The sequence below is a fragment of the Telopea speciosissima genome, chromosome 9, assembly GCF_018873765.1.
Source record: "Telopea speciosissima isolate NSW1024214 ecotype Mountain lineage chromosome 9, Tspe_v1, whole genome shotgun sequence".
In the NCBI taxonomy this organism is placed as follows: Eukaryota; Viridiplantae; Streptophyta; class Magnoliopsida; order Proteales; family Proteaceae; genus Telopea; species Telopea speciosissima.
The window spans coordinates 54,574,094-54,646,182 of NC_057924.1; the positions used below are offsets into that span (position 1 = coordinate 54,574,094).

Consider the following 72,089-nt stretch of genomic DNA (forward strand, 5'->3'; position numbering starts at 1 on the left):
TGCACATGACTTCTTTGTGAAGTAATTCCAGCTATTGCATCTCCTACTTTTCAGATTGCTTCCTAGTGTGGTGGACCCCTTTCCAATAACCAACTACTATGCACCTTTATCTCAGCCGCCCTTCTCACGTTTCAGCCACGTAGCCATGTTTCTTGGCCTACCCTTGGGTGAAAGTGGGAACCAACAGAAATAAAAGTCTGTTCTTATGGAACAGGCTAGGAATCTTCCCTAAGGATATAGTAGGGATTTTGACTACATGTTACGTAGATATATATGTACCCTTGTATTTCACATCACACTGTTGGGACATGTATATAAATGTACCAAAATCAAACAAAAATCATTTACCAAAATTGAACCGAACCATTTAAATCGAAACCGTGAAACCGTTTAATTAATAGTTCAGTTATGATTTTAAAATTGAGACTGTTTAATTAAACAGGTTAAACCAAACCGAATTGTTTAATCGAAACCCGACCGTTTAACACCCTTAATAAAAGCTGGAAGTGGAGTTTAGAAGTAATTATGAAGATTAGGGAAAAAAGACATTACAGGGAGTTGTTACTGACTCATATCAACCCCATTGAAAGAGATGGAAAGTAAGCATCACAATTTTGGCACTTTTTCGGCAAATGCTTCAATCAGTTCTATATGGATGCCAACAACAGTCCCACCCATATGTTGGCCTAGACTTAGTTGTGCTCTAGGCTGGGATTCAACTTAGCATTGCAAATTTATTAGATCCTGTATATTAAACAGATATACCTAAATATGATCAAATTATTGGATTAAACCCTATCTAGTAGTGTAGTTATATCACAATTTTTTTTCTACCAAAAAAAAAATCAAAATTTTTTAAGATATAAGTCAGACTAGAAATTGCAGTACTCAAACAAATTTCTGCACTCCCATATATAAGATAAGGGGTAAAAAAGTAAGATTACAATTTTGGGAATAAGACAAGGGACAAAAAGGTAAAGTTACAGTTTCTTAGTTCACCTACTTTGTGACAATAAGATGCACCATATATATAGCTGACAAAGGGAAAGCAAATAAAAAATGGTAAATAAAATTTGTTCCATCAGAGCATTGATATAATTTTTATTTTTTTTAGGGTGCGTAACCCCAACCCCCTAAAAAGGGAAAAATTAATGAACTTCAAAAAAAAGATTAAAGTACTAGATTAGGAAGATCCTCAGGGAAAGAGGACTTCCAACAATCCTTGTGAAGATAACTCAAAGCTCATCTAGAAAATCTCCAATGCGCTCCTCAGTGCAACCGGTCTCGGTGAGTATGTTACAACTTGTTTTTTTTCCACCCAAACCCTAACCCGAATCCGATGGTAGGTCCAGAATCCGAAGTTGCAGCCTTGTATACATTTTGGAGTATTGCTTTGATGTTCGAACGAATAGAAGATGAAGAAGGAATCTTGGTGGTAATCTGTCGTCTATCGGCAAAATGACGCGTACCTCCCCCATATAATTTCAAAATTTACAATCTAATGTATAAATCATGGAAAATGACCTTAACCATGTTTTGGGTATTTGGAGCATGAAAACATCGTTGGAAATGTGTTAATACGCGAAATCGCCAAAGCTCGAGGTGTTCCGACACTTGGACAACATATAAAACACACTCTGGTGGATCCTTCTGGTCAACCACTTATATCAACCAGAGTACTGTTACTGCAGATTCCTGTCTCGGGAGTGCGAGATTCGGTGCCTCGAGTCGGGGATCTTGCTGCCGCGTCCCATTTAGCTTGTTAAAATGTTTCCCCAATATCGTTGGTACGTGGGGCCTACTTAACTAATCCTCGTATACAGATTCGGCTAATTAATTATTTTTATAATTAATAAGGATAAGACTTAAACTAACCCACTAACCCAGTGTCTATATAAATCAAAACTAAACTTAAAACTCATTTTACTATTCCTATCTCTACTGTTGAATACGTTGGAAGCAGAGAAGAAAAGAAGAGAAAAGAGAACGAAGAAGAAGAAGGGAAGAAGAGGAGGAAGAACTTGGATTTCCCAAATTCGTTTGAGGTAGTACTCTTCTCTTTTCTCTCTTCCTTGACCATAAATCCCATAGCAAACCCTGCTGATTTCATTCTAAAATTCTCAAATCTTCTATGATTGTTAAGCTATAAGTTAGAAGTTATCCTATTGTTTTTCAAATGGTAAGACAACCTCTAAGTCCTAGTTAATTTCCTTTCCAAATCTGTTTCAGACTTAAGATTTCTATAATTTCTGGAATAGAATCATGAATTGATCATCTACTATGTCTCTGTGAAGTCAAATTCCATATTGTTATGTCTGGGAAATCAATTTCCCTTCATTCATGTTCAATCCATGGCCATTAACCTAACCCATCTCTGTTTTGAACATAATATGCTTTTATATTATTGAATTGGATCACCAAATTTAATATGTGGCTAATCTAACAAGTGGCTAATCTAACAAGTTCCCTATTTATCCAATAGTTGGAAATGGAAAAATATTAATAATCATTAACTATATTCGCAAATATACATATTTACCAGATCAAGTGTGCCAATTTCCTAAAACGCATCTAATTATAGAGTAATATAAAATAAACTTGTGGTCAAGTGTTTGTCATGGATGACTACACAAAAGAACAAAAGTAGACAATAAAACTGCCCTTCATTGCACAATTACAACAAAATTTTGGTACCCTTCTCGGCATTCCTCAGATCTTAGAACGATTCATGGCCAAATTGGCTCCAGATTGCCACTTTCACAGCTGTTTACACCCTCAATTCCCCACATCTGGCTTTCTGGTTGTGAAACATATTATGTAAGCCATGGTCATTAGTCTCTAGGAACTACTGGAGCTGTATCTGGACTTTTCTCTCACCATGGTCTTCACGAAGAGCTCACCCGCCCGGTATGAGGATCGAACCTACAAAAACCAACACATCACAGAAAGATTATAAGAATACCATTGGGGAAAATAAGTGATTTAATTCAGTTATCTATCCATACAGAAAAATCCAGTGATCTATCCATAAGAAAACCAATTAGGTTACCGTTTGGACAGAAGTATTTCAACACAGAGGTCAATAACTTTGCAAATAGACTCCTAACAAAACAAGATAACCTTGCTTTGGCCCAACCTCAGACAGGTTCAGTGGATGGATAACAAAAAAGAATTCCAGAATCAAATAATGGGTACAGGATTTTTGCCAGGTTTACAAAATTAATAAACAATGCCAGAATTTTAATTAGCAATTATCCATATACCCATTTAACCAAGCCAACTATGATACAGTCAAGCCTAAGCATCCAAGCCTCTTTTTCCTAGTTTAACCTTCTCTGCTTCTTTTGATGGTTAGTCAGTTAGTTCAGAATACGAACCAAAAAATTTTGAAAGAATAGCAAATAGATGAGATTACCAAGGGCCCACTGGCTACATAACGGAAACCAATTGATTCTCCATAATCCTTCCAGAAAGCAAACTTCTCTGGAGTGACGTACTCCTTTACAGTCAAGTGCAATGGAGTTGGCTGCAAGAACATAACAACCTCTCAATAAGTCCAGGCATATCTAGAAATGTCAATTATCTAAGCTAGCACCATGAACTGGCCAACCTGACCTGACATCCAAGCTTGGCCTCTTTCGACCATGCTTTGTCATAACACATTCTCAACACCTGTAGGGATGGCAATTGGGCAGGCCAAAGTGGGTAAGCACCCTGCCCTTCCCCTAATGGATAGGGTAGGGTATGATCCCTATTGGGTACGAACCAAGATGGAATCTGAAAAATAGAAGGTACCCACCCCACCTCAGCCCATGAGTCCTGTCCCAGTTACCTTGTAAATTTTGGGAGGCCCTGTGCATATTTTGGTGGCACCGGGACTGAAACTTCCCTGTTGCATCCCAATGGCCTGGCTTGAGCCACAAATTTAGGCCCAAATTGTAGACAGACAGGCTGCCATTGACAGAATAGGAGGGATTTAATACAGAATAATATCAGGCCAGGCCAGAACTAAAAGGATGAGTTGAATCTTGAAAGATTGCAATAGGAAGCACTTTGGACTAGATTGTTTGAACTTCCCATGCACCAAGAGCTGACAGGCCAACCAGCCCAAGCCTGGCCAATGTGCATCCCTCACCAGTCACCATGAAAGCAGTTTAAACTTCTTTCACCTGTAAATACTGTCCAAGTGTCAAAATGTCAACGTCTATGGCCCTTAAATCAGTCATGGCTTCTTTCAACTCCTCATCACATTCACCAAGACCCAACATTATAGAAGATTTTGTTATCATCCCCTCCTTGCATAGCTTTGCATGCTTCAGAACAGATAAACTCTGTTCATACCTGCTTCATCAAAGTACGATTGCATTAGTACTAGCATCGAAAAGTTAAATATAAGACCATAAAAGAGGAACTGATGTTCATCAATCTAAATGGATGGATGAGCTTGGCTGGGTATCTTATTGGGATTAAATCCAACTTGAACCAGGTCAAAAGTTTGATCCAGATCAAGGCCTTTTGCAGTGTTCATGGAAGATTTTGTTTGTGCCTTGCCTGAGACAAAACTTTGAAGGCAGAACATCATTTACACATGGCAGAAAGGAAATGATTAAATGAAACATGTGGCACTTGATACTTCCCCTAATCAAACTGGAATGAAAACAGTGCATAGATAAGCTCCCACTACTGGTCTTATTCAATCTGATTTTCATGAAGTAGCTTCATGGACACACGTGCAAGAAAACAAGGGTAGCTGGATCAGTTAGGTACCTAGGTATGACCAACCAACCAAGCATAACCTTGCATGTAACCACCCATTTCCATCAAACTTAAATGGAATGGATTCAGGATGACTCAAATGTGACCCTTTATTACACCCTACTGCTGACCATATTCATACTTCAGACATGTTGACAAGTCACATACCAGGAGGATATGATTCAAACAGGACCAAAATGTACTTTTAGATTAGGCAAAATAGGAAGTCTACTAAGCTCTTTAGAGTTTGTTCAGATTTACTTCTACTAACACCCTTATTTTCCTTTTCACTGCAGACCAGTGCAGATCAATGTCAACATTTCTAGACGTTAACCAATGAGGGCTGGGCAAAGAAGCTTTTGAGTAAAGAATCTAAAGATAATTTAACTGCTGAAATAATACAACCTAGAAATCAAGAAATATTTGATGATAAGGTCCATCATCAGTGAACTGACAGTGCACATGGCAAACCCTTCTGGACATTGTAATCAGTACAGCACAAATGGATGGGACAAAGCCTAAAAAGCACAGATAATAGGAGCATATTAACTTTGGGTATGCAAAAGTTGGACAGATGTTATAGGGCTTAGAACAATGACAGACATGTTACTATATTAGCTATGTGGGGCTTAGAAATTAACGCATTTCAGGAAGTACTTAATGTTTGCCCTACTAATTACGCATTACTAGTATGTTCTGTCCATAATGGTTTCTTATCATAAGACAAAGAACAGACAATAAAATAGAGATAATTATTGGGAAAATAGTTTGTAAAAGGATAGATAAACCATCTGGCTGTGGCAAAAGGTGGTGGCTCACTACTGATCAATCTGGATGGATGAGTTGTCTACATATGACTTTGTAAAGGATCACTGACATCTGACACCTGGTCATATACCCAAGCTCTTGTTTATTTTTCACTTGTTGAATTGAGTTTCATTCAATATTAAAAAAAAAAAACAAATAAACAAGCAAGAGTGACCTTCCTTTCTTGAATGCTACAAAAATATTCAAAGCAGACAAACAAAAGAAAATGATACTACATGTTTGATCAAGAGAAAATGTGTTTGTGCTAATCACCCTGCTCGTGGATCTCTGACAATTCGCTGAAGCCGTTTCACAGTCTCAATGTTATGGGCAAACACATCCAACCCTGAGTGTACCAGAGTTGTTACGGCATTTAAATCACCCCGGAAATCAGAAGTCAAACACTCAACCATAATCTCAGGCTTGAGCTTCTGCACAGAAAATTGTGAATTTAACTCATGATATTGTCTGATTTCACCATGTGTTCCTTATGTCAATGCAAATAGATGCTAAATGCAATTAAACCTTGTAGAAATGAATACACACCTTCATTGCTTTGACTGTCTGAGCAAAATGACCACTTCCACCATCAGGTAGATCATCACGATCAACACTCGTCAGCACAATATAGTCCACGCTGCAGAAAATATGGAACAGAAAAGCATTAATTATCACATACATCCTCAGACAACCAAAACTGAAAACATAAAAATAACCATTTGAAATGTTCAGGTTGCAGATAAGGAAACATATCATCCTGTTGGTACCATGGCTGGTGTCAAAGGGTCCTGGTACAAATAACCTTTTTTTATCCTTCCCTTTGTACATGGCATGCAGAGGCCTCGAGGGTATATATCGTAATTTCACATGAAAACTCAGATTCTAAACCAAATGATCGAATGTGGGAAAAGCAGGGGTATAAAGGTAAAGTCCACCAACTCCCGAACCTCATCCTTCTTTGAGAGTTCGTTTCCTCCTGCTAATATCAAAATCACATGCTTCCTTAATTCAATTATTCCCTGCCAAATTTCATATAATATGTTTATCTCTCTGATAACTCAAGTCAATTCAAAAGGTGAGCATCACTAGAATCAAAAGACACATACCTTTGCCACTGCCAACACAATTATACTTGAGAGATGATCTTAAACCATGAGTTTCAGCAGAAATTCCAACAAGGGTACGTTTGATTGGGTGACTTGACTTCGTGCGGACACATTCCAAATCACCTGAATCCGAATCCCCTGTTTAGGTGCCAAATTAGTGGTGGGATTTGAAATTTAGGATGATTTGAGCCCTTGATTTGGGCAGATTTCAAATCATTCCCCGGCCCTGAGATTTCAAATCTCACATGCAGGGGTTAATGGGTTATCATGATTTCAACCTTCAAGCTTCAACCCTCAACCTCAAACTCTAAAGCCTTGACTCTGTCAACCAAGGGCTCCATGGCCCTAACTGTGACCTACCATAGCTATGCGCAGTCATTGCTGGTCAATGATCTGGCAGTGGAATAGAAATCCGGCAATTTCTTCTTCTGATCATTATGCGGGTTTCTTATTCTGCAGTCTGCAGCAGCTTGTCTACTACCTTCTCTCTCAAGCTCTAGTATTTCTTCTTCTGATCTCTGTGCGGGTTTCTTATTTCGCAGTCTGGAACAGCTTGTCTACTTCTTTCTCTCTCAAGTTCTGGTATTTCTCCTTCTGTTCTCTGCGCAGGTTTCTTATTTGCAGTCTGCAACCAAGGTTTTAAAACTTGGAATCGGGTATGGGATTGCTCTCCATCAATTCCGAGTTAATTCATTCCAGAATCAGTCCGACTCGGAGTCGGCCAGATCAGACTTCAGTTCCGACTTGACTGGGCCAATTCAGCCAATTCTGATCTGAGTATTAAAACCATGGCTGCAACAGCTTGTATGGGTGGACAGTAAACTCATTCATGCTCACAATAACCAATACGATATATGCCTTCTTGGTGTACAGTGACTATGGCCTTTTATTAGGGGATCCTGAGAGTCTGAGATGTTATAATTGTCACAGAGAAAATTGCTATTTTACTTATGATAGACATGCGCCTATAGAATTTGATGAGGTGATGTGGCCAAAATCCAAGAGAATAGGTGTTTCCTACTACTCCCAGGAGAAACCACTGAAAACAGAGAGGTTCCAGTTGAAATTTCGACCAGAACCCACAAAATGGTGCTTTTAACATAAGTGGATTGGGTCATTTAGCCAAAACGACACGGAACACGCTGAAATTTTGGTGAAACAACTTTCGACCGAAATATGTACGCTTTTGTATTTCACCTTGTATTTCATCTTGGGGCCTGTCGAGTTTAGCAAAATTCTGCCAGAATTTTTAACTATGCTCTCTCTCTCTCTTCAATATAGTTAATATTCCTACTTTTTATTTCCATCAGTTCCCTCTCTCCCTCTCCTATTATCTCTCTCTCTAGCATCACAAGCCACTGTTTGGACAAGTTTCACCAATCTGCAACTTCTGGTAATCAGATCAGTATCTTTCTTTTATTCTGTGTTTCTTCTCCATAGCAGATGCTTGATCCCCTTCTATTTTGTGCTGGTAGCCACAATCTAAATCTCTATTTATCTTGTCTTTCTCCCCTAAATCTTTTCCTTTCTTTACATCTGATTAACTCTTATAATCTGTTCTTAGTATCTTATTTCTTCTGAACTCCATTGCTTTCTGTTCTTACATCTGAACTTCTGTAACAGCAATGTATAGTTCCGATCTTCAAATTTGAGTATATCATCTCCTCATCTCCTTTCTTTCTCTTCAAGTATATCAAACTTCTTGAACTCTGACCAGGATACATTACTAATCTAATTTCATCATAAACTCTAAAATCTCTTGCTTTATAATTCCAATTTCATCCTTTATATATTCTTCTTTATTACTTCATAATTGCAGTCTGTAATCTTCTCTTTTGATATATAACCTGGGCCTGTCCAGAAGCTCTTAAGCCCCTATGATGCAGATCCTAGCCTCCTCGAATTGAAGAAGCCACCCTAAACCTAGGGTTTTAATAGGAGCCTTAGTTTAGTTTAGTTTATTTCCATACTTAGTTTTTATTTTGTGTTTTTAATTGAACCAGGTTAAATTGGTTGCATCCAATTGGTTCAATTGGTCTAATTTAAGTAAAGTGATCCTATTGGCTAAGAGGATCTTATATCCTATTGGCTAGTAGGGAATCTTCTTTGTTTAAGTAATTTAAGTTGTTTTTAAGTCAGTAGGACTCTATTTTGAGTCTATTTCAGTTTCCTAGTCAGTTTAAGTTAGATAATAGGTTAAGGATTGGGTTAGGCCATTCTTTTTTAGTGTCTAAGTCTACTTTTGAGTCTTTTATATAAGGTTCTAAGGGGGCCAAGTATTAAACACGAATTTTAATTAACAAAAACTTAGCTTTATGCTTGCTGCCTTTGTTGCTGCCTTTGCTCCATCGTGAGTGTGCTTTGTGAGTAATATCAAGGTTGCCTTGTGAGTAATATCAAGGTGAAGGGATTGGTGGATCTCCAATCGACTCCTTGCATCTTGTAGATTGGGAGGTCCTTCTTCTTCGTCAATCAAGCTTCCTCAACTTGCTGCTACTGCAGATTTGCAGATTCGGTGAGTTGTTTGTTAATTTAGTTATTCCCTTCTTCCTCTAACCTAATCCACACACCCCTCCTTCCATCAAACCCTAATTCTCCATTAAACCTGCAACTCCTTCCTCAACTAGGACTCCCTTATAATTCCAGATTTAGCCTTCACCCTCAAACCCTACTTCCAGCCCACATTCCCTACATCACTCCCCACACTCGACCTTAACCCTAGCCTTTAGTATTCACTCTAACCCCTCCATTCCCCCACTCCATTAAACCCTAAAACCTGCAACTCAATTCTGCCCCCAACTGCAGAATTTTAAAACCCCTTCAAACCCTAACCTTTTTATGTTATTAAGGTCCTCTAAACCTGCATAGTAAAACCCTATAAACCCCTTTCCCAAAATCTATCCCTAAACCCTAGATCTTGCAAACAGTCCATTTTCACAAGGCCTCTAACCTGAAACCCTAGATTTCCAACCTTATCCAAATCCATCCAAACCTACACCACTAGACTCCTAAAAACCCGCAGATCTTTACCAAATAAAACCCTAGCTCGAAACCCTAACCCTAAATTTTGACCTAATTAGCCAAATCTGTCCCATTCGGCCAATCCTATTACTTAACCCTATTCCCCTGGTTCCTAGTAGGACTTGTCCTACCTAGGACTACATTACCCTAAATTCTTAATTGGGAATTAGGGTTCTGATAGCTGCATTAATAAACTGAATTTTCAAAGATCACCCACCAGAGCTAAGTTTCGACCAACCTAGGGGTATCTAATGCAGAAGCGTAAGGCACAGCCAAGTAAGCCTTAGTCTTTTTATCTTCATTACTCATTAGTAAATATTAAGAATTAAGTTATGGACAGTTTTGCTTAAAGCAAATAGTTATTAGAGTTTGACTGTGATTCCAGATGATACAATCCTATTGCCTGTTTTAGATCTAAGGGACTATAAAATGGCACTATTTTTTTTTTTTTTATCATTCTAGTGCTGTTGGAGCTTTGAGTTTAGAGTTCAGGTACTCAAACCTGTCAAACACATCTGGTTCAGGTTGGCAGATCTTTGTTTCCTGTTCTGAGGTTTCCTATAACCCCTCACTTTTTCTTATCATTCTTGTGCTATTGAGCTTTCAACTTATGGTTTCAGGTACTCAAACATGTCACACACTTATGGTTTTGCAGATTTTTTGCTTTTTTTATTATTTATTTTTTACTTTCCACTAATGAAATAATCTTCACTTGATTTTCTCTTTTTGTCCTGGGTTTCACCTTTGATTCATTGCTGTTTTCTGTAATGTTGGTGGATTCTTGTGGATCTCTTTTGTGCCCTACGTCAAACATAGAAACCACGTAGCATAATGAAGTATTACCCGACGGCCAGAACTCTCTGATAGTTTTTCAATATCCAATCACTAACTTAGAACGTGAGGAAGCAAACTTGAGGATCAGAGTGCTACAACAAGGACACTAGAACTTTTCATTCCAAAATTCTAATAGGAAGCCCTAACTTCCCAGAAATGAAATCTTCTTCCAAAAACAGATGTAAAGCAAGCAATCACGAATCATAAAACAACAAAATACATTCTTTTTCTGCCATATTTTGAAGATCATAAAGAAAGAACTGAATGCTTTAAACAACCTACCCCCAGCTTGTAATAGCCCTAGCAGTGTTCTCAGGTTCCATTGGGTCAGGAGGAGCTGGGTTCCTGCTGGTTTTCACAGCACAAAACCTACAGCCGCGGGTGCAAGTATCTCCTAAAAGCATTATTGTTGCAGTTGCAATACCATCTCCACCACCATTCCAGCACTATCCAGCAAAAAAAGAGAGTTCATTAAACCTAACATGAAAGTTAAATCAAACACTTGTTATTCGTTTCATGCATTTATAAAATAGGAAGATGAAGCTAACAATCAAGATCAATGAACCAAGAAACTAGTTAACCTCCATTCTGCCTCTTTCAAAAACCATCTTAGAATTGGGAAAAGAAAGAGGAAGACAAACTAGAATCATTTGTAGATTTGGCTCCCATTTGAGTTAAATAATGGAATGCTACAGTGTTGTTGCCAATGCTAGGAAGAAAGATCCTGTTAGAGTAGCTTCTAGGATCGCCCCCCCCCCCCCCTAAATGCTCACACCTTGTCTTTGTGGGATTCAATTTTCACTGCTCTCTGTTATGGTTTTGAAGCCATCATTCTTATGGAGGTTCACAAAACTTGCACAGAGAACAACATTGAGAGTAAAGAGATGCAACAATAAGACCATGCACTCTGGTGCTACTTAACCCTCTGAAGATTGAAGTGGTTGTGTAATTTGCTTATTTAGCTATTAATATTTGACACAATGGTCAGTTTGGTACATGGATGTTTAATTTGAAATGAGCTCTCCGGATGTCAGTGATATATATGTAGAACTTTAATTTTGAACGTCTAATCACTTACATTGTCATCTATCACAAGTTCAAGTCCATTTAAAATAAACTCACTAGATCTTAAGCTATCAGTTTGCCATTTCTCTACCTCATTCAAACACCAAAAAGTCACCGAATCTGCAAATCCCCACCCAACCCAGATTGATGAAACAAAAATGATTTGAATTTTTTTAATTTTTTGGTAAATAAAATTATTTGAATATCATGAACCATAATATTGACAACCAAGAATTTTTTTTTTCATTTTTTGGCTTAAAAATTCACCAAAAATGAACAAAACCGAAAAACCCCATTAGAAAACCACTAAGTCACAAACCAAAAAAATTCTAATTAGCAATAAACAAAATAAAGAATTTACAAAACTTAAAAGACTTCGAATTTCAAATTAAGATTGATTTGGAAGAACCCATTACACAAACAGCGATAATTTTTACCTCTCCAATATTGGGGCATTGTGCTTCTTCACAAACAGTATTGAGCTTCAAACTCGACAACGAGTCCTTAACCTCCTGAAACTTCACTCCCTGCGGTGCCTTCTGTCGCAACCATTCAGGCTTCTTCACGTTCGGATCTCTACCTGTATACGGCCCCATTCCACCAGGGTACGGCCCCTTTGACGAAGCCCCATTAGATTGGAACAGCTTCGAAGGTGAAGAAGATACGGGTTCGGAATCTACCTTCTCCCTCGAATCAACGGCTTCAGATCGAATTCTCGGCCGACAATTCACATTTATAGATCTGGATTTTGAAGGTGGGATTGAGATAGAAGGGATTGAGGGTTTTGAAATGGATTGGTGAATCATTGTAGTAGATGAACTGAGGCAAAACAGAGGTCTCTGATATAGATTGATGAACTCATAGAGACATTACCATTTAAGAACTCAGCGGAATTCACGAGGGAACTGGAAAGTAGATTTGGCGAAAGAGATAAGAAGAAATTGAGATGTTTTTAATTTGTTGCCTTCCACTTCGAATTCTCCGTCGTCTCTATGTCTGACGGCGACTACCAATTTGGTTGGTGGCTCAACTGTAATGGCGGCTAGCAATATTTGAAAACTCGAAAAATTGACTCATTCCCTGGCTCGGCCGATCCGAGTGCGTCGAAGAGTCAATACATACAACACAATATAACCTTTTTTATTTTTTGGCTATAGTGCATGGTTGTATCGTATCCGGCAATACGTACCGGTTTTGCATGTAACCGATATTGTATCAATGGCATGGTATGAATAAGGGGTAAAATGGTCAGAAAATCCATTTTTTAAGAGTTTCAAGGCTAATTTTGTCCGATACAGCCATTCCATTCCAATATCGTATTGGTTTTGCAATTGATCGATACCCGATCCGATACCTCGTCAATCGATTCTATTTTTTTTTTGGTACAAAGAAATCTATCCACCTTCTTGTATCAAAAAAGACGTTACAATGTTCATGAGATCCCCTGAATAGGGGGCTCCTAAAAGCAACTCAAAGGAATGGAAAAGAGCCTATTTAGAGATATTATGGGCCAATGTATTCCTAGACCTATTGATATGGACAAAATTATAAAAGGAGATAGAGGATGTAAATATCTTGAACAATACAAGATTGAGATACTAGGAGGAGGGGGAGGAGAGGGGGACAAGCATTTGATGAGGGAAAGAGAATCCGACGATATCAAGATCAGGCAGACTCCCAACTTGCTAGCAAATGAGAGAGCCAGTTGAATTGCCAATGTCTCACCAACCACTGCCAGCATCGATACAAAATATATGCTCTGTAGCAATCAATCAAACATCTCCACCAGGATCAAAAGCAATGCCTCCAATTCCAATGGTTTTTTCAGTTCATCCATTCTATTTAAACCTATACAACTAGTACATTTGTTAAGTCTACCTTACTCTCTTTCAGTTCATCCAATTTGTATCATATTGCACTGGACTTATCCAATTTGTTTGATTGTCACCAAAATTTCTGCCCAAATTAGAGGGGGTTAAATAGAAGGTACTATCGAGTCACCTGCATTCGGTGGAGCTTAGGGCTCTAAATACCATGTTGGATAATGTAATTGCTTCATTAAAATTAGTCTACAATAGGATATTATATATATACAAGAGAGATTAAGGGAGGGGAAGGAGAGATTTTAGGAGCTAAGTGAGAGACGGGCGAGATTTATTGGAGGGCAAAGGTAAGACTCCCAATTTGGGAGAGAGAGGGGTACTCAATCTGTGTTTTTTCTTTCTTCTTCTCCAGTGATTTCATGTATTAGCAGAGCATGGCTTTCCTTCTCGACTGTAGCTATATTAATGCTCCCTGCAGCTTAACTACTCAATCATGATCTTATGATTGTGGAGTTTGGCCCTTTTCCAAAAGTAGCAAGTTGTAACATTGTTCCTCCAGCAAAGGATGAACATAAATTTTCCAATTGGATGCCGATGTCCTTTCATTTTGGTGGAATGTCTTGGAGAGTTGTTGGTGGTTATAATATGTCATTTATTTGGTATCAGAACTGATATGTTTAAGATATTCAAGTTAGATCCAAAGGGTAGGTGTTGGATTAGCCCCCTCAGGTTCCCTGCCCGGTTAGGTTCGTTGGTTCCTCTCATAGGGGACCAAAAATGACGACCTCACCCCCTGCCCGAACACACTACCCAAGTGGGGTGAGGTCGTCATTTCTGCCCTCCCTATTTGAGGAACCTACGAACCTGACCGGGCAGGGAACCTGAGAGGAGAAAAATTCGTTGGGATTAAGGTGGAGGACTTGGGTGATCAAATGTTATTTATTAGTAGCAATGGTGGTACTGTTTTCTCTCTCTCTCTCGGTACTCGACTACTCTGGATTTAGAGGAAACTCTATATATTTCTTCAATCGTGAAATATCGTCAACTTGCTACACTTTGTATGAGTTTCACTTAGAAGATGGCAGCATTGCAAGATTTGTCTCAGATTATTCATATTCCTTTTCATCTCAGCCCATTTGGTTCAGATCAGTTTCTTAGTAGAAAGGGAGGGGATTTGGGAGTGGTTGTTAAGATGGGGTTCTGATTTTTGTCTTTAACCTAGTCTTATTATTAAGATTATGGGAGATAATATGATTTTCTGTTCTTATTGAATACTTTTTTATGCTTATGTTATTTGAAATGGCTCTTTTTTATTTTATCTTATCTAATGCAAATGATATGGATTGGGTTCCAAATTTATGCATTGTTCATTTAGGGGTTGGGAATGGAAGAGGCTCTCTCTTTTAAGTGTTTGTTAAGTGTTTTTTTCTACGGTTGGAAGGCAAGAAATGATCAACTTTTTGGTCGCAAAACATGGTTGCCTGAAGAGGTTATTATTGCCACTACAAAAGTTTCCTGGAGTTCAAAGATTCCTCATCTTCCCTGGGTTCGCAGCTCTCTTCTCAACCTTTCCATCCACCAACTTCTACTGGCAGGATTGCTCTTGCTCCTGGTACCATCAAAATAAACTGTTATGCAAGTCTGATTCCCAATTCTTCAACTGGTGGTTTGGGTGTGGTTTGTCAGGATTTTGGTGGTAAGGCTCTCCTTGCTATGTCAATCCCAAAGAAATTCTATTCTGTGGCAGCAGGTGAAGCCATGGCCATCCATGTTGTTCTCTTACATGCGCTATTAGAAGATTATGAAATGGTGGTTCTTAAGTCAGATTGCAAGGATGTGGTTGCTTGCATGCATAATGGAATTGCTGCTTCCCCTCCATATTTGAGATCTATTTTGGAGGACATCAAACATCTATCGACCTATTTTGCTTCTTGTATTTTCTCTTATGTTCCAAAGGAGATTAACAATTTGATTGACTCCCTGACAAAGAGGGTCAGGGTCCTACCAATGACGTGTACAATGGTGTGGCATGTTTCCGATCCATGGTTGAATGATCTATGTAATACCCAACCATGAGTTTCTACAACCGTGATTTTTAATCCATTGTGGCGATTTAATCATCCAACAATGTAATCAACAGCTGCCTAGTGGACTTGGTGAGCTGTGGTGCTTTTCATGCCCACGCTCACCAAGAGGTCTCGAGTTCGAGTCTGAGAAGAGATGGACACAAACCTTGCCATTAGAGTATAGAATTTCTAGTGGGCATTCAACACCAACCCATTCATGTATGTATTCATTCATTATGTGCTTTGCTTGTTATGATGGGATTCTGGCTAATAAGCATCTTGTTGAAAAGGGCAGCAAAGAATCTGGAATGGAACTCAGAAAATTACTCTTGATTTTTTTTATTGTTTGAGGCGACTTTCAGTCAACCAGTCCAGTTTGGTCGAGTTCTCACAGTTCTTGTATTGTACACCTAACATTCATTCCTGATTCTGGGTGAGCAAACATTGTCTGACATTCAATTCCATTGAACTTTTACCCCAAAGAAAAAAAAAATTCCATTGAACCAAATAACACTTCATTTGCTAAGCCAGATTAATAATAGAACTACCAACAGGTCATAATGGCAACATTTTTTTAACTCAATTCAAACAAAATTGCATCCTTCAAAACGAAACAAAAAACACAGGCTACTGCATAAATCTTCTTGTTTCATGAGATTAACTAAAACAAACACAAAGCTACTAATCGAAGAGTGAGAATCCCATATCATCATCGCTCTCCTCTTTCTCTTCCTTCTTCTCTTCAGCCGGAGGTGCTTCAGCAGCTGCAGCACCACCTCCAGAACTTGCTGGGGCAGCAGCAGCCCCACCTCCAATGAAACCACCACCACCTCCACCTCCAATTATCACCTGCAACAAAAACCCCATTTATTTGAGACATCAATTTAAGACCATAATGGGTGTGTCACTGAGCGCAGATGTAACAATAGATGGTACAAACAAATGTGTGACAACACAAAAATATATATATATATCTGACAGACTCTGCATATCGCACCAGTAAAGTACATTACAGCATAACCCAACACAATCCATACATGTCATGACATAGGTCAAGGTTCAAAAACATACAACGTAAAATATTAAAATTAAAAAAAGTGCCCCAATGCAAGAGTCTACAGCTACTCCAGGGTCTGGGAGGGGCAAATCTATGCAGCCTTAACCCCTTCATCGCAGGAGGCTGTTTCCAAGTTTTGAACCCACTTCCAAGAGGAAATCCAGAAACCTCATGCCTTGCTTTGACTGATTAAAATGCCAAACAAAGGATATTAAATGGTTGAAATAAATAAAAACCAAAAAGATTACCAATAGCACAATCAAAATTGTTTGACAATAAAGTTAAGTTGGGAAAATGTGTTTTTAAATTAATTTGAAAATGATTATTACATCATTATAAAAACTTGCCATTGTCCATGCATATTTTTCGAGTACACATGTGAAATGATGAGATTTACTATCATTGAAAATAAGGTTACAAACTATTTGACATATTAAGGGGTGTCAATAAGAAAATCCCCTAGTTGAACATTGAAAAAGTTGAATTAGGACGATTGAGTACTTAATAGGTGCCAACCTAAATGCGGAAAAGATCAGATTATGAAGATAGCCAACTGTATTTTGGACATAACCACCACAAAGTTACTTCTGTTGCAGAGGCATATAGAGGATGATGGCATTGAATTTATAAAAATAGAACTCCTTATGAATTACTAATCATCTAAAAAAGATAACTCCTCTACGCAAAATATTAGTAATGACTAATTGCTACGATCATATTTACATATGATGTCCTCTGAATATTAGAACTGGGGAAGGGAGCAGAATGGAGGGTACACCAGCAGCTATCAAGGATAAAGAAATAGAAACAATAAATTGGTCAAATTAATTTCCATCTATATCAAACTCCTAAATTTTTTTTCCATAATTCCATCTGTCCACTACAAATTCTGTAACTACAATACTTCTTTGCCTTGATTGTCAAGTTTTGACCATTGGGCAGAAACATTTAGTTTTGTGTTATTTATGATTTCTTGTTCTAGAATTTGTGTATTTAAAGCTGATAATTATTGCTTAAATTCTGAACCATTAGATCTATTCAGATCTGACTATAATCAACCATTAAATTGAAGATCGGATATGAGCAATCTTAACCATTAGATCTGAAACTTCTCGTCCTACTTCATCAGTGGGCCCATTACCTGCAGTCCAATCAATCCAATCACATTTGATCGATCTTAAATCAATTTTGTGTTGGAGCAAATTGATACCTCACCATAGAAGGTAGAGAAAGAGAAGGGGGAAAGCGGGGGGGAGAGAATAATGAGGGAGTGAATAAGGACCAAGTTAGATTGACTACCAAACAATTCAAACTTTCCTTATCAAATTAAATTCAATCCACCACTTATTTATATAAAAAACTAAAAAAAATTCTGGAACAAATCAAATTCTAATAAAATATAGGGAGAGGGTTTCCAACACCAAAAATGTTGGGGGAATCTCCTACCCCACACCAACCACGGCACAGGAAACAATTTCGTCCAATAGGGGACCCACATGGTCAAGGAGAAGAGAAAGTGTCAATGCGGGACCCACATGGTCAAGATGCAAGAGAGAATGGGGAATAATCCCTACACTGTCGACAAAGGAATCGACATTCCCTCTCACATAATGACCCATGGGGCCCACACTGACACTCTCTCTCCTCAATCAATATGTGGACCTCCTACTGGACGAATCCATTTCCACGTCCTCTCATTGGTGGGGTTCCCACTCTGGTGTCATAGGAAACCTCTACTCTTAAAATATAATATTTATAATTGCAAAACTCCTAACAGGCTTTACTAACAAGGACTCTAGTTGCATAATCTTACTAACAATAAGAAAGTATCACTCTTAACTAAGGGGCCAACTATTAAATATTAATTCACATACACACCTTATAAGACCCACGCTTTTGGGCTTTATATTTCAACCCAATAAAATAATAGAAGACTAAAAATTAAAGGCCCAACCCAAATTTAAACCAGGTCTGTACTAATCAGGGTGTTTTATTTTAGAATTACTAAATGTAATAAAGCTGTGCAAACTACCTCACGTCACAAGATCACTTTTTCTTGCCATAAGAGAAATTTGAATGTGTAAGTGGACACATGTGTAGGGGACCTAACACCTACATGGTAGGGGACCTCACACCCACCTCGCTAGTCAAGTTTTAGCCTGGAATAAGCATAGGTCAGTTAAAAGTGAATTTAAAGCTGCATAAAATCACAAGAATACCATTCCACAAAAATGTGTATCTAATGGCAGTTCTATAATTTTTGTAACCTTAAGGTCACTTTTAAGGCCCGTTCCTTTCTTCTAGCTGAATCTTGACTAATGAGACGGGTCTGGGGCCCACTATCCCAAGGACCCACAATGTTTGCCAACACAACTGGTAATGATATGAAGCATGTCACAGTCTGTAGTAGCATGCTTTAAAACCCATCTACTTTTTAGAAAAGGAATTAATTAAATGCACTATCAACACATTTAATTTTTATGCAGAAGACAAATAAACCAAGGAATAGTGGAAAAGTAATTCTCACCAAAAATCCACTTTTTCTCAAATCTTTGGTTTATGCGTCTCACACTCAAAAAATAAGGAAAATCAGAAAATAACTTAAAGAATTTCAAAATAAATTGCATTCTCTAAACAATCTTCAAGAGTGTAGAATGTGCATTTAGGAGTAGGGGCCAAACCAAAACCTAATGATGGTGTTTTTCACTGAACAAAATTTTTGGAAAGTGAAACTCCAAAAATTATAGTCCACCACACCAAGGATACATCTGGATGGAAGTTCAAGGAAAGAAAACACTATCAATACAAAAATTTTGAAACTTATCTAATCGATGCTAGCTCGCTAACTAAAGAATTGATACAGCAACATGGCATAGGCTACTCCACTCCCAAGCACCAAAAGGGGCATGATGGCATAATCTCATTTTTCTACCTAGAAAAATGGAGGAGTGTAGTGGGTTCAGTTCATTAGAAGCACTGCTTAGTGACAAATTTGAGTTGTTTTATGCATTAATAGCTAAACACTGGAACAACAAACTGTAGCAATGGTAAAGAACTTATTTGACCTCTAAAGGACCAGGGATTGACTCTAACAAAGTGAAGAATTTTTTTAATACAGGTTTAATTTGGACTCATTCAACTGAAGAGTCTCGTCCCAAATCACTAAATCACCCAAGTAATGGGGCCAACTCAGCCAAGTGCTTGGCAGTAGGAGCCAAAATGTTGATCCAACTCCTCATGCTTAAAGAGTTGAGTAGGCTCAGCCACAATACTTTTACTCCTGAATCAAGATCTAGTGCTCCAGCAAATTTCTTGGCCATGTTGACTGTCAACAAGAAATGTGTTAATGTTTCATTGTTTTCAATTTAAAAAAAAAATTAAAATTGGACTGCTAAGTCAATGATCAGCAGGTAGCTATCCACTTTCCCAGAACTACCAAAGTAGCATCCTGTATAAAGAAGCTACGAATCATTAAGATATTCATATTCACAAGCTTACCGTACAGAGAGAACCCCAAAAAATTTCTTGCTGGACAAAAGCTTGTCCGCTTGATCAGAGGGGGAAAAAAGTGCATTCCAATATATTGAAAAAAAAACCAGCAAGGCCAAAGCTGAGCATTTTCTTTAGCTCTTGCAGAAAATAAAAACAAAGACAAACCAGAAAAATATCCCAAATTCATCAGATCAAGTAGAGTACGACCAAAATGGATCAGATCAAGTAAATGGCATCCAACAAAAAACCCTTACTAAGAGATAAGCAAAATCAAACAATCATCCTCCACAAAACCCCATGAAATTAATAGAGTAAAAGTGAATCAGGAAAACAGACCACACCATACAAGATCTCGTTATCCTCACCTGAAAAACGGCCGAAGATGGTGTGACAATCGAGAAAGATGACTGAACTCCTCCAGAAGAATCACAGGACAGAGCTGCTTGAACAAGCTTTCTCTGCAAATCATACGTCGATGAAGACGAAGCTTCAAGATCACCGTTGAGCTGCTTTGCATTCCATTCATCACCGGAACTTCTGCAGACGAAAGTGAAGACTCCCATTTTTTTCCCTTTCGATCGAAGCTGCAGACAACAGCAGATGACTAGACACAAGAGTTACAGTGAGGAGACAAAGGAGTTCATAATTCGTTCTCTATTCTGTATGCGAATATATAAACCCTAACCCTAAGTCCCTGGAGAGAGTACCTAAATTAAATGGACCAATTTGTCCCTTAACATATTCAAAAACTTCAAATATACCCATTAATCATGTTGTGTGAGCCGTGCACGGGGGAAAATTATCGTCCCAGTACTGGGGGCGCTGCTGTGCGCACATGTGTGCACAGTGGACCCCACCGGACAAGGGGTGCGTTGTTGCTTTTGTTTTTTGTATTTTTTGGATTTTTTATAAATGGCCCCCTAAAAATGCCTATTTGTCCAAATGTACCCATACAATTTTATAAATTGTAAATTCTCCCTATTTTCAAAACATTGTAACATTTTAATTCAGTTCGTTAATTTAGGACGTTATACGTTAGTTTCTAAGGAATCTAATGACCAAAATGCTCTTCTGATAAAAATCCACCAAAAATAAAGAATAAAATGATCAATTTGCCCTCATCTTTCCTAATTAGTTTAGAATTTGAAACTGAAATTTTTTTCTCCAAATCAGTTAGGTTTGAACTCATCTAAAAAGCAAGAGATCAGATTAAAGAATTAATTGTCCATTTACCGTTCTTGTTTGTGCACCTATAGATAAACATCATTTTTCCTCTCATGACTTTTTTTTTTAAAGTTATCACTGAATTTCACTTATTTCCTATGTGTTGAGGGAATATTGTATACAACGTCCTCATGTTCTAATTACTGATGGAGGGTTTTTTAAAGCAACATGATCTGGAGGTTGGTTTGTCATCATGGTTAATACAGACTCGCCCCTCTTTTATGTGAGAACAGGGTCTAGGAAGTGCAGTGATGCAGTAAGGAGCATTTGAGTATTTGATCACTGAAATCAGACTTGGAGAAGAACAGTTGTAGGTTTCTTCAAAGACTCGAACCTCACCGCCAAAATGAGGGAGAAACCATTTTGTAGGTCCTCCCATCTCAAATTAAAAAACAATTTTATTAGCTTTGGTTTATCCACCTAGCCCCTGAAACCATTTTGAGATGCCGAGCAGACCGAGCCATAAAACATTTTAGGCTTAAATTTGAATTACACTAGGCTGGACCTTGGGTTGACCCTCATAGCAAGTATCGAATCTGTCAATCTGGCCAATTCATACTAATATCGGTGGAGACTGATACTGTTTTTTGGCCAATCCCGTATATTAGTGGATCGGTACTAACATGGGTAAAAATGTAAAATCAACTGTTTTGAAGAAAACTTGACCAATCATGACCGATATAGATCGATCCAAATCGTTATCGACATAGACCAATACTGATACCGATTTGGATTACTGAAACCTTGCTACCAAGTTCATCAACTATCCAATCAAGCCTAGCTTGTGGTGATGATTAGACGAGGCTAGGGCTAGCAAGTATTTTTTTATTTTTTTTATGATAACGAGGGATATCCACGCACATTGGCCCGACTAATCCTCAGGGCAACAGGACGACCACCGCACCTACTGTTGCAATTAACCAATTATCACAGCAGCCAACTGGCTTGAGATAGTGTGATGGCTGGCCAAGGTGAGAGCCGTGTCGCAATTTAAATCTTATTTCAATTGCTTTTAAATGGCATGAAATTCTGGTATTATTGTGGTCAATGAAACAAACCTTCAAAGCGGGTCCACATAGCTACTTAATTGCCCTACATTTGTGGGTAAGGATGTCAAAATGGAACTGAAACCGAATATCGGAATTGAAACCGACCGTTTACGATCGAATTGAACCGCACCTCAGAAAAATGATCCAGTTTTGACTTTATAGGTTCTTTTTCCGGTTCGGTTTTGACTTTCACCACAAAACCGTAGTTCTAAACCGAATAAGAAACTGAAAAAACCGAATAGAAACCGATACCTCTTACTTTAATACTAACCCATGCATCAATTGGATTAATTAATAACATATAATTAATTTAATAAATATAATTATTGCATCAACTTGAAGCATAAAATAAGTAAAATGTCATGGGTTAACTATATATTATATTTGTTCAAATATGAATTGAAAATTATGGATGATGTTAAAATAGATTAACAAAACCCTACTTTTTAATAGAAGAAATAGTTTACTTATCATGTGAGAGTGAAGAAAAAGAAAAAAATGGAAACACAAAGAATAGGAAAGGTAAAGGACGGGTGAAGATGATAAGTTTTTTATTTTTATCACATAGGCATAGAAAATATGATGAGTGAGGGAGACCGGGAGAGAATGGGGAAACACGGGAATATAAAGGCATTGGAAATCAAGGTTGTTTTCATTACTATTTCCCAGAACGACACTACACAAACCGCATGTAAACCGATTGTGAATTGGATAACGAAAACCGAATAGAAATCGGTAAAACCGGACCGTATGCAAAATGATTCTGATTTTGGCTAATTCCTATCCGGTTCTGTTTTGATTTCATTTTATCAAAATGTAAACCGTACTGCAACCGAACCGAATAACCAGAACCACACCGTTTGACATCCTTATTTGTGGGTGGTCGGAACAGAGTCACAGAGTTGAAGGAAAGAGGGAGGGGGCCGGGAAGCCAGAAAAGGAGCGAGGGAATGAGAGCGCGGAAGGGAGAAGGAGATGCAGAGGGAGGACAGGGGAGGGGAGGGGAGGGGAGGGGAGGGGAGAGGGGAAGCCAATGCCTGGAGAGGAAGGGGGAGGGATTTGGTGCAATGACTTGCAAAAGTGAATTTACATTAAGGACCTCTTATTCCAACTCAGAAAATATATTCGTGAGGATAAAAAAAATTAGAGTGAAATGAATTGCTTCACTCTTCATAGTACGTATAGGAGAACCCTTGCACCACATGATATTCCTCATATCATCGTCTCATATCCTTAACTTTTTATTCCATGAAGCCCAATCCAAACTTAGATCCCTTTATTTTGTATTCTCTTTTGCCTTTTTTGATAGAAGCCCTTTATACTTTGTATTCGAATGTCAATCTAAACTTAGTTGTTTCATAGATCCTAGATGGAATTCCTTTGTCTGGTTTTGGTAGGATCTCTAAAAGGTGGGGTTCTCTCCTGTTATTGGAGAAGGGAAATTTCAATTTAAATGGAACCTCAAAAAAGTCCTAGCCTTTAGTGATGTGTTCTGTGCACATGACATAGCGAAGAATCTAATGCTTGGAGAGGAAGGGGAGGGGATGGGAGAGGGGAAGCCAATGGCTGGAGAGGAAGGGGGAGGGATTTGGTGTAATGACTTGCAAAAGTGAATTTACATTAATTAACGACCCCCTATTCCAACTCTGAATTCGTGAGGATAAAAAAAATTATAGTGAAATGAATTGCTTCACTCTTCATAGTTTGTATAGGAGAACTCTTGCACCATATGATATCACTCATATCATCTCTACCATAATCAGCAATCGTATCCTTAACTTTTTATTCCATGAAGCCCAATCCAAACTTAGATTTTGCCCTTTATTTTATATTTTGTATTTTTTTTTTTATTGAAGCCCTTTATATTTTGTATTCGAATGGTCAATTCTAACTAGATTGTTTTTCAGATCCAGGTGGAAATCTTTTGTCTGATTTTGGTAGAATCTCTAAATGGTGGGGCAACAACTTTAAACATTGCTGATACAACTAAATTTGAAGAATTTAGTATTGTTCTAATATTGAGGCCAACACTCCTATTGGGGATGGCAACTGAACATATGCTAATTTCTCTCCTGTTATTGGAAAAGGGATGATTCTACTTAAATGGAACCCCCAAAAGAGTCCTAGCCTTTAAAGATGTGTTCCATGAGCCTAACATAACGAAGAATGTAATATACATATCTTAATTTATTGAACTGGGATGGGATTAAACTTTGTTTTAAAGAAAAAAAAAAAAAAAAAAAGGATTCTAAGAATAATGTCTTCATTGGAAAGGATACATAGCTCTGGGTTATTTATACTTATTGTTTCTCGGATAAAGCATGAATCTGGGTCTACTTCTATTTATATGCTTGATTCTATGCGTAGAACCAAGCATATAATGGACGAATAAGTGCATGTTCATCTCCCATATAGACATCCATAAACGAAAATTTATCATCTCAAATGCAGTGCGTTACCCAATACACCACACTTAAGAATCCAACCGTCCACCCAGCACTTGAAAGGATAAAAAGACATTAGTGCCCATGTTTTTACGGTTGGATTCTTAAGTGTGCCCTTGAGAGGATGAAGGATGACCTAGTTCTAGGGATGTAAACGGATCAGATTCGGCTTGGATAGTGCTATATCCGCATCCGATTAGCTTTCGGACGGATTCGGATAGTGCTAAACGGATACAATACGAATACAGATCAGATATTTTATCCTTTTACATGTAAATATAGCTTTTTGGATAGCTATAGCCTATCCGTATCCGTTTAATTTTCGGATGGATTCGCATAGTGCTAAACGGATACGGACACGAATATAGAAATGGATTTCGGCTATTCATTTACATCCCTACCTAGTTCTCACAATTCATGAATGCTGAAAAATGAAAAATGGGCCAAGCAGTAACAACTAACAAGAAATCTTTCCATGTATTTATTGTGAGAAGGTGAATGCAAAAAACTGTTACACATTGTTTGCATGACATTTATTTATAAAAATTGCCTAAACCCCCAAATTCTCACAACACAAATAGACTGCTTGAACCCCCAAATTTTCACATGACCTGGTAAGCACCAAAAATAGATTGGCACATAATAACAATCAATGATCTCTTTAATTGTTCTTCTTTCTTTCCGATCTAAACTTAAAGTGTTATGTAAGACATTGGAGAAAACCAACAATTGTGAGAAAAATCAATGATCTCTTTAAATGTTCTTCTTTCTTTCCGATCTAAACTTAAAGTGTTATGTAAGACATTGGAGAAAACCAACAATTGTGAGAAAACCAAAACAAAAAAACCTAGTTTTTTTTCTCTCCATACTAACCTTACAGTGTTATGTAAGACATTAGAGAAAAACTTATATTATCGCTAGAAGGAGGGCTTGAGTCCTATAGTCTTTTCTTTCTTTGAGAAATTGGTCGCTTTGCTCCCTTACTTACCTTATTGCTTTCCGATCCGAGCCTACCTTTGCTTAGGAAGGGGATTCTTATTTGTACAAATGGTACTTCGAACTTGGAACGAGCATGAAGAAATTAACGATACTTCTTTATCTTTTGAGTTGTTCTGCCGGATCGGTCGCTCAAGATCTTTGGTCTCTACCCGAACCCGATGAAAAAATTGGGGCCTGGTTCATTTTCTATTCCGCCTAGTACCGAAATCTAATAGAAAGATCTAGAATCATCCACAAATCCATCCCTGACAGATCCACATCTTATGAAATAGAAAGATTGACCACTCTATTCGAGCATATGGGGACATGAAAGAAATCATCCATGTACAAAAATACCCTATCCCTTGATGGTGCTTGCTAGATCCACATCTTTCAGGGTCTTTGATTGCTTCCCTCATTCATAATGAACCCGATGAAATCACATGACTTGGTAAGCATGGCACATAATAAAATCAATGATCTCTTTAATTGTTTTTTTCATTCGACTAAACTTAAAGTGTTATGTAAGACATTGGAAAACCAACAATTGTGAAAAATCAATGATCTCTTTAAATGTTCTTCTTTCTTTCGATCTAAACTTAAAGTGTTTGTAAGACATTGGAGAAACCAACAATGAGAAAACCAAAACAAAATAGTTTTTCTCTCCATACTAACCTACAGGTTATGTAAGACATTAGAGATAGAAGGAGGACTTGAGTCCTATAGTCTTTCTTCAAGATCTTAGAAGGATTTTTATTTTTGGTCTCAACTTACAGCATGAAGAATTAACGATAATCTTTGAGTTGTTCCGGATCGCGCCAAGATCTTGTCTCTACCGAACGGATGAAAAAATTGGGGCCTGGTTCATTTTCTATTCCGCCTAGTACCAGTACAGACCCATCTTATGAAATAGAAAGATTGACCGCCAGATCATAACAGTAATCATCCATGTACGAAATCCTATCCCTTGATGGTGCTTGGCTAGATCCACACTCTTTGATTGCTTCCCTCATTCATAATGAAACCGGGGTATACGTAGATTCCTTGATTCACCACTCTATTCGAGCATTATGCGGAGTGGGATTCAGAAGTGAAAGAAATCATTTTATCTACTAACAGTGGCCAAATTGACGTATTACCCAATCATGCCCCCATTGCCACAGCAGCCCGCTCTTGCCTCAGCCCCTCGATCTCAGCATCTTTAGCGCCAAGGGTCTCTTTGGAGCTTATCATCCTGTTTACGGAGTAAAGATGTCAGGAGATGAAGATGAAGGTCTGTTTGAAGACAATGCCAAGAAATCCAAAAAGAGACTGCTGCTTCAGAAGTTGGGGAGAGGGATGCTTACTAGGTCCAAATTCTCACAACACAAATAGACTGCTTGAACCCCCAAATTTTCACATGACTTGGTAAGCACCAAAAATAGATTGGCACATAATAACAATCAATGATCTCTTTAATTGTTCTTCTTTCTTTCCGATCTAAACTTAAAGTGTTATGTAAGACATTGGAGAAAACCAACAATTGTGAGAAATATCAATGAACTCTTTAATTGTTCTTCTTTCTTTCGGATCTAAACTTAAAGTGTTATGAACCCCAAGGGGTTAGCGGTGGTTTGAGGGACATGAGACTGCTCGGAAGCGAGGTCTCGTGATCAAACCTTTCGCATAATTTGGGCCACCGCCTAAGGCTCACTAGGGAGGTTCGTGCGTGGTGCGGGGTCATGTACGAGCCGGGGATTTATGCCTAAAGTCGATACCCCTCGCTAGGAAAAAAACAAAAACACTTAAAGTGTTATGTAAGACATTGGAGAAAACCAAACAAAAACTAGTTTTTTTCTCCATACTAACCTTTTAGGTCTCGTGATCAAACCTTCGCTGCTGCATAATTTCTTGGGGCCACCCGCCTAAGGCTCACTAGGGCCCAGAAGCTCCCGGTTCGTGCATGGTGCGGGGGTCATGTATGAGCCCAGGGGGGATTTAGTCGGCCTAAAGTCGGATACCCCTCCTGCTAGGAAAAAAAACAAAAAACACTTAAAGTGTTATGCAAGACATTGGAGAAAACCAAAACAAAAAACTAGTTTTTTTCTCTCCATACTAACCTTACAGTGTTATGTAAGACATTAGAGAAAAACTTATATTATCGCTAGAAGGAGGGCTTGAACCTCCGACCTTGTGGTTAACAGCCACACGCTCTAACCAACTGAGCTATTCCAGCTGATTATTAAATAATTACATGCAAGTAGTTATATTTATGTTATAACTCTAAGATTAATCACTCTTCTTCACGTCTATTAAAATAATTATAGAAATCATTTTGCCTTCTCTTTTACAATATGATAACACAAGGAAAAAAAGATTTGCGTATTTTCATTTCTTTTTTTATAATTATGGCCTATAAATCTGTCAAAGTAGGGATAATTTGAGTATTATCATTTTTTGAGGGCTTAATAGTGATTAAGTCATTATGAGACCTTCCAATGCTAGATGATTGGCATAGGAATGTTCTCGTAGATGGTTTGGTCTCAATCACTGCATTTTGAAGTTGTGGGTGATTAAAAAGAACTAATACTTTATGGGAGAATGTTCTCTGTGCTGTAGCGTAGGCTGCGCCCAGGGACATGGGCCTGCCACTCAGGGGGGGCAGGGTGGTCATTGCACCCACCCCCATGTGCCTGGACACAGCCTGCGCTGCAGCATAGAGAACAACGCCCCATACTTTTTATATACTGATACCTTAACTTATCCTTACCAATTGATTAAATAATCATGACAAAAATATTGGCTGCACCTTATGAAATTTATTTACAATTGGACAACCCCTTCCCTTCCTGTCTCAGTCTTCGATAATCACAGATTTATTGCTTCACCGGCTCTCTCTCGCTCTCTCAATGCTTGAACGCTTGTACAAAGCCATGCATTTATTTTTGTTTAAATTCTGTAATGCGATTTTCCATTTTATGATGCAGTCTTTTCTTAATAAACGATTTATATTCTGTTTCATAAATTTTTTTTTGGTATGATATTGTTTTTCATCAATGACTGTGGGAAAGGACTTTAGGGCCCAATGAACAATCACAGATTGCCAGGCCGCCCTTAATCTGATAAACTGGTTGTTGTTTCTTTGGGGCTTTATCTATGTTCTGTGACGAATGCAAAACCCTGAAATTGTTGGGCTAATCTCGATCTCGAGAATCCATCCCCAGTTTTTTTTTTAATTTAACTTTTTATTTTATGATGAAAACTCTTCCCGATAACTAGTTTATCTTTTGTTTACCCATGAAATTGTTGGGAAAGTATTAATTTCCAGAAAGAATCCATGAATATTTTCTTCTTTTTTTTTTTTTTTTTTTTTTTTTTTTTGTAATTTAGTTATTTTGTTTTCTATTTTACGATGATGTCCCAAATTAATGTGAACATGGTTTTCAAAATATCATTAATATGTTTTTTCTTCTTTGAGAAAATAAGAAACTAGATTTCGAAGTGTATCTATTTTATGGTTTAAGATTTCTACTTCATTTCACCGGAAAAAAAAAAAAATTTGTAGTTGATGCTGTGGATTCACCAATTTTGCAATTTTACTAAAACCTTCTGTTTAGCCTAATCTATAGCTAACTAATCACATAATATGATCATCTCTTGTACAGTTAACTGGTAATTGATTTGGCGGTGGCAAGCAAATGGTCGGGCAAGACCCTGAAAAAAGTGGAGATCCGGAGGAGTTCTGAAAGACAAGGCCATGCCTGGACCCAAATTTGATTTTCAATATATTTCATCCTATAAAGTGAATGAAGTATGATTGGGCTTGAAATGACCAAATTCATATTTTTTTGTCAGATATTGGAAGTGTGACTTTGGATCTGAAGTCATTTCATTGTCCCAGTTTCGGAAACTCTGTTTTGGATTGGACAATTGGGAAGCTAAATAGGAATAGAAAAAAGAGTGTTTGGATAATTGAGAAGCTAAATAGGAATGGAAAAAAGAGAAATAAGATTTACTCTTGGAAATAAAACTAATTAGAAGGTACGATAGTATGAATAAATAGAGATGATGGGAGGTGAGATTATGAAAAATGTAAATAAAAATAGGGAAAAAGCAGATCTAGGATGTCTTCAATCTCTAGCCAAAGAAGGAGGCCTAAGACAGGACTAGATTGGATTGACATAAGAGAGCTCTTTTGTTGGAGGCTCAATCAACTATAAATTCAAAGACCAGATTTCTAACCCCAACTCAAGATAGGATGGTAGGAAGGATGGTTTCTAGGAGCAGAACCCTGAGACTTTAATCGCTCAAGGAGGAGCTTCTGCCCAAAGTTTCAGAACAACTAGATGGGTGTGAGAGAGTTTTACTACATGAAACTCAAATGCACCGCCAGAAAACAGATTCAATACCCAAAATCCCATATGAAAAATCAATGTCATTTGTCTTTAATTAATACAAGAGGGGTGCCACCATAGCTATCATATTACTAACTATTATTAGGTACTGTCTATATCACTATATATACTAGTTCATACTAAACAAAGTACATCTTTTTGGTACTTACTAAATAAAATGTATTTGATATGCATACAAAATCATCCACCAATGGATGAGCGACATGTGGCAAAGGAAACCGAACCAAATCACAAACCATAATAAAAACCACTATGACACATAGATCGAGAGTCCTACGAGGAAAGGAAACCATCTACATGGTAACCTTTCCTAATGGGACTCTCTACACTCTCTTATTATTCAGGATTTATATTGGGATTCATCTTCTTTCCTAGTTTTTAGGTCCAACCCTATGTAAAAACTCTCTCAAGTTATTGCTCTTCCAGCATCCTTACTATTGCTCTGAGTTCTGATTTAAGCATTTGAGAGTCCCCAACAGAGTTTTCTCCGACCCTCTCTGCTATCTATTCTGGTGTACTATGTTCAAGTCTCACCATCAAAACATATTTCAGTGGCAACAATATTGATCTTTACAAATCCTATAGGCCAATATTAAGATTCTATGTACCCAAGATTAAATCCGAATTTAAACATATTTTCACATCTTGAAAAGAATTGTAGCCGAACATACTTGCTCACATCTTTCCTATCCGATTATTTGTAGGGGTTCGTTTGGTTAGAGCTAAAGTGACCCAAAATAAAAAAATTTCATTGATAGACTGAACCATAATTAGAAGAAAATGTGGGACCAAAAACATAAATAGATAGGAATAAAAAAGTCTTAATTGTATTTCTATTAAAAACCATTCCCAAACAAGATAGCAGACCTCTAAAAAAAATCCTAGCCTTCAACGCGTTCCATATGCCTGATATAAGGAAGAATCTAATATCTTTGTTGAACCGGGATGAGATTAAACTCATTTCCTCCCCTTTTCTGATAGTTCGGCCCTAAGAAAAGTTGGACTCTTGAACTCTTAATTATGAGGTGTTAGTCCTTGCCGACTGAGCTACCCTTGGGGTTGATTAAACTCTGTTTTGAAGCAGAAAATTTGATTCTAACAAAGAATAATGTCTTTATTGAAGAAGGTACATTAGCTCTGATTATTTGTATTTCATGTTTCTCAGTTAAAGCACAAGTATGATTCTAATTCTAATTATATTCTTGATTCTGTGGATTTGGGGCATGGTTTTGAAAATTGTGAGACTTGCAATCATTATAATTTCATAGAAACACCTCACAAATCAATACATCATGAAAACCCTCCATTTTTCAGTACATTATTTGGGATGCAAACAAAGCTGACAAACTTAAACCATAGTAGCTGAGCTCCCTATTGCATAAATACATAAATGATGAAGGATGACCTAGTCCTCCTCTGTCGAAGCATTTGGGTTCTCACAAGTCCTGAATGCTGAAAATTGAAAATGGGCCAAGCAATAACAACAAATCTCTCCATGTAATTATTATGAGAGGAGGCGAATACAAAAGCTGTTACACATTGTTGGCATGCTATTTATTTATAAAAACTCCTTGGACCATGAAATTTTCACATGAAATGCGAAGCTACCACAAATATACTGCACATAGTAACAATCTTTGATCTCTTCAATTGTTCTTCTTTCTGATCTGAACTCAAGTGTTATGTTGTTTCAAGAGAAGAAAAGTATCATGATGACTAAAAATTCCAAGGACAAGGTTAAGACATTGGAGAAAACCAACACTTATGTAATAAGTACTTATATATCCATAGACCTCTAGGATCAGTCCTTCTTCATTTTTAAAATAATCATAGGAATCATTTTTGTCTTTTCTTTTACATTCTTATGATCACACCAATACTATTGTGTTAAAAAAAATTAAGATTTAAACTAGAGCATAATACAATTAAGAGCTATTAGTAGTTAACTTTCTAGAAAATAATTATAATAGTCACTTGTGGGAAACTTCAAATACATGAATTTAAAAGTAAAATTATGATCTAAAGCATAATAATATTGGTGGATTATATGAACATTCAGTAGCCTATTTCTCTATGCCACCATAATAATATTGGTGGATTACATGAACATTCAGTACCCTATTTCTCTATGCCACTAGTGTGCCAAAGCCCACCAATGAGAGGGGTGATGGGTAGGATATAGACACTACATTTGTCACGAGGCCTACCAAACCTCTGTGTTGTCCTTGTGATGCAAAATTGACCGGATTGATATGTGATGCCCTAAACATTTTGGAATTGATCAAAACACACCAGTTGGCCATTAATTCATGCAAATTTCCTGTCCCACTCTATTTACCAACTTCTTAGATAATGGTATCCTTTGAAATTTCTCCTCTTTCTCTTTGCCCGCCCTAAATGATCTTCTCGGACTCCGACTCACCTCCTCCCTCTTCGACTCTCTTTCTCTCTCTTCCCTCTCCACAATGCATTTAGATCGTCTACAGTGCGCTGCCCCAATGGTCCCATGATGCGAAGACACAGGGCAAGGCACAATGACCACCTTACCCCAATCCAGGCAAGGCGCTCGGGCAGGGGCAAGGCGGTCATTATGCCTTGCCTTGTGTCTGCGCAGCACGACCATTGGGCCTAGAGGATCTGGATCCCCCACAAGGCCACAACACCCCTTCCACCACCTAATTCGGAACCAAAGTACCTGTATCCGTACCCTCTTTGTTTCCCAACAATTCAAGCAATAATTCAAAACTCATTATAATTTCAAACTGTCTCACAACGATAGTTGGCTTCTCTCTCCCCTGCCCCTGCCCCTACCCTCCCCTCTACCATGACTAACCGCCCCCGATTATTCTAGCTCTGAAGAAGAAATTCCATATGAGGTCACTGAAGCTAGAGAATCATTTTGGCTGCTATAAAGAGCGGTCACCACCATTTTCTTCTTCTAATGCCGTCCGAAAAACCTTCCATTGCCACCAACTGCCGAGTAGATCAAGAAGAAATTGAGAAAGGGAGGAGAGAACATGCACCTAGCTAAAAGAATCCAGAATGTTTTCCGTGATTATATTGGTAACAAACTCTGAATTTTGATTCCTCTTTGATTTGGTATGTTGAGAAAACCCAAATTTACAAGAATAGAAAATTAGCAAGGAGGCCCAAATTTACACGATGAGCTGATTTTATGATTCACAGCTAGGCCCTATTATGAGGTGTTAGTCTTTGCCAATGAGCTACTCCCTTGATATTATGGACTAGTTATCAAAACCCATAAAACTATTAAGTTCTTGATCTGCCTACTTGACCTTTAAGTGGATTCTTACCTTCAAGTGGATTCACTCTTCACAGAGAATAGAATTGATGCTGGAGTGTCCGAGCTTTTTTAACCCCAACTGAAAAAGGATACTAAGTTCATGGGTGGAGGAAGAATGTAGAAGCTAGTGGTACTTGCGGTTAGAGTCCAGCAATTGCCGAACAATGCAATGAGTGTCCAGTGAAAACATAGAAATTGGTGACCTACAATTCCAGTGATTTGGGCACCCAGTCTCCGGGTGGAACCCTATCTCTCCAATTGTGAAATTACATAAATTCTCTGACAAATTTCTTGGATCTGGTTTCTCAAATTTACTAATCACCAATCTTTGCTGACAAAGATCCATATAGTCTGCGAAACTGATGTTTATTCTTGAGATTCTTGAGATGATGGAATAAGTTGACCTAAAGCTGCAACTTTTCAATTTAAATGATTCAACATTTAAGTAGGCCAACAATAATGAATTACCATATGATCTTGATGACTCAATGACAACAGTCAGTGAAAGGTTATTCCCGTATTAAAATGTCCAAGTCCCAAAAGTGAAACTTGGTCTGACCCATCTGCAACTAAACATCATTTCCACTTTAGAACAGTTAAGAGCACTGACAAAGGAGCAGGTATTTGTATCTTCCCCCACCCCTCAATGACCCCTCTCTCTCTCTCTCTCACTCAAGATTTCAAAATCTATAAAATGGTTAAAACTGGACTGGCTTTAGTTTAGTCTACAAGAATTATTTTTTTCTCGATATCTGACAAAGCAGAAGAAATGGTTCTAAGAATGATGAAATGTTTTGCAGGGCAAGGACAGACAGAGAAGAGTCTGAATAATCAAAGAACAGGGATGACTGAAGAGTGGATGGTGGTTTTTCTTCTGAGAAAACTGAACCAAACCCTTCTTATGCTCTCAACACACCACCACCATCAACACTACTCAAATCTACAAGGTCTGCTCTATTATTACCTACTCTCTATTGTCCTTTTTTGGAGAGAATCTATATATGATCAAACCATGTGATAGCCCATGTATTTCACTCAATCCTTGAATATAATACAATGGTGTTTACATAACAGTGTCACTCGGGAACATGCCTACTTCCAATATGCCTTGAGTGTATATTCTTAATAGGATGCTTAATAAAAAAAAATGAGGCACGTGTACCTATGAGGCATTACCTCTTAAAAACTAGAAACTCGACAATGTAGCTAAAGGCCTTATCAGTGATATTCTTACACATATTTCTTATGAGGCTCTCTATTGACCAACCTGTTTTAGCAGCAAAAGCATTGTTGATTTCCCTAATGTCAACTCCAGCTCGTGTAATGACTATTCGAACAAGAATCTCTCTGGAATCACCATTTTGCAGTGTTCTTCGTAGTTTATTAGCATGGAGTTGGATGAAGAAGCAGCAGCAACAAGAATGAGCATGGAGTTGGGAGTTGTGAGTTGTGACTGGCAGATGGAACAACAACAAAGCTTCAAAGTAATGCAGCAATACCAACATTACTAACTGGAACAGTGCAGAGAGAAAGAAGACTGTCTAGATTTCACAGTACTCTATGTCATATCTAATCTCAGGATATCACCAAGGGCTGCAATACCAAATCAAGAGTATCTTCTCTGGAAGGCACCCAAAGAAGAGTGTCTGGATTTCAGCAAATGTTATCGCACCAAATGTTGCCACAAATGATACGTAAACCAACTTCCATCTGGATTTCTGCGGCTAAAATATCTACTACAGGGCTATAACAAGGTTTGGAAATATCCAATCCTGAATTTGTTTTAAGACCTATGTAAGTGTATTTAGTTCTACCATTTGAACTAAGGACTCACCGTCAAAAAAACATGTTAGAGATTGAGGGTAGAAAATCAAGATGGGTAGAACACTAAAATAACTTCAAACAAAGAGAACTAAAACATCTGAAAACAACAGAGAGTCGAGTTGCATAAATCCATCTTTTCTAAAAAGTAAAAACCAAATAAAACTTTAAAATTGACACTCTAGAAGGAAGAAAGTTTAAAACATGGTGTTAAGCATGGTTCCCATGGATTGTTCTACATATGAATCCTAGATCAATCTCAACCATCCATGTGGCAAAATATAGAGACGGGGCCACTTAAAGTGTCTAGTTATCTAAGAAGTTCTTCTGCACTTTCGTCTTGACAATACAAGACTCAGTCAAAACACCATATAGGACCAATATATTCAGATAAGAGAATCATATAGCATGTAGGGAAAAAAAAAATGAACCCTTGAACAAAACTGAAAATTCCTACCAGAATCGATATGATTTCAGGATTGAAATTTAAGTTTCAAATAGAAAAAAAGAACCCATCTGGAAAACATTAGAGGTCACAAAGACAAATCCATGGAACAACTTAATTTTCTGAACTGAAATAGTTAAATTTCTTTTAACTTGCATACAGGTACTCTGGATTTAAGGTGAAAATCAGAAATTCAAGTGTATCACAGAGAACGGCCCTGCAGTACAAGTTTTCCAGACTTGGGAAATAGGAAGAGGAAGCATTTCATGTACAGAATAATGAAGAAAAAAACAGAGAGAAGAAGGAAAATCAGAGTACCTGGTTAGCTTCACTGTGTCTCCCAGAAGTAGATGAGTTCCGAAATCAGCTTCCACTTTCTCTGTATCAAGAACCGAAATACTTTTAGAACGAAAATGAGAGAGAGAAAGAGAGATCTTTTGAAAACCTTTACCTGCTCCTGTCATCGCCGTCGTCAGATCCCCTGTACCAAGAACCGAAAGGGTGGGTGAGAGGAAGCTGGATTTTGAAATTTAAGGTTCAGAACACAAATGAGAGAGAGGGAGAGATAGAAAAGGAGAGAGAAGAAGTTCCCATCACCTTTACCAGCTCCTGTCCTCGCCGTCGCCGGATCCCCTGTACCAAGAACCGAAAGGGTGAGTGAGAGTAAGCTGGATTTTGAAATTTAGGGTTTAGCAGGAAAATGAGAAAAGGGGAAGAGACAGCGGGTTACTGGTTTTGTCTAACGAGAGGGTAAGTGAGAGGAAAAGCTGGATTTTGAAATTTAGTCCGGTCTGGTCGTCAAACGAAAGCGTGTGGGCAGGATGCTGGGATTAAAATCAGTAATATAATTTAGGGAAGCAGTTTTCTTCACGAGAGTGTGGCCTACGCCAGCACTCCCATGAGTCTATCTTTCTCTTCCTTAAAATAATGTGGTAGAGATGTCTTTTCATATGGGAAGGAGAGAGAGACTCATGGGAGTGTGGCCTACACTCATGGGAGTGCTGGCGTAGGCCACACTCTCGGATAGAGATCTTTTTCCATATAATTTATGACCGTTTGATGCTACTAAGGCCAGGTGTTAGCATCTTAGGGGGTACTGCACCGTCCAGCTCTTGCCACGGCTGAACAGGAACCGAATCCACGAGAAAATAGAGATGATGGGAGGTGAGATTATGGAAAATGTAAATAAAAATAAAGGAAAAAGTTTTCTGTCCAGGAGTGTGGCCTATGCCAGTAGTGCCATGTGTCTATCTCTCTCCTCCTCAAAACAAGGGGATAGATGTGTCTTTTCAAATGGGGAAGAGAGAAATAGACTCATGGGAGTACTGGCATAGGCCACACTCCTGGACAGAGAACTTTCTCCCATAAAAATAGGGAAAAAGCAGATCTAGATGTCTCTACCACTGATATAGAAATGATCTGGCCAATCCGATACCGATTCCTCAAACCATAGGGAGAATGGGCTATGTATTCAACCTCTAGCCAAAGGAGGCCGAAGACAAGACTTGTTTGGATTGACACAAGAGGCTCTTTTGTTGGAGGCTCAATCAACCTTACATTCAAAGACCAGATTTCTAACCCCAACTCTAACACCAACTCTCTTGATAAAGATGAGTAGTAACAAGAGAAGTAAAGAGAACGATGAAATAGGGCTTGAGAATAGAGAAGAGACGAATGATGATGCGAACAAGAAGGTTAAAGATGAAGAAAATGAATGAGAGGAGAAAGAGCACCATAAAGCTCTTAAAGCTCTAAATAGCCTACGAAATCACAATTTCATTTAATCCATTCCAAATCTGTCTTTCATGGTTACAACCATGTATTTAAAGACTTAAAACAATTGCCCAAAATCCCATATGACTAGCTTGTAAGATAGCTTGATGAGCTAACTCTGAGGTGGTTTTTGTAAGGTTAACTAAACCCTTTGAAAAATCAATGTCATTTGTCTTTAATACAGGGGAGCGGGTGTCACAATACCTATCATTTTAGGTAATGTCTTTCTATGAAATAAACACATATTAGGTAGTGTATATCACTATATATACTAGCTCATATTAAACAAAAGTACATCATTTTGGTATTTATTAAATAAAATATATTTGATACACATATAAATCATCCACCAATGGGTGAACGACATGTGGGAAAAAAAACCGACCAAATCACAAACCATAATAAAAATCACCGTGACATATAGGGATCCTAACTTCTCATAATAGAAACATTTCTACTAGGGATTAGGTTCCCGTTAAGGAAAGGCCGGAAACCGTCTACATGGAAACCTTTCTTAGTAGGACTTTCTACACTAATCTCTTATTATTCAGAACTTCTACTAGGATTCATATTAATTCCTTCCTAGTTTTTACTTAGAAGTTTTTACATCCAACTCTACGTAAGAACTCTCTCAAGTTATTACTCTTTTAGTATCCCTACAATTGCTTTGAGTTCTGACTTAAGCATCTAAGAGTCCCCACCAGAATTTGCTCTGACCCTCTCTACCGTCTATATTTTGATCTACTATATCCAGGTCTCCCCATCAAAACAGATTTCAGCGGCAACAGTATTGATCTTTACAAATCCTAAAGGCCAATATTAAGATTCTATCTACTCAAGATTAAATCCGAATTTAACCATATTTCCACATCTTGAAAGGAATTGTAGCCGAACATACTTGCTCACATCTTTCCTATCCCATAATTTGTAGGGCTTCGTTTGGTTAGAGCTAAAGTGAACCAAAATAAAAAAATTTCATTGATAGACTGAACCATAATTAGAAGAAAATGTGGGGCCGAAAACATAAATAGATAGGAATAAAAAAGTCTGTTGTACTTCTATTAAAAAACATTCCCGAACAAGATAGCAATTAGTTTTTTTTTTTTTTTTTTTTTTTGTGATTTTATAAAAAAAAAAACAACTGGTTTTTTATGTAGAAAGCATCGACCTAACATAAAGGCAAAGGGGTGATCCTACTTAAATCGACCTCTAAAAAAGTCATAGTCTTCAACGCGTTTCTTATGCCTGATATAAGGAAGAATATAATATCTTTGTTGAACCGGGATGAGATTAAACTCATTTTTCTCCCTTTTCTGATAGTTCGGCCCTAAGAAAAGTTGGACTCATGAATCACGACCTCTTAATTATGAGGTGTTAGTCCTTACAAACTGAGCTACCCTTGGGGTTGATTAAGTTTTGTTTTGAAGCAGAAAATTTGATTCTGACAAAGAATAATGTCTTTATTGAAGAGGATACATTACCTCTGGTTATTTGTATTTCATGTTTCTCAGTTATGGCACGAGTCTGATTCTAATTCTAATTATATTCTTGATTATGTGGATTTGGGGCATGGTTTTGAAAATTGTGAGACTTGCAATCATTATAATTTCATAGAAACACCTCACAAACTAGTACATCATGAAAAACCCTCCATTTTTCAGTATATTATTTGGGATGCAAACAAAGCTCACAAACTTAAACCATAATAGCTGAGCTCCCTATTGCATAAATACATAAATGATGATGGATGACCTAGTCCTCAACCGTCGAAGCATTTGGGTTCTCACAAGTCATGAATGCTGAAAATTGAAAATGGGCCAAGCAATAACAACAAATCTCTCCATGTAATTGTTGTGAAAGGAGGTGAATACAAAAGCTGTTACACATTGTTGGCATGATATTTATTTATAAAAACTCCCTAGCCCCTGAAATTTTCACATGAATTGCGAAGCTACTGCAAAGATACTGCACATAGTAACGATCTTTGATCTCTTTAATTGGTTCTTCTTTTTTATCTAAACTCAAGTGTTATGATGTTTCAAGAGGAGAAAAGTATCCTGATGACTAAAATTCCAAGGACTAGCTTAAGACATTGGAGAAAACCAACAATTATGTAGTAAGTACTTATATTTTCCATATACCTCTAAGATCAATCCTTGTTCTTCATTTTTAAAATAATCATAGAAATCATTTTTTGTCTTTTCTTTTACAATCTTATGATCACACCAATACTATCGTGTAAAGAAAATTAAGATTTAAACTAGAGCATAATACAATTAAGAGCTATTAGTAGTTAATTAACTTTCTAGAAAATAATTATTTTTTTTTTTTTGGTTGAATCTAGAAAATAATTATAATAGTCACTTGTCGAAAACTTCAAATACATGAATTTAAAAGTAAAATTATGATCTAAAGCATAAAAATATTGGTGGATTATATGAACATTCAGTAGCCTATTTCTCTATGCCACTAGTGTGCCAAAGCCCACCAATGAGACGGGTGATGGGTAGGATATAGACACTACATTTGTCACGAGGCCTACCAAACCTCTGTGTTGTCCTTGTGATGCAATATTGACCGGATTGATATGTGATGCTTGCCTAAACATTTTGGAATTGATCAAAACACACCAGTTGGCCATTACTTCATGCAAATTATCTCTCCCACTCTATTTGCCAACTTCTTGAGATAATGGTTTTCTTTGAAATTTCTCCTTTTTCTTTGTCCGCCCTAAATGATCTTCTTCTCGGACTCCGACTCACCTCCTCCCTCTCCGACTCTCTCTCTCTCTCTCTCCACAACGCATTCAGATCGTCTACGGCACGTTGCCCCAACAGTTCCGTGATACGAAGACACAGGGCAAGGTGCAATGACCGGACCGCCTTACCCCCACCTGGGCAAGGCGCTCGGGCAGGGGTAAGGCGATCATTACGCCTTGCCTTGTGTCTGCATAACACAGCCACTGGGGCAGCCCACGCCATAGAGGATCTGGATCCCCACAAGGGCACAACACCACCTAATTCGGAACCAAAGTAACCTTATCCATACCCTCTTCGTTTCCCAACAATTCAAGCAATAATTAAAAACTCTTTATAAATTTCAAACTGTCTTACCATGATAGTTGGCTTCTGTCTCCTCTGCCCCTGTCCCTGCCTCTGCCCTCCTCTTTGCCATGACCCATCGTCCCCAGTTATTCTACCTCTGAAGAAGAAATTCCATGTGTGGGAAATACAAGTGTTGAATTAGGGATAGAAGCAGAAGTTGACATGGTTGATGTTTTTTTATGGATAGAAAATTTATTAAAAGACAAGGAATAGTAGAGGTTAACATTATTGTTTAGAACATCTCATGCATATGATTAGTTCTAGCTAAGTTAGCTAAAATGTGAGCTACCATGATTTGTTGTCTATCCACCTTCTTAATACAAGCCAAAATAAAATTGTTTGAAAAAGACTGACTATCAAAAAGGAAAGAGAAAAGCTCCAAGGGCCATGGTTCACGGTCAGGATTCGACAACTGACTATATAAGCTGAGTAATCCAGATTTCTATTTTCTGTTGTCCCATTGATAATGCATTGACGTGGTTGACGTTGAGGAACATATTCAGACAAGAAGCCAGGAGCCTAATACTAAGCAAAAAACTCATGCCAATGCCATGCAGTGCGAGAACTCTCCAGTTTTAGAGCAACAAATTTTTGAGGAGTGAAAGAAAAAAGAAGCAAAAATGCTACTATCATCTTGATACTTTTTGCATTCAAGATTCTTAATTAGTTTACAAAAAGGAAATAAATACTAATCAGTTTCATTTATTTACTAATTCAATCCAATACAGTTATTTGAATAATTCAATCCAAAACCTGGCGTGGTTGAAGTTGATGTATATATTCAGACAAGAAACTAGGAGCCTAATACAACCAATGCACATACTCAACAAAGAACTCATGCCAATATCACACAGTCGGAGAACTCTCCAACGAATCCTTCACATCGACAAATTATTGAGGTATGAAAGAAGAAAGAAGCATGAATACTATTATCATCTTGATATTTTTTGCATTCAAGCGATTGTTAATTGGTTTACAAAAAGAAAAACAAACATTAACAAATCTTAATTATTTAATTAATAATTCCATCAAATAAAATTGTTTGACTAAAAGAAAAAGAAAATTCGAAGTAGAAGGATGTTCGAAACAATAACATTAATGGATTAGTTTCCAAATACACTAATTTGGGCATCATTTTTATGTGCCTACATTAATGAAAATTTTCACCTATATAATCATTATTTAAATCATATATTGTTATTACTTAATATTATAAATGATCAAAATGGCTTCAATTATTGTTTCCCATAAATAGATTATAACTACTATTGAAATTTTATGAATGTGAAGCTTTACATGCATAGACAAATAAGTATCATATGACACTAGGGATATGAATACAAAATGAAGTAAGCATACTAAAATAAATCCCATGGGCATAAACAATTCAACCAAAAACTTAAGTAAAATAATCCTAATGGATTTGTTATGATTGACATTTTTAAGAGTCAATTTATTCCTAATTTCATAGGGCGCACAATGATCATATAAATTATATGAATATGAACTAGAAACACAACATTGACTTGTCCTGTTCTTCTATATTTATGGAGGCAATTTCCATTCTAATAATTCACAACTAATCTATATGTAAAACCAATTGACATAGCTAGCTAGACCTCTTGATACAATTATTACCTATCATTGGTTGTCATATACTTGCGTAGAAGAAATTGATGTGTGACATGAAACTACTATATGATAGAAATAGACACCTGACCACAGCTAGATTATATGGACCACCAGACTAAACCTTTCTCCCTATATTTATTTCTCATTATAGCAATTTTATTCATTATGACACCAAATCCTTGTTCTGACGATAGCCAGATTTAAATTCTAAGGCAAACACAAGGGAGGAAACTCAAGATGATCTCAAGACAATTGTGACGAGTGTTGCGGTTTTGGCGATTGGAGTCTCAGTACTAGGGATAATGGGTATTGGCCAATTGTTTCGTGGGAAACAAATCACCCAGTGTACAATAATGTCTTTTAGCACTCTCTCTGTTCTTGCTATGCACATCTTTCATTATTGGCATATTCTTATTTGTATTCTCAAAAACCCATCGGAACATCCAGACCATGTCATTCATCATTAAATTTCTCCTCTGGTCTGCAACAGCTTCAACCTGGGTGTACTCTTGTTGTTTATATAGTTTTGCATGGACTGTAATTCTATTCAGACTGTATTCAATAGTTTTCTAAGTATTTTTTTTGTAGTTTCCTTTCTTAATTTGTTTATTAGTCCATGTTTCTCTTCGCTCATGTCAAGAGGTTCCATATATTTATTGTCTTTGTAATCATCAGGACTTTAAACTATAGGGAGGAGAGATGTCCATTGATTCTCTTAAAGGCGGCGAAGAGAAATTTTCTCCTTGTTTGCATTAATGTGTCGTTCACTTATCTGATTCACCTTGAGTTATTTATTTTCTTTCTTTTCATACATATATTCACTCATGGGAAAAGGTTGGGCATACTGCTGGTGTACCATAAGCTAGCATTCATTGTCTCTCTCTTGTGTCCTTTGAAATGAGTCTCCTGCTCCTCTTGTATGATACCTCGTCTCACACCCCCATTGATGCTACCTACCAAATGGGGGTTTGCATACATGGCTGTGCATTGGCTATTCGTTCAATAGGGGCCATATATGTATTGGGCACCGTCCTCTATCCCCCACCAATGCCTGAAGCACTGGCTGCATATAAAAGCTTTTTCCTATATAAAAAAGAGCCTCTTAGTGCACTAGGCTCGTGCTACTACAAGGCCTGGGAGGGTCAAATATTAGCAGTCATTCCCCTTACTTTGCAAGAGGGGTGTAAGTACCGTGGTCCTCGGGACGAGGGTTCCTCAGCCTTTTGGCGACAAGGATTGGTTTTGATGAATAACGGCATATCGTTCCGATATATCATCATGGGGATTGGGATCATGCTTTATAAAGGAATGGAGTCGCCACCTAGGATTAGGGCCTAGGACCCAATGGGTGTAGCCCCATCCGGGGTTAGCGGAAAGGGCTACGTGATTCCATATGGTCTGGTCAGAGATTCAGGGTAAGTAGTCAGGTTACGAGGGTGGGAAGGTGTTAGACACCCACCTCGCCCGGATAAACCGGTCTTTCTACTAGATGCTGATTTTCGAATATTCTCCCTTAATAATACATCATATACTAACATGTAAGGCTAAATTATGATGCACTAATCTTGACAAAGAAAAAAAAAATCATTTATTATGTACACTAAAAATAGTTACTTTAATTGTGTACATTATGCCAAAAATAATGAGAGGGAAAAAGACGGATACCTGTCTAGAAATACAAGAAATAAATAAAAGCGCACCGAGGACGAAGTATGTGATGTCCCACGGCTCAGGTGGAGACGGATGATTGGCTTGTCTCTCTCTTGTCGGACAGAATGAGGGCTATACGAGATGAGTTTTGTTACTCAGACTTCGGGCAGAGTAACAACTATATAAGAGATTCTCGTTATCTGTATACAGACAGAATAACAGCTGTGAAGGGGGTTTTTCATTATCCGTACACTGACGGGATAACAATACCTAAAAGCATAATTGCTCTATGCTTGGATGGGTAACCGAAGGATCTACCCACGCCGAAGAACTTCACTCACTCACATACTCATGAGGGAAAGATGGGGGAAAAGAGGATGAAAAAGGGGCAAAACAAGCCCTGGAGGGTCTCCCTACTCGAGAAAAACTTGAGAAATGAGGGAGGGGGACCCTCCTATTTATAGGGAGGGACCCCTTCTCTCTCCTGGCCAGATAAATCCTCCATGGCGCTGTGGGTGACGTCAGCAAGCTGATGTCACACCCCCTCATGACGTCATGGAAATCAGGAAGGAGCCCCACGGTGCCGTGGGAGCGCAATGCCTTTTTCCCTTTGTTTTTGAGCCTAAAATGGGCTCCTCTAGTATGTGAGTGAGTGGAGGGGAAGGTGAGCAGTACCTCCTTCAAATTTTAGTAAAAGGGTCTTGTAAGTCATTTTAGGGATGTTAGGGTGATTTGGTTTAGATGTAGGAACAAGAGTCTTTCTTGAGAGAGATACCGATGTCTATCCGTGTCCTGTTGTCATCATCGCCGGGGGGTGACAAAATTCAGTGTCTACAAGGGGCTATGTCTAAATTTGAACTTCACAACCAACATGTTGTAATAGCACAACTTAACCGTTGCACCATCCATGTACTAGAACTTTGTCCTATATGTATGTACATATATATCAAGGATGGGCCTGTCTGGGCTCAACCCCAGGCCCCAGCCTACATGTTGTAATTAGCTTATTGGTCAGGTTCTATTCCTGAGCCCTGACCCCTTAGGCCGGAACCATTAAGTAACAGGACCAATAACCCAAAACCGGATCAGACACAGTTATACTATAGGGGCATGCATATATGTCATTACATAGGAGATAAGAGAGATAGACACAACGAGTTCTAGTGTACGCTACGCTAAAGGTGTTAAACAGTCTGGTTTCAGTTAAACAGTCTCAATTTTGAAACCATAATTGAACCATTTATTAAACAGTTTCATAGTTTTGGTTTTAAATGGTTCAGTTCAGTTTTGGTAAACAGTTTCTGCTTGATTTTGGTACTTTTATGTGCATTTAAGAGTGTTAAATGGTCTCTGTGTGTTGGGCTGCATGCCCAAACACACAGGGCCGTCGGATGGAGTGCTACACACTGTGTCGCCCTACAAAGGACCCCAATCCATCAATCATATAATTCGCACATCTCCTTGACCACCCACCCAACAAGCTAGACCTTGTATCAAACTACCACCTTGAAGTAGTACAAAGAACCCAAGAATAAACCTAATATAATTGTACTGATTGGGAACCATATAAGAAATTCTATGACATCCATCATTTTTGTGAAATTTTTGCTGATCATTGAGAGTATAAATGGAGCCACACCACTTGTCGAAGTTGCCAACATCAGACACAAGGAGGGCACTAAGATAAATATTCTTGCCCAGTCACTTGCAATGTTTCCACTAAGCGCTTGCTCAATACTGGATATTATTGTAATTACACTTGCTGCAAACAGTGGAACTGCAGCTTTATAAGCTCTTTCTTGGACCCGTACTCCCTTTTCCATTAAGTGTGGTGCCTCCAGTGTTCTCATTAATTCCTTAAGTTAAAAACTTCGAATCCGTACATAAAATAATGAAGATAAATATTTTTTTATTAAAATAATCCAAATCACCCAAAAGATATCATACTATTATATAAAACTACCCAGTGGCCTTTCAGTTACTTATTCTACCCTTCATTGTTATCTAAAATTCCATTCTTCAATTCTTAATTTTTATGTCATTCTTTTTATAATTTTTTAATCTTAGGTCTCCTTAGTATTAATTAATATTAATAATATTTATTATTTTTTAAAACAAATCTCTTCACAAAATTAGATTTACCAAAAGTAAATCAGTTAACAATTATGGAGAGAAAATCTCTCCAATTCTCCCTCATAAAATTAAGGCAATAAAAAAAAAAAATAATAATCTCCATAAAATTAGATTAATCTCTCCATTTCCTTATTTTTCTCTCTTTTTTTCTCTTCTCCCTCCCACTTTTCTTTTCCTTTCCCTTTTTCTATTTTTTTTGGAATACTTAGCTACTAAGAAATTAATTTCCTTATTACGTTCAATCTTTCACGTTTTTTACCCCAAAAAAAAATAAAAAAAATCTTTCACGTTTCATCCATTATCTCATATATTCTATAAGAATCCTTCAGATCTATTTTTTTTGGTAGGAAGAATCCTTCACAATTCTAGGTGGCACAGAGACAGAGCCCCACTAAGAGATTCAAACGGACGGTATGAGCGCTCGCTCAACTCTTAAGCCTGGTCGCAATATGGAAGAGAGATTCTTTAGTAGATAAATTGGTAGAATGAACGCAGTGGCTCTGTGGTGCGAAAGGAGGGCCTTTCACGGCATCTATAGAACCATTATATGTAGTAGAATCACTCCGTGGCTCCACCAAATTATCTCTTCTTCTTTCATCTCCAGCACCCAAAATTCAGATGTTTCATCTGAGGTGGGAAACCAAACCCAAGACCTTCGAGAGGAGGAGCTTAGAAACTGCTTATCCTGGAAGATTAGAAGCTCGCCAGAAGACAACCCGTCCTCTCTGCCTTTCAGAGCTGGATGGGCGATGGATTTCCCGTTCACAGAGGCGATATCTTCCACGCCGTTAATCGACTGAGGAAACTCAATATGAATAAACGCGCCCTTGAGGTGATTCCCCTCTTGTTTTTATAATTTTTCCTCTGCTTAGTACCTCTCACGGTGCATGTTTATGTCGAATTCCTTAAAAGAACACTATGCATTTGCTTAAATGCTTACAAGAACAACGACGCCACCAACTGAATCTCTTCAATGTTAATGTTAGTAGAGTACTATATCAAAAAGTTAAGTGCTTTCTGCAAAAACATTTTCTTTTGGGTAGATGCTCATTATTTCCCATTGGATTTACTAAAGTCAATGTGTGTGAATAAGAAAGAGGCACATATAAAAAAGAGTTGAGGTTGAATTTCTGCTACTTTGTGACAGGTCATGATTAGGGAAAGACCCTACAAGTTGAAGGAGCTCGATTACTCTTATCTGTTGGAGTTCACGATTAAGCTTCATGGGATATCGCAAGGTGAGCGTCTTTTCTCCCGTGTCCCTCCCGAGTTTCAGAATGAGTTGCTCTACAACAATCTTGTCATGGCCTGCTTGGAAAAGGCCGCCATCAGGCTGTCATTGGCATACATGAAGAAGATGTGGGAACTGGGACACCCTATCTCTCCCTATGTCTTCAATCGCTTCATAATCCTCCACTCCTCCCCTGGCCGCAGGAAAGCCATCCCAAGAATCCTCACTCAAATGAAGGCTGATGGCGTTGTCCCTCACGTCTCCACATATAACATTCTCTTGAAAATTGAAGCTAACCAGCACAGCATTCAAGGTTTGACAAAGGTGTCTCATTATATGAAACAAGCACAAGTAGAGCCTAATGAAATAACTTACTGCATTTTGGCTACAGCCCATGCCGTGGCAAGGTTATATGCCGTGTCTGAGACCTATGTTGAAGCAGTGGAGAAGGTGAAAACAGGGGATAATTGGTCAACCTTGGATGTTCTACTTATGTTATATGGCTATTTGGGGAAGGAGAAGGAGCTTGAGTGCACATGGGGTGTTGTACAATAACTCCCCCATGTTAGAAACAAGAGTTTTGTGCTCTCCATTGACGCATTTGGAAGAATCGGACGGCTAAATCAATCTGAAGAACTTTGGTTGGAAATGAAGTCAAGTAAACAATTGAAGTACACTGAGCAATACAACTCCATTATATTTGTATATTGCAAACATGGGCTTATTGATAAAGCATCGGAATTGTTCAAGGAAATGGAGATCAGTGTGTGCAAAGCGAATGCAATGATGAGGGTATCTCACGACTATGTTTCCATCTTTCTTCTTTTGGTAGATGTGTTCTTTTCATAATTCTCCTGTTCTTATACTTAGGGTGCCTTTTGTGTTGTATGGTGGCATATTCATTAAATATACAAATATATATGTACTCCCTTATAATTCTTTTTTATTCATTAAATTATACATATATATGTACTCTCCTATAATTCTTTTTATTCAGGAAAGTGACCACTTACAGAGTTCTTGATGTTTGATTGTTGGGATTAAGTTCTTTCGATCTGGAATATCAAAAAATTCTTTGTAGAAACAACTCAAATAGTTCTAAAAGTTTTTTCAAGTAAGGATCTATTTCCATGTCTATTAATTAGAATTAGAAAAGGATCATCCTAAACTATTGGGCTAATAGGCTTCACGCTCTCAACTTTAACCTGTCTATGAGTCACTGGTGATGTCTTAGATGGGGGAAAATAATGAAGAATTTCACCCAACTCAGGTGTCCTAATTATTTCTGTATTGCATGCCAGGTGGGTGATCTCCACTTCACAGATATTTTTTATGGAAATTGAAATGGCTTATTGATTATTCTAATAGAACCAGTTAGTTCATCTGCATAGCCATTCATGTTAAGCAGGTTGGTGATAAAACTCTATCCCCTTCTTTTGTGTATTTGAAAAAATACATCTATGTTGAAAACCTCATAGATTTGGTGGGTGACGTTTCAGTATTTGGAGTCTATAAGGAGCTGCTTATAACTAACTCTCTTCCTCTTGCCGACACAAATTCTCACCGGTGATATCCTTGACATTTAACATCTGTAGAATTTCCAAGATCCAATGGGACTCTGCCAATCCCAAGTTGACTCATCTAATCTCAACCGATGCTGGACAAGTTTGGGTGGAAATGGGTGTCAAGTGAGTTGGTCAGGTCATTCCTTGGAGAAATTGTACTTTGACTCAGCTTATATGCCCAATCTAATCTCAATAACTGAAACCCATGATATGTTTAAATTACGAAGGACAGTTTTTATATATTACAATTTTTGGGGATTTCTGTGGTTAGGTAGTTGATTGAGGGATTGTATAGATCCATTCTTCTTTTGAGGTTTTTTTAATTTACTATTTTGAAATCCTCTACATTTGGTGTTGGGAATTAATTTCATCAATTATTATGCTTATTTTCTGTTTGTCTCTTTGCAATTTCATTATTTATGTTTTTTTATTTATTTGCTCATTTTGTTACGTGTTATTTGTAGGTCAGGAAAGCCATTCGTTCAAAACAGTGGTAAAAGGATGGATAGTCCCTCTGGTGTTGAAAGTCAAGCTACCAAGAGACTGAAGCTAGAAGAGGACTGCCTACGGAAGGTGAACTGAATTTCATAATTCCATCATAAATTGATGCCCCTAGTTTACTGCTAAAGTGTGTTTTCTTCCCATGAAATTGTCTTATAATGGACTAAAGTAGTGACAACTAATTGGAATCAGATGCAGGTGCTGAGGAATCCTTAGATTCTTTTGCTGTTCCATTTGAAAATTATATTAAATGGGGAACAAATATTATATCAAAGGGTGTTTTCCAAGCTTATTAAACATGAAAAGTTCACAACCTGGAGATACAGAAGTTATTTGTTCACCAACTAAAAACAAATTCTGGTTTGAATGGTTAAGGTGGTTCAGTTCTTTAGATTCCGTATACTACCATAGAACTTTAGAGATCTGAAATTTGCAAATCTAGATATCATTGCCATATATTAGATCTCAATTCCAGTTCTAATCTTTAATAATTCATTCTCATGTAATATCCTTGATGAATAGTCTACAAGATAGGGAACCATTTTGATCAGTCTCTTGAAACTATTTCTTTTTTCTTTTTTATGAATGATCTATCTATTGAAAGTGTGGAAGATAATTATATCATGATGGAGAGGATCAACAGTAAGGCAGTTCGTTCAATACCAGTAGTCAAGTAGTCAATATTAAAAAAAAAATGTAACTATGCACATCATAAAACATGTATACCCTCACGTTCTTCATTTTGTGTTTGTTTTCCCTATTTATTTTCCCCCCTTCCCCCTGATATCTGCTTTAGATTTTTTTTGAGAATGGAATTAAACTTAAAATATGAACTAATTTATAACTAATGATTTAATGCTTTCTTCCTATTTGTAGAATGGAATTTAATATTCTATTAATTTCTTGAGATGTCGATATATAATCATTGAATTGTCTTTTTGTGCATTTTGTTCTTATAATCTGGAAAAATCTTTCTGAGTTGATATTACTAATTGCTAACAATAAAGACCTGTTGTTGATAGGGTAGCATTGGTTACTGCTTGACTTTGATTGCATAGATTTACTGGTTTTGTTTTCCTGTTCTTTATAATTAGTTTTGTTAATCAACTAAAATTCAACGTATTGCATTTTTTAAATTGAATTAACTTTAATATATTGGTGTAAAGAGGCATTATTTGTCCATAACCTTTACATTGTTACATTGAGAAAATTTCTGAATGATGACAATCAAATTGCCTTCCAGCTTGTTATGTTTTCTGTTAGAAAGTTAAAAACTCTCAAAATTGTTTTTTTTTCTAGATCTTATCCTTCAGCAGATATTGTCTTACGTAGTGGAGGTTACTTCATCTTTTGAAACAATGGTTAAAGATCTCTTCCTCTCTGTGTGTGTGTGTGTGGGGGGGGGGTGGGTGGTTGTGTTCACTCTATTTTAATTAGTCTTTCAATTAGCCAACAACCTAAATTCCTACTCTGCTATCAAATTTGGTTCGTTTATGGCAGCCTTACTAATAGTAGGTTTTCAGTTGACGGTTTGATAGATCATTTTTTTCTACCAATGAACTGAACTTGAACTGAAATCTTATAGATGTCTATAATTGGAAGAGGTTATTCACTGCTTTTTTCTAAATCTTAGAGAACCACAAAGGATGAAACGCCTTCATTGTTCTCCCTTCATTGATCTCTCTCTAACGTCCATGACTCCCTTCTTCTTCTTCTTCTCTCTCTCTCTCTCTCTCTCTTACACACACACACACACACACACACACACACACACACACACACATAATGGTCCATCGTTGCTTCCATCGTTGCAGAGAACAAATGCTAACCAGGTAAAAGTTCACACCATAAAATTTTTTATGTTCTTTCTTCTCTGCATCCAAATCAGGGTTTGTATTTTTATCCAAACATATTTTCTCTTTCTTAATGAAATTTATGGGAATGAAACATGATTTCGGATCTGTTACTCATGTTTATATTTACTCTATTTTCATACAAGGCGAAAGCAGTAACGTTTTGTTAGCCCTGGTCGTTGATTTCTTCACACTCGATGAATCATCAGGTGGGATAAAACATATCCATGAGGCAAAGTCATCTTTTTTGCTTTGAGTGTTTCCCATATAATTCAACTATCCAGAGAGAGAGAGAGAGAGAGAGCTCCTTTTAGTTGCATCTTGGTTGGTTGATGGGTGTACTAAATAGTTGAACGACATTCATTAATTGATAATGTTGCGTTTATGGAGAATCAAAACCAGGTTTTCTTATTTTTCACTCTCTTTTTGAGAATCTGAAGAACCTGGTAAAGGGGAATAAAAAGTAATAGAACCCTTCTTTTTTACTCTCTTCTTAGGGTTCGGGATTGGTTCATTGTGGTTATCCTAAGAGGTTCTTGTTCATTTTTTTATTTGTTTGGGTTTACAATTTCTCTGGGTTTGTTAAGAAATAGTGTACCCTGCCAATTCAACCTCCAGTTATTCATGGTTTTGTTCTTTCTATGGCAGTTTGCTCTGTGTAGCACGTCAACAAGAACAAGAAGCCACTTCTCCACTTGATCTTCGAGTATCTTGACACCGATTTAGAGAAGTTGATCGATTTTCACTACATGGGACCCAGTCCCAGGCCCCTTCCTCCTTCTGTCAATCAGGTTTGTCCAATATATTCATTCTACTTACAGATTTTCTCTTCTTTATAGATTTAAATATGGATCTTTAGCTCAATTGGCAGAGTACTTGGGGTGTGGGAAATGACTGCATACCTCAAGAGGATGGTGGTTCGAATTCACCAAGTCCGTTATCTATGTTTTCAATTTAACCTCAATGGTAGTTTCATTGGAATTGACTTCATACCTCTGCAGTATAACATTCAATTTTTATTTATTTTTTATTTTTATTTTTAAATCTGACCTTTGGAGATGTGCTTGTACTTGGTGCAAAAACTATAATTAGGGATGAAGTTGCGCTATCCTTTGACAAAGCTGAGAGGGAGGTCTTGTGCTTGTACTTACTAAGGACTCTACCACAGTTGTAGGTGATGGTAGCACTCAAGTAGTAAATAAGCGGGTTGGTCAAATTCAGAACCTCATTGAGGTGAATCCTAGATTGCCAAGCTTCTTCCTTACTCACCCCAACCCCCCCCCCCCCCACACACACACACAAAAAAAAAACCCTTGTAACTGCTCAAACTTACATTGTGTTACTGTTGCCTCACATGGTATCTTCCTTGTGTTTTGTGTAGCATTGTGTAGTCGTCAAGTATTTGGTCGATGTAATTCAATCATTATTATAATATATTATGCAATACTTTACCTTGCAATTTTGATTACCCTTTTTGTTATTATTTTCACCAAAATGGAATCTGGAAAGCATGCTTGTCTGAGATTCGAGACCAAACACTTGATGCTTGAAAAATTTGTACAAAATTGAAGTTGTGTCCTATTCATTAATGCTTGGGTATCCTTTTTGGAGTGTAGGTAAGTTGTTGTTTATGTTGGGATGATATGCAAAATGCTTAGTATGTCTTTAGCCATTTATTTCTTATATTTTAGAATGATTTGGTACAGAATATTGGGTAAAATTGTTATGCATTTTAATTGTCTTAAGAGTTCGTTTGACGAGGATTGACTGGTTTTGACTGAATCAGGGTGCCAGCGGGATGATGAACCAAGGTCGTAACACTGATATCATAGCTGAGGACCCCAATATGCTTGAGGTAATTGCCTGGCTGATTTCTGGTTCCTAAATAAGGATTTTGTATTTGCATGCTTGTATTGTTCTCTCTTTTGCTTAGCTTGAACGAAGAAAATAATACTCTTTTATGAATTATGACGGTCATAAAGTTAAGTTCTTGTAGTTACTTGGTATTTTCAGTACCTTCCCATTGAGCTCTCATTTAGAAGATTCTTCTTAAAATCGTGGGTTTTCCTCAACTCTTCAATTCATCAGCTACTATTTCCAGTTGTTGGGAAGGCCTTCCATTTAGAGAAAAAATCCAAAATGTATTACATCTTACGAAGTGATAGTGAATGAGAGCCCAATTGTGGAGGTGACCTTCAGTTTTGTATGTTGCAAGGATTTTAACTTTTATTGATTTCATGTTAAGTGACTAGAATGCTTAATCAAGCTTTCATTCATGTTTTTCTTTGATTGTATGAATTTTAAAGAGGTTCCTATTGTTAAGAGGTGCAAACTTGTAGCTTTGAGCTGGGCTTGTTTGCACCATGTATTTTGAAAAGCTGTAGTTACATCGAATCTAATGTGCATTCGATTAATCATATTAAATCTCTCTTTCAACCCATAGTTTCTATTTTTTTTTTTTAAATTTAATTTAGTTAATTGTTTTATTGGCTGAAATATCTTGGCTCATTTTAAGGAAGCAGTTTTCAATTGATATAAAATCTTGATGATCTTTTAAATACTTTAGTCTTGTATCAACTCAATCGTCATTTTTGTCTCACAAATCTGCAAAATCACTTGCTACAAACTACAAAGCTTATCTACCACTACTCATTCAGTGTGTATTTATTAGTATTTATTTCTATTATATTGTTTCTCATTTTTCTATACCATAATGTTTTATGATATGCATCAATATGTATTGAAAAGAGTCAAGTACTTATATTATTCTACCACAAAAAAAAAAAGACAAATGCTTACCAAAATAATTTGCTATCCTCCACTTAACAAATGCTTACACGTGCATTTGCACGTGCATATTTACTAGTATATATATATATATATGGGAAGCAGTTTTTTATACGGGAGTGTGGCCTACGTCAACACTCCCATGTGTCTATCTCTCTCCTCCTTAAAACAAGGGGGCAGAGGTGACTTTTCACATGGGAAGGAGAGAGATAGACTCATGGGAGTGCTGGCGTAGGCCACACTCCCGGACAGAGAACTTTTTTCCTATATGTATATATATATATATATATGTATGGGCTCATGTTCTCTGTGCCGCAGCGCAGGCTGCGCCCAAACACATGGGCCTGCCACTCAAGGGGGCAGGGTGGTCATTGCGCCCACCCCCATGTGCCTGGGTGCAGTCTGTGCTGTGGCACAGAGAACAATGCCCTATATATTTCCAACATTGCTATATTGTTTAAGATAAGAACTAATTATCACAAGAGGAAAATAAAGAAATTTTAGTATAAAATACATCCCTTAGTATCCTTATCAATGATTTAGAGGAGCATAGTTGGTTTTACATTACATTTTCAGACTATTTGCCTTTTTAGCTTTTCCATGATTTGTCGATAACACTGGTATTTTGGGTTTCTTCACCTAAAAGAGTCTAATCTTAATTAGTCTATTTGGACTTAATTTCCAACATATTTATTAGCCAATTAACATTTCCTTAATTAGTTCATATTTATCTATAATTATCTAAAATCTCAATATTGGTGACCTTCAAATAGCTGAAATTTTTTTGCAGCAAATGAAAATATTGTTTTGTTACAATAGCGGCCATGGTAGATAAACTTTCTGAAAAGAAAAGGCAAAATTAGTGTTAAATGAACAATATGAAAAATAATACCATTTATGTTGAGAAAGAATAATTTAAAGCCTTTTGATCATTTAACAATCTTATAGTTATATAGTAAATAGTAAAAATCTATTACCTCTATAACCAAGCCATTACAAACAGTCATCTTCCAACAATTCCCTATTTTTTAAGATAGGAATCTCTCTGAGTCTTATAGATTGTGGTGTAATATACTTGTAATACTTTTATAGTGTCTCTCATTTTATTTCCATTCTTCACAATTTATTTATATTAGATAAACATTGATATTGAAATTCAAATGTTCAGAATATAGCTCACCAGCATCATGCACATGCATAACAACCACCTAAAAGAATTTCACTTACAATACTAATTGATTTAAAAAACATTATTAAACTATTTACTCATCCACACCCCTTGCCCTGTGCCTACACAGCATGGCCATTGGAGCAGCCCATGCCGTAGAGGATCTGGATCCCCCACAACACCCCTCCCACCACCTAATTCGGAACCAAGGTACCCGTATCTGTACCCACTTCGTTTCCCAACAAATCATGCAATAATTAAAAACTCGTTATAATTTCAAACCTGCCCCTGCCCCTGCCCCTGCCCCTGCCCCTGCCCTTCCCTCTGCCATGACCAATCGCCCCCGATTATTCTAGCTCTGAAGAAGAAATTCCATATGAGGTCACTGAAGCTAGAGAATCATTTCGGCTGCTATAAAGAGCGGTCACCACCATTTTCTTCTTCTAATGCCGTCCGAAAAACCTTCCATTGCCATCAACTGCCGAGTAGATCAAGAAGAAATTGAGAAAGGGAGGAGAAAACATGCACTTAGCTAAAGGAAATCCATCGTATCTTGAAGATCTTCATCCAGAATGTTTTCTGTGATTATATTGGTAACAAACTCTTGACAGAACCTAACCTAAATTTTGATTCCTCTTTGATTTAGTATGTTAAGAAAACCCAAATTTACTTTTTTGGTGAAACCCCAAATTTACACGAGTAGAAAATTAGCAAGGAGCCCCAAATTTACAGGATGAGCTGATTTTATGATTCACAGCTAGGCCCTATTATGAGGTGTTAGTCTTTGCTAATGAGCTACTCCCTTGATATTATGGACTAGTTATCAAAACCCATAAAACTATTAAGTTCTTCATCTGCCTACTTGTCAAGTGGATTCACTCTTCACAGAGAACATAATTGATGCTGGAATGTCCGAGCTTCTTTAACCCCAACTGAAAAAGGATACTAAGTTCGTGGGTGGAGGAAGAATGTAGAAGCTAGGTGGTACTTGTGGAGTTGTGGTTAGAGTCCAGCGATTGCAGAACAGTGCAGTGAGTGTACAGTGAAAGCGTAGAAATTGGTAACCTACAATTCCAGTGATTTGGGCACCTGGTCTCAGGGTGGAACCCTATCTCTTCAATTGCGAAATTACATAAATTCTCTGACAAATTTCTTGGATTGGGTTTCTCAAATTTACTAATCACCAATCTTTGCTGACAAAGATTCATATAGTCTGCGAAACTGATGTTTATTCTAGAGATTCTTGAGATGATGGAATAAGTTGAGCTAAAGCTGCAACTTTTCAATTTAAACGATTCAACATTTAAGTAGGCCAACAATAATGAATTACCATATGATCTTGATGACTCAATCATGAATTACCAATTCATTCAAATCTTTGATATTGAAAGTTGAAGCATCATTACAACAGTCAGTGAAAGGTTATTCCCGCATTAAAATGTACAAGTCCCAAAAGTGAAACTTGGTCTGACCCGTCTGCAATTAGCCATCATTTCCACTTTAGAACAGTGAAGAGCATTGACAAAGGAGCAGGTATTAGGATCTTCCCCCACCCCTCAATAACCCCTCTCTCTCTCTCTCTCACTCAAGATTTCAAAATCTATAAAATGGTTAAAACTGGACTGACTTTAGTTTAATCTGCAAGAATTATTTTTTTCTCGGTATTGGACAAAGCAGAAGAATTGGTTCTAAGAATGATAAAATGTTTTGCAGGGCAAGGGCAGACAGAGATGACTGAAGAGTGGATGGTGGTTTTTCTTCTGAGAAAACTGAACCAAACCCTTCTTATACACTCAACACACCACCACCACCACCAACACTACTCAAATCTACAAGGTCTGCTTTATTATTACCTGCTCTCTATTGTCCTTTTTCAGAGAGAATCTATATATGATCAAGCCATGTGATAGCCCATGTATTTCACACAATCCTTGAATATAATACAATGGTGTTTACATAATAGTGTCACTTGGGAACATGCCTATTTCCAATATGCCTTGTGTGCAGATTCTTAATAAAAAACAATGAGGCATGTGTACCTATGAGGCATTACCTCTTAAAAACTAGAAACTCAGCAATGTAGCCAAAGGCCTTATTAGTGATATTCTTACACATATTTCTTATGAGGCTCTCTATGGACCAACCTATTTTAGCAGCAAAAGCATTGTTGATTTCCTTAATGTCAACCCTAGCTCGTGTAATGAATATTCGAACAAGAATCTCTCTGGAATCACCATTTTGCAGTGTTCTTCGTAGTTTATTAGCATGGACTTGGATGAGAAGTAGCAACAACAAGAGTGAGCATGGAGTTGTGAGTTGTGAGTTGTGAGTTGTGACTGGCAGATAGAACAACAACAAAGCTTCAAAGTAATACAGAAATACCAACATTACTAACTGGAACAATGCAGAGAGAAAGAAGAGTGTCTAGATTTCAGAGTCCCCTATGCCATATCTGGTCTCTGGATATCACCAAAGGCTGCAATATCAAGAGTATCTTCTCTGGAAGGCACCCAAAGAAGAGTGTCTGGATTTCAGCAGATGTTGTCGCACCAAATGTTGCCACAACTGATACATAAACCAACTTCCATCTGGATTTCTGCGGCTAAAATACTATAGGGCTATAACAATATTTCCAAACCAGATTTTGTTTCAAGACATCTAAGTGTATTTATGAACCTTGATGGATTTGAACCATCATACCCTGGGCAATTCTCAGGTGCTCTACCATTTGAGCTAAGGACTCACCATAAAAAAAACATGTTAGAGATTGAGGGTAGAAAATCAAGATGGGCAGAACACAAAAATAACTTCAAACAAAGAGAACTAAAACATCTGAAAACAACAGGGAGTCGAGTTGCATAAAGCCATCTTTTCTAAAAATTGGAAAGCAAATAAGACTTTAAAATTGATACTCTAGAAGGAATAAAGTTTAAAACATAGTGTTAAGCATGGCTCCCATGGATTGTTCTACATATGAATCCTAGATCAATCTCAACCATCCATGTGGCAGATGGGGCCACTTTAAGTGTCTAGTTATCTAAGAAGTTCTTCTGCACTTTCGTCTTGAAAATACAAGAGTTTACAAAAAAAAAAAAAAATCTTGACAATACAAGACTCAGTCAAAACACCAAATAGAACCAATATATTCAGATAAGAGAATCATATAGCTTGTAGAAAAAAAAATGAACCCTTGAACAAAACAAAAAATTCCTACTAGAATCGATATGATTTCAGGATTGAAATTTAATTTTCAAATAGAAAAAAAGAACCTATCTGGAAAACATTAGAGGTCACAAAGACAAATCCATGGAGCAACTTAATTTTCTAAACTGAAATAGTTAAATTTCTTTTAACTTGCATATAGGTACTCTGGATTTAAGGTGAAAATCAGAAAATCAAGTGTATCACAGAGAACGGCCCTACAATACAGGTTTTCCAGACTTAGGAAATAGGAAGAGGAAGCATTTCATGTACAGAAAAATGAAAAAAAAAAAAGCAGAGAGAAGAAGGAAAATCAGAGTACCTGGTTAGCTTCCCTCTGTCTCCTAGAAGTAGATGAGTTCCGAAATCCGCTTCCACTTTCTCTATATCAAGAACCGAAATCCTTTTAGAACGAAATGAGAGAGAGAGAGAGAAATTTTGAAAGCCTTTACCTGCTCCTGTCCTTGCCGTCGCCGGATCCCCTGTACCAAGAATCGAAAGGGTGGGTGAAAGGAAACTGGATTTTGAAATTTAGGGTTCAGAACGCAAATGAGAGAGAGAAAGAGAGAACGAGAGAAAAGGAGAGAGAAGAAGTTCCCATCACCTTTACCTGCTCCTATCCTCGCTGTTGCCAGATCCCCTGTACCAATAACCAAAAGGGTGAGTGAGAGGAAGCTGGATTTTGAAATTTAGGGTTTAGAATGAAAGTGAGAGAAGGGGAAGAGAAAGAGGGTTACTGGTTTTGTCTAACGAGAGGTTGAGTGAGAGGAAAACCTGGATTTTGAATTTTAGTCCGGTTGGATCGTCAAATGAGAGGGTGAGGGCAGGAAGCTCGGATTAAAATTAGTAATATAATTTACGATGTTACTAAGGCCAGGTGTTTTTTTTTTTTTTTGGTACTGAGAAATTTATTCCAAAGAACAAGCAGAGCGCAGGGCCTCCTGATTACAAAGAGTCAAGAGCCAAGGAGTGGAAAGTGGCCAAATCGTCCTGCTTGTGATAGACAAGGCCTTCCTGTCTAGGTGATGAGCAATTACATTGACATCCCTAGAAATGTTAACAAAACTACAGCTGGAAAAGCTTGCCGCAAGGAGATGAATGTCATGAATAACACCATCCAGATCGGAAGCGTAGGATGAGACTTTTCTGTTCAAAATGTTGATCAGATTGGAGTTGTCCGATTCCACTATGATTCGTGGAATATTTGCCTGAGTCGCCCAGCATAATCCCGATCTAACTGCAAGAGCTTCTCCTCTAATAGCATTAGGAATGGAGATTGGCTCAGAAGAAGCAGCTAAGATAGCCCCTTTATGATTGCGTGCAATAAACCCCAACCCACCAGTATTAGACTCGAGGGGGAGAGCTGCGTCACAGTTGATCTTAATGTGAGTTGGGGGAGGGCAGTGCCAGCCATTATCGCTCTCATCAGAGGTAGGAGGTTGCTGAACCGCTGCCTTTGTAGGCCCTTTCGGTCGAGTAGCAATGTCCCAAAATTCTTGAAAAGCTGAGTGAGCTTTGGCGATGACCTCAACAGGGGACCAAGTCTTTCCAGTAAACATGAGGTTGTTTCTGGCCAACCAAATATGCCAGCAAACAAAGGATGCCAAACCAAGAATTTCTTTACCTCGTGCTTTAGTAGGGAATCGGATCTCGTCCCACCCTTTCAGAAGACCTGTGAGAGAAGGAGGTTGGTTGTTGTGCAGCAGAAAGCTGAGGTTGGATCCAAACCAGACTGCTCTGGCGAAGGGCCATTCGAAAAGCAGATGATCACAAGTTTCCAATTCACTTCCACAATGCCGATAGCTTGGATCAACATGTATGTTCCTTTGAGTTAGGCTTTCTCCAGAGGCAATCCCATCTGCACAAGTGCCCCAGAGAAAATTCTTAATTTTTGGAAGCGTCGTGCAATGCCAAATCTGCTTCCACACCCTGGTTGGAACACCTTCCCAGCTATGGCTTTTGAAGAAGAAGCATGACCAGAAGAGAATAGGCTCTTCGATTCAATAACAAGTGGTACGCAGACTTTGTCGAGAAAATCCCTTTTGAATCAACCCCCCAAATTTGTTTGTCTAAACAGGGAAACAGGAAGAGCTTGATCTGGCGAATAGCTAGCCGATCAGTGGGATGAAAAAACCTGACTAGCAGGTCCTCCTTCCAGGTATGATTGGCATGGTCGATTAATTCGGAAACCTTTGTGACTAAGCATCCAGCAGGCTTGGGATGGATAATGCGAAAGGTTGGAGAGGATGGAACCCAATTATCGGACCATATATCCACATCAACCCCAATTTGTATCTGCCACAAGAGACCATCTTTGAGCACTTCACGACCCACTAGCATACTTCTCCAAGCCCAGGAAGGGCTATTGCCAACAGTAGCACTAAGAAAGTTAGAATGCGGGAAATAGATGGCTTTAATAAACTTCGCCCAAAGGGAATCAAGTTCGGTCCAAAGCCTCCACACAACCTTACAAAGAAGAGCCCTATTGTGAAAAATAGGATCTCTAATCCCCAATCCACCACGCTCCTTAGATTGACAAAGTCTAGACCATGAAATCTAGTGGATCTTGTTCTCATTCTCTTTTTGGCCCCAGATACAGTTAGCCATAGCCTTTCGCACCTCATTGTGATGGGAGGTGGGTAGAGTGAAATGAGCTGCTATGTAACTAGACAAAGAACAAGCTACTGATTTAATGAGAGTAACTCTTCCTTCAGAGGATAGAAGCTGGTTCTTCCATCCTTGGATGCGTCTACAAGTTTTTGTAGTCAACTCCCTAAAGACCGCAGTCTTAGAGACCCCAATCTCCGTCGGCAAACCGAGGTACTTAGTAGGGCCATCACCATAACGAACCTTCAAGATCCGAGAAAACCAAGCCTTGAACCTCCTTGGAGTGTTGGGGCTAAAAGTGAACAAAGATTTGTGCAGATTGATCGCTTGACCGCTGGCTCTACAATAAATGTCTAGGCACTCTTTAAGCGCAGAGATATGGTCCAAGATCACTTCAGAAAAGAGCAGGCAATCATCGACAAATAACAAATGGGAGATCAGGGGCGCCCGATTCTTTACTCTAACACCTTGGATCAAGCCCGATGATTCCGCTTCATTGATGATAGCAGTCAAAACCTGAGAGCACAAAATGAATATGAAGGGGGATAGGGGGTCCCCTTGCCGGATACCCCGAGAGGGCACAAAGAACCCCCTTTCAGAACCATTACCAAGCAAAGAGTAAGAAACCGATGACAAACATTGCATAACTAACTCCACCCATCGAATACAAAAGCCCATCTTAAGTAAGGTTGCCTTGATGAAGGGCCACTCAAGCCTATCATAGGCCTTTTTCATATCAAGCTTGAGTGCTAACAAATTTTTTTTCCCTTTTTTCCTATGCTTAATATAATGAAACAACTCATGGGCCATAAAGACATTATCAGAAATTAACCGATCAGGGACAAAAACAGATTGGATGGGGGAGATAATACCTTGGAGGGATACTCTAAGTCGGTTTGCCATGATTTTAGAAATGAGCTTCACCACCACTCCACAAAGACTGATAGGGCGAAAGTGTTCAGCCGATTCCGGGGAAGCATTCTTAGGTATAAGACACACAAAGGTCTTATTGAGCGTTGAAGGTAGAGCACCTGTGCTGAAGAATTATGCTATAAACTGGTGAACTTCTCCTTTTGTGATTGTCCAAAAATGCTGATAAAACAGTGGGGGGCATCCGTCCGGACCTAGGGCTTTGAGGGGTCCCATATCATGTAGTGCTTGAAGAATCTCATCTTCTGAAGGGGTGGTGCAGAGGCTCTCATTAAGCTCAGCAGGGATAATGGGTTGAATAGGCTCCAAAACCTGATTAATTGCACCTATATCCACTCCCTCAGAGGTCAACACTCCTTTTGAAATGGTGAAGCAACTCACTGTACACCTCCTCCGTAGATTGGGACCATTCCCCATTCTCCAAACGAAGTTTCAGGATTCGATTACGTTGCCTTCTCTGGATAGTAGTCGCATGGAAGAAAGCAGAGTTGCGATCCCCCTCTTGGATCCAATCTACTCTCGATTTTTGCCGCCACAGCAACTCTTCCCTAGCCAACTCTTCCTCTAACTGATCTGCAATTTGCCTTTCAGCTGCTTGCCTCTGGTCCGATGAGGGCTGTCCTTGAAGGTCTAATAACCGTTGCTTAAGAGCTGCAATCTTGACTTGGATATTACCGAAGCTTTCTCTGTTCCACTTTTTCAGAGCCACTTTACACTCCTTCTGCTTTTGAATTAGAGTTTGGGCCACTGAACCATTGTGAGTAGTAGACCAGGCCTTGGTAACAACTTCTTTGCATTGAGGATGGCGTAGCCAGGCTGCCTCAAATCGAAAAGGCCGAGGACCAATTGCTCTACCCCCATCAGTATCTATGAGAAGAGGATTGTGGTTGGAAGCTATAGCTGGTTTAATGAAGACAGCGGCATCCACTAAGGCCAGGTGTTAGCATCTTAGGGGGTGCCGCACCGTCGAGCTCCCGCCACAGCTGGATAGGAGCCAAATCCACGAGAAAATAGAGATGATGGGAGGTGCAATTATGCAAAATGTAAATGACATTATGGAAAATGTAAATAAAAATAGGGAAAAAGCAGATTTGGATGTCTCTACCACTGATATAGAAATGATCCGACCGATCCGATACCGATTCCTCAAACCTTAGGTAGAATGGGCTATGTATTCAACCTCTAGCCAAAGAAAGAGGCCGAAGACAGGACTAGTTTGGATTGACACAAGAGGCTCTTTTGTTGGAGGCTCAATCAACCTTAAATTCAAAGACCAGATTTCTAACCCCAACTCTCTTACTAAAGATGAATAGTAACAAGAGAAGTAAAGAGAACGATGAAATAGGACTTGAGAATAGAGAAGAGATGAATGATGATGCAAGCAAGAAGGTTAAAGATGAAGAAAATGAATGAGAGGAGAAAGAGTACCGTAAAGCTCTTAATAGCCTACGAAATCACAATTTCATTCAATCCATTCCAAATCTGTCTTTCATGGTTACAGCCATGTATTTAAGGACTTAAAACAATCTTAATCCTTAATCAAAACTAAGCACTACTTGTCTATAACCTGGACTTTAAAACTAAAAATAGAGTTCCAAGTTAATTTGAACTCTCAAGTTAGCTAATATTAATAAACAAATAATAAAATAAACTTCAAATAAAAAAAAAAAAAAATCTCCATTCAATAGAAGATATCTTATAATCCTAAATTGAATTTTGATCCCCTCCTATTTAGTGGGCCTTCAATGCCCAAAATACCATTTGACTTGTAAGATAGCTTGATGAGCTACCTGTGACGTGGATTTTGTAAGGTTAACTAAACCCTTTGAAGAATCAATGTCATTTGTCTTTAATACAGGAGAGAGGGGGTGTCAGTATAACTATCATATTAAACAAAGCACATCTTCATGGTACTCACTAAATAAAATGTATTTGATATGTATACAAACCATCCACCAATGGGTGAGCAACATGTGGCAAAGGAAACCAAACCAAATCACAAACCATAATAAAAGCCACCATGGCACATAGGGATCCTAACTTCCCATGATAGGAACATTTCTACTAGTGATCAGGTTCCTCTTAAGGAAAGGCCGGAAACCATCTACATGGAAACCTTTCCTAGTAGGACTCTCTACACTTGTCTCTTATTAGTCAAGATCTCTACTGGGATTCATCTTCCTTCTTAGTTTTTACGTTCAACTCTACCTACGTAAAAACTCTTTCAAGTTATTGCTCTTTCAGTATCCGTACTACTGCTCTGAGTTCTGACTTAAGCATCTGAGAGTTCCCACCAGAATTTGCCCCGACCCTTTCTGCAGTTTATATTCTAGTCTACTATGTCCAAGTCTCCCCATCAAAACAGATTTCAATGGCAATAGTATTGATCTTTACAAATCCTAAAGGCCAATATTAAGATTCTATGTACCCAAGCTAAATGCGAATTTAACCATATTTTCACATCTTGAAAGGAATTGTAGCCGAAGATACTTGCTCACATCTTTCCTATCCCATAATTTTTGTAGGGGTTCGTTGGGTTAGAGCTAAAGTGAACCAAAATAAAAAAATGTCATTGATAGACTGAACCATAATTAGAAGAAAATGTGGGACCAAAAACATAAATAGATAGGAATAAAAGAATCTTAATTGTATTTTATTAATAAAAACATTCCCGAACAAGATAGCAATTGGTTTTTGATGTAAAATGCATCGACTTTACTTCATTGATTGATTCATCTATGGGTGAGCCGGATCATGTCAAATGGTAAAAAAAAAAAAAAAAAAAGTCATTTAAGGGTATTTATGTGAATATTTTGGCTGCATCCCTCTCGCTTCGATTTGAATTTATATGATTTTTCTTACTTTCCTTTCTAATAATTATTACTTTGTTTTATTTTATAAATCAAATTGTGCAATGCTAGATAACACTAGGGTATATTATCTGGTGGAAACCCTATCCTAAATAAATAATAAAATAAAATAAAATAAATTTAACCACTGAAAGGGTCATGGGTATGCTAATTCCTCTCCTATCATAAAGGCAAAGGGATGATCCTACTTAAATCAACCTCTAAAAATGTCCTAGCCTTCAACGCGTTTCATATGCCTGATATAAGGAAGAATCTAATATCTTTGTTGAACCGGATGAGATTAAACTCATTTCTCCCCCCTCCCCCCCTCTGATAGTTCGGCCTAAGAAAAGTTAGACTCATGACCTCTTAATTATGAGGTGTTAGTCCTTGTCAACTGAGCTACCCCCTTGGGGTTGATTAAACTCTATTTTGAAGCAGAAAATTTGATTTTGACAAAAAATAATGTCTTTATTGAAGAGGGTACATTACCTCTGATTATTTGTACATCATATATCTCAATTAAAGCACGAGTCTGATTCTGATTCTAATCATAATCTTGAAGCTGTGGATTTGGGGCATGGTTTTGAAAATTGTGAGACTTGAAATCATTATAATTTCATAGAAACACCTCACAAACCAGTACATCATGAAAAGCCCTCATTTTCAGTACATTATTTGGGATGCAAACAAACCTAACAAACTTAAACCATAGTAGCTGAGCTCCCTATTGGATAAATACATAAATGACGAAGGATGACCTAGTCCTCCTTCGAAGCATTTTGGTTCTCACAAGTCATGAATGTTGAAAATTGAAAATGGGTCAAGCAATAACAACAAATCTCTCCATGTAATTGTTGTGAGAGGAGGTGAATACAAAAGTTGTTATACATTGTTGGCATGATATTTATTTATAAAAACTGCTTGGACCTGAAATTTTCACATGAAATGGGAAGCTATCGCAAATATATTGCACATTGTAACAATTTTTGATCTCCTCAATTGTTCTTCTTTCTGATCTGAACTCAAGTGTTATGTTGTTTCAAGAGAAGAAAAGTATTACGATGACAGAAAATTCCAAGGGCTTGGTTAAGATATTGGAGAAAACCAACAATTATATGGTAAGTACTTGTATTTTCCACAGACCTCTATGATCAATCCTTTTCATTTTATAAATAATTATAGAAATAATTTTTGCCTTTTCTTTTACAATCTTATGTTCACACCAATACTATTGTGTAAAGAAAATAAGATTCAAACTATTAGTAGTTAACTTTATAGAAGATAATTATAATAGTCACTTGTGAAAAACTTTTTTTTTTTGGTAAAACTCTTGTGAAAAACTTCAAATACATGGAATGTAAAAGTAAAATTATGATCTAAAGCATACTAAGATTGGTGGATTATATGAACATTCAGTAGCCTATTTCTCTATGCCAGCACAAGTGTGCCAAAGCCCATCAATGAGAAGGGTGATAGGTGGATCTTTATCCCTTGTCGTTCCCTACCCGGTACAGTTCCTGCAATTCCTCTCATAAGAGGGTGGAAATGACCACCTTACCCCCTACCCGAACACACTGTCTAGGTGGGATCCACTCCTCTCTTATTAGAGGCACTAGGGAACTGTACCGGGCAGAAAATCGCAGGAGATGATTTTTCGGTGATAGGTAGATATAGACACTATATTTTGTCACAAGGCCTACCAAACTTCTCTGTTGTCCTTGTGATGCAATATTGACCGGATTGATATATGATGCTTGCCTAAACATTTTGGAATTGGCCAAACCTTTAAGGACTAATGTTTTTTAACACATTAAACCTGATTCCAGAAGTTGGTGCAAAAACGACACCAGTTGGACCAAGGATTCTGTCCAGCACCCTGCCCGGGCTGCATATGCAGCGCCGGACTTGGTGAGGCGTGACAAGACCGCCACAACCTTGCTCGGGCAAGGCGCTCGGGCAGGGGTGAGGCGGTCTTTTCACGCCTCACTTTGTCCGGCGCTGCACATGCAGCCCGTGCAGGGTGCAGTTGGCCATTACTTCATGCAAATTACCTCTCCCACACTATTTACCAACTTCTTGAGATACCTATTTTCTCTGTAAGTTCTCCTCTTTCTCTTTGGCCGCCCTAAATGACCTTCTTCTCCAACTCCGACTGACCCTCCTCCCTCTCTGACTCTCTCTCTTCCCTCTTCCCTCCCCACAACACCCTTCCCACCACCTAATTTGGAACCAAATTACCCGTACCCTCTTCGTTTCACAGAGGTGCAAAGCAAAGCCAAAAAACACTATAATGGGGTTATTTCTTCCCCTGTTTCCAGCAATTCAAGCAATTAAAAAATCTTTATAATTACAACCCGTCTCACCACGATCATTGGTTACAACAATCAGTTGGCTTCTTTCTCACCCTGTACCTACCTCTGCTCGCCCCTCTGTAACTCTTGATAGAATCTAACCTAAATTTTTTGATTCCTCTCTGATTTGGTATATTCAGAAAACCCAAATTTACATAAGTAGAAAATTAGCAAGGAGCCCCAAATTTACAAATTTACAAATTTACACGCTGGTTTTATTATTTAGGCCCGAAGGAGATTTGAACTCTATGACCTCTTAACTAGGTGTTAGTCTTTGCCAACTGAGCTACTCCCTTTGGATATTATTAACGGGTTATCAAAACCCATAAAGCTATTTAGGCTTTGTTCTGTCATTAGTTGTAATTGTCCTTAAGTCCTTGTTCTGCCATTAGTTGTACTTGTTCTTTGGATTCTTATCTTCAAGTGGATTCACTCTTCACAGAGAACAGAATTGATGATGGAGTGTCCGAGCTTCTTTAACCCCAACTGAAAAATGATACTAAGTTCGTGGTTGGAGGGAGAATGTAGAAGCTAAATGTTGCTTGCAGTCAGAGTCCAACGTTTGCAGAACAGTGCTTGCGGTGAGTGGTGAGTGTCCAATGGATGCAGTGAATAGGTTGATAGCAAAAATAGGTAGTGTACAGAAGGTCTCGCAATGGCAGAGATGAGTGGCAGGCAGATAGGAATGAGCTCGATCTCAAAACTTTGATAAATTAGAGAGCCAAAACATGGAAAGTGTCCTACAATTCCAGTGATTTGGGCACCTACAATTCCGGTGAAGGAATCATGGTCCCCCTCTCCCTCTCCATGGTCTCAGTCTCAGAGTGGAGCCCTCTCTCTCCAATTGTGAAATTATATAAATTCTCTGACATATTTTTTTGGATATGGTTTCTGAAATTTACTAATCACCAAATTTTGGCTGACAAAGATCCATATAGTCTATTAAATCTGTTGTTTATTCTTGAAATTCTTGAGATGATGGAATAAGTTGAACTAAAGCTGGCAAACTTTCAATTTAAATGATTCAACATCTAAGTAGGCCAACAATCATGAATTACCATATCATCTTGATGACTCAATCACGAATTACCAACTCATTCAAATTTTTGATATTGAAAGATAGAATCATCATTTCAAGAGTTAGTGAAAGGTCCTCTTGCATATGGGTTGTCATTGTTGGCAACCAAGCACAGAGCAGTGATGAGGTGGCCAGTCTTGAGGCTATGACAGTGTCCAATGGCTCATGAAATGTTGTTGGTTGCAGTTTAGAGCATTATTAGCATGGGTAGCAGCGATACAAAGTGTTTGGAGGCTTATGGGTTCCTATTTCATAAGTCACCGCGGCTGTGCTACCTTCAGGTATTTTTTCAATGGGTCCTGCATCAGAATTTGGAGGAGGTTTGAATTAAAAAAAGTTAGTTCGTCGAGTTCTCTTTCAAACAGTTCGTCAATCCGACGTCAAATGAGGGAGTTATGATTTTTTCCGTTTGGATGCACAAATTAGAAGCAAATCTGGAAAGTTGAATTTCAAATTTTGCTCTCGGCCAGCAGCTTAAGATCACTTTTTGGTCTCAGGGGTTTAAATGCAAATAAATTTAATTAATGTCTATAATGACATAAATAAGTGAGGTTAGAGGGGCTCTTTTTAAAATTATCAAAATTGAAGAGATTTAAAAAAAAAGGGAAATCATTACTCTCCCACATGAAGGTTATGAATGGATGAGTTAAAAAGCTTTTAAAAAAGTCTTTGATTCCATTTAAAAGCTTTTGATTGATTCTTCAAAAGGCACTTTGAAAACTGTGCTAATCTCTCTCTACCTTAAGAGAAGTACTTTAATCAATGCTTGATTGAAGATTCCTTTTATGTAAATTCCATTGGCCCATCTAAAAAGGGATATTTAGTCTTTTACTTGATCTTTTGTAGAAAAAAGAGAGAGAACTGGTTCTTCTTCTTCTCTGAGTGAAAAAGAAGCTACAGAACAGTGGGGAGGTTAAAGAAAACAAAAAAAAGGGAGAAAGGAGAGGGAAAAAGAAGAGAATAAGAGAAGAAGAGAAAAAGATAAAAAGAGAAAAAGAGAAAAAAAGAAAGAGGGGTTTTTGCTTAAAAAATAGAGTAACCAAATGGGAAGATGGAATTTGATTTCTCTCTCTATATTTTTGATTTTTGAAGAACTAGAAGGCTGTTGTGGGGTTCCATCAAGCTGGTTCTCAATGGTTTTTGAAGGTCTATTTATGGAGAAATTGGGGGTTTTTGATTGGTTCTTGAAGAAATACAAGAGGAGAAAGAGACAAAAAGAAAGGAGTAATCTGTGGTCCCCTTATGGTAGTGTGCACTTGAAAACCCAAGTCTCTCCTTGCAAGGAAAGAGTTAGTAGTTTTAGTGGGCTCCATCATATCTGAGATCGGTACAGATAAATGGTTGTAAGGCTTCCAATCTTCCATTTTTCTTTGTGATTGTCTGTGTTCTCTATTTTTACTAGTGTTAGGTGATACATGTTGATAACCTAAGCTAGTCTGAGCTTATTTGTAGGGTATTGATATAAACCCAACTCTATTGATTTTTGTCTTGTATTTAGTGGGTGCTAAATACTGGGAGTGGGTGCTCTCAGGCATTGGGTATTTTTTGTACTGGCTTAATTGCCCTCTTAGTTCTATGCTGAGAAAATTTGGGTGTGGGTGCTCCCAGCTGTAAGTGCAGCGAAATTGAGTATTTGAGCAAATACGAAGCCCCTAGTGGCATTGCTCCGTGGATGTAGGCAACTTGCCAAACCATGTATACTTTGTGTTGTGCGTGTGGATTTTTTGCATTATATCTTTATTGTTGCATTTGGAGTGTGTGGGCTGTAGAATGGGTGTACACACTTGGTAGAGCCTTTAAGTCTGGCTGGGGTGTGTACACGACCTTGTGGTTTGTTTTCACATCCGCCCAGTAATTACCAGTGCCAGTGGCGAAGAAATTGAAAAATTTACATCACTGATTCACCCCCCTCTCAGTGATAGCCATCGAGCAACAATTGGTATCAGAGCGTGCTTGTGTGCCTATGTGTCTTTTGAGAAGACTGTGTGGGTAGTTGTGGTAAGAGTGTTAAAGATCTCAATAGGTGAACTGAGAGTGAAACTGTTGAGGAAAAAGATTTTTAGAGTCTACTGATTCACCCCCCCTCTCAGTGGCCATCACTGTTCAACAATTGGTATCAGAGCAAGGTCCCTGCAGTTAGCTTCAACAGCTTAGGGTGATCTTGGTAATGATGGTAGCAGTTGATAGCCTTGGACATCCCAGATTTTTTGATTCAGGAGCACCTATATTCTATGGTGTAGATTATGTTTTCTGGAGATGTAGGATGGACTCATATATTGGAGCTGAAAGAGGCTATGATGTGTATCAAGTTGTCACGAAAGGCTGTGGAAAGTTAAAGAAGGAAAAAATCATAACTCCCTCATTTGACGTCGGATTGATGAACCGTTTGAACCGTTGGAAAGAGGACTCGACGAACTAACTTTTTCTAGTTCAAACCTCTTCCAAATTCTGATGCGGGACCTACTAAAAAAATACCTGAAGGTAGCACAGCCGCGGTGACTTATGAAATAGGAACCCATAAGCCTCCAAACATTTTGTATCGCTGCTACCCATGCTTGTAATGCTCTGAACTGCAACCAACAATATTTTCTGAGCCACTAGACACTGTCATAGCCTCAAGACTGGCCACCTCATCACTGCTCTATGCTTGCTTGCCAACAATGACAACCCATATGCAACAATCTCCCCCTTTGGAGTTGTTGGCAACCTTCTCATCATCTGTGTGCCTGCATCTACAACCAACACAACATAGTTAAACTCCCCCTACTTGCAAAGCCTGCATTTTCTCCCCCTATGAAGGACAGGAATTCTCCCCATCTGTCTTCCATCTTCACCCATTTGGTTGCTCTATTTTTCAAGCAAAAACCCCTCTTTCTTTTTTTCTTTTCTTCTCTTCTTCTTCCCTCTCCTTTCTCCCTTTTTTTTTCCCCTTAACCTCTCCACGGTTCTGTAGCTTCTTTTTCACTTAGAGAAGAAGAAGAACCATTTCTCTCTTCTTTCTACAAAAGATCAAGTAAAAGACTAAATAGCCCTTTTTAGATGGGCCAATGGAATTTACATAAAAGGAATCTTCAATCAAGCATTGATTAAAGTACTTCTCTTAAGGTAGAGAGAGATTGGCACAGTTTCCAAAGTATTTTTTGAAGCACAAATCAGAAGCATTAGAAATGTTCAAAGTCTTCAGAAAACAAGTTGAGAAACAAACAGAAAAAGTGATTAAATGTCTGAGATCTGATAGAGGAGGTGAGTACACCTGGACAAACTTCAAAGAATATTGTTATGAAAATGGCTTCAGAAGATAGACCTCAGCTGCAAGAACACCTCAACAGAATGGTGTTGCAGAAAGGAAGAACAGGACTATTCAAGAGATGGCAAAGACCATGTTGATTGAAAATGGCATGAGTAACAAATTTTGGAAAGAAGCAGTACACACTGCAGTATATATTCACAACAAGTGTATGTTGATAGCTCATGAGAACAAAACTCCCTATGAGATTTGGTTTGGTAAGAAAGCTACAGTAAGACATTTCAAAGTCTTTGGTAGCAAGTGCTACATCAAAAATACCAATCAAGATTTGAGGAAGTTTGATGATAGAGCTGATGAAGGCATCTTTCTAGGCTATTCCACCACAAGCAAAGCCTATAGATGCTACAACAAAAGACTTGGCAAAATTGTGGAAAGTATAGATGTTAAGGTTGATGAGAAAAGAGATTCCTCTACTAGCTCAGGAGATGATTCTATTGAAATTAAAGACCTCACTGTGGTGAGTGAAGCAGGTGAGGATAGGCAAGAAGGAAGAGATGAACATGGGCAGGAACATGACAAGTTTGACACTGAGGCAGATGAGCAGGAAAGCCAAAGCAGGACTGTTAAGAATCATCCAGAAAATCAAATTATAGGTGATCCTAGTGCAGGGATGAGAATCAGGAGTACAGGTAAGTAAACTAGAAGAGTGTACTCCAACACCTACTCTCTTCTCTCACAAGT

General features: G+C 38.0%; 2 protein-coding genes, 1 non-coding gene and 1 pseudogene across 3 annotated transcripts; 1 reads left to right on the forward strand and 3 right to left on the reverse strand.

Annotated features, from left to right (window-relative positions):
• Nucleotides 1-2,639: 2,639 nt before the first annotated feature.
• On the reverse strand, nt 2,640-12,621 carry LOC122641019 (lipoyl synthase, chloroplastic-like). Its single transcript, XM_043834330.1, has 7 exons — nt 12,026-12,621; nt 10,806-10,969; nt 6,109-6,199; nt 5,836-5,993; nt 4,170-4,341; nt 3,416-3,526; nt 2,640-2,922 (listed from the first exon to the last, which is right to left on the reverse strand). The coding sequence occupies exons 1-7, from the start codon at nt 12,392-12,394 to the stop codon at nt 2,839-2,841; spliced, it is 1,149 nt and encodes a 382-aa protein (XP_043690265.1). The 5' UTR covers nt 12,395-12,621; the 3' UTR covers nt 2,640-2,838.
• Nucleotides 12,622-16,003: 3,382 nt separating this feature from the next.
• LOC122641081 (60S acidic ribosomal protein P3-like) lies at nt 16,004-20,667 on the reverse strand. Its single transcript, XM_043834399.1, has 2 exons — nt 20,392-20,667; nt 16,004-16,326 (listed from the first exon to the last, which is right to left on the reverse strand). Exons 1-2 carry the CDS (start codon nt 20,587-20,589, stop codon nt 16,159-16,161), a joined length of 366 nt encoding a protein of 121 aa, XP_043690334.1. The 5' UTR covers nt 20,590-20,667; the 3' UTR covers nt 16,004-16,158.
• Nucleotides 20,668-27,862: 7,195 nt separating this feature from the next.
• Nucleotides 27,863-27,936, reverse strand: TRNAN-GUU. The gene has a single exon. It is a non-coding gene; the product is annotated as a tRNA-Asn (tRNA).
• An 18,783-nt stretch (nt 27,937-46,719) lies between these two features.
• On the forward strand, nt 46,720-53,299 carry LOC122639112 (annotated as a pseudogene).
• Nucleotides 53,300-72,089: the final 18,790 nt, after the last annotated feature.

Bases quoted from the DNA above. Each gene is read 5' to 3' on its own strand.
- LOC122641019 (XM_043834330.1), bottom strand. From the start codon at position 12,394: ATGATTCACCAATCCATTTCAAAACCCTCAATCCCTTCTATCTCAATC. The intron at 10,970-12,025 runs GTAAAAATTATC...TTTGCTGGATAG, and splicing joins AATGCCCCAATATTGGAGAG to TGCTGGAATGGTGGTGGAGA. The intron at 5,994-6,108 runs GTGTGTATTCAT...TTTTCTGTGCAG, and splicing joins AGACAGTCAAAGCAATGAAG to AAGCTCAAGCCTGAGATTAT.
- LOC122641081 (XM_043834399.1), bottom strand. From the start codon at position 20,589: ATGGGAGTCTTCACTTTCGTCTGCAGAAGTTCCGGTGATGAATGGAAT. The intron at 16,327-20,391 runs GTGAGGATAACG...TTTTTGTTGCAG, and splicing joins CATCTTCGGCCGTTTTTCAG to GTGATAATTGGAGGTGGAGG.